Consider the following 72,089-nt stretch of genomic DNA (forward strand, 5'->3'; position numbering starts at 1 on the left):
CGAAAAAGATTTTTATTGCTTTCTTGATGGATTCTCGGGATATTTCCAAATCCAAATCTACCCCGAGGATCAAGAAAAAACCACTTTTACGTGTCCATATGGCACTTTTGCATACCGAAGAATTCCCTTTGGGTTGTGTAATGCACCCGGAACATTCCAAAGATGCATGATGGCAATCTTTTCGAATATGGGTGAGGATATGATGGAGGTATTTATGGATGATTTCTTGCTGTTTTGGGACTCCTTTGACCATCGTCTCAAAAACTTAGACCAAATGTTGACCCGATGTGAAGATGCCAATTTAGTGTTGAATTTGGAGAAGTCTGACTTTATGGTGAATGAGGGAGTCATTTTAGGTCACAAAATTTTGAAAGTGCGGATTGAAGTTGATAAAGGAAAAGTTAGTGAAATAAAAGATCTTCTAAAACCGTCTGATGTCAAAGCTATAAGAATTTTTCTTGGTCATGCTGGTTTTTACCATCGTTTTATAAAAGATTTTTCAAAGATTGCACGACGCATGACTAAATTATTGAGAAAGGACCAACCTTTTATATTTGAAGATAAATGCACCCAAGCTTTTGATTTTTTAAAAGACAAACTCACCCATCCACCAAATCCTAATCCCTCCCGATTGCAACCAGGATTTTGAATTGATGTGTGATGCAAGTGATTTTTTACTTGGTGCGGTCCTTGGTCAAAGGGTTGACCAACATTTTTGGCCTATTTATTACGCAAGTAAAACTTTGAATGGGGCCCAACTGAAGGATACAACCACCGAGAAGGAACTTCTCGCAGTGGTATTCGCGTTTGACAAATTTCGATCTTATCTTGTCCTTTTCGAAACGGTTGTTTACAGCGTTAAAATATATTTTTAAAAACAAGACAAAAAACCGATTAATTTGGTGGGTTTTACTTTTACAAGAGTTTGATATTGAAATCAAAGATAAAAAGGGGCCAAAAATGTAGCCGCCGACCATTTGTCAAGATTGGAAAAACCCAATTTACAAACTTTGGATGAATCAAAAATCTGTGATACCTTTTCGGATGAACACTTGAGGCAGGTTGAACTTGATGATAAAGTCCGATGATTTACCAATTTTACTAATTACTTAGCTTTAAATGTGATTCAAAAAGGATTTCTTACCAACAACAAAAAAATTTTTTCAATGATTTAAAGTTTTACTTTTGGGAGGATCCGGATTTGTTCTGCATTGAGGCGGATCGACTAATCCGAAGATGTGTTTATGGGCAAGAAGCTCGGGAAAGTTTAAAAGCTTGTCATTACAGGCCCACGGGAGGACAGTTTGGGCTAAGTCACACCGCCAAAAAGGTGTTTGACTCGGGATTTTATTGGCCCACGAGTTGGTTAGAAAATGTGATGCATGTTAATGTTCGAGATCCATCTCTAAACAGGATGAGATGCCCCAAATCGGGATACAAATTCGTGAAGTATTTAATGCATGGGGGATAACTTTATGGGGCCTTTCCCTAGTTCCAATCAAAGCAAGTAAATACTTGTGGCGGTTAACTACATGTCAAAGTGGGCCGAGGCAAAGGCTTTAGCTACTAATGATGCTATGGTTATGTTCAAGTTGTTAAAAGGGTTATTTGCTAGGTGTGAAATCCCTAAGGCTTTGATTTTAGGATAGAGGCACACATTTTGTAAACAATCTTTTAGAGAAACTGTTAGAGAAATATGGGGTGACTCACCTATTCTCGACTCTATACCACCCTCAAACAAGTGGTTAAGTGGAAAATACTAATATGGCGCTTAAGAGAATCTTAGAGAAAATAGTCAATAATAACCCTAATGTGTGGTCAACTAAACTTGGCGATGCTTTGTGGACATTAGGGACCGCATTTAAGACCCCTATTGGCACAACACCATTTAGATTGGTTTATGGGAAGGTATGTCACCTCCCAGTGGAGGTTGAACATAGGGCCTATTGGGCGTTAAAGCAAGTTAACCTAGATTTGGATCAAACATGAAATGTCCCGTTCATATTGATTATAAACGTTCCATATTAATTGATTTCGTTGCGAGGTTTTGACCTCTATATGAGACGTTTTTCAAAGAATGCATTCATTTTTAAAACAACCATAACCTTTATTTTATCAATAAAGGATTCAAAAGCATTACGTAGATTATCAAATAATGATAATCTAAAATATACTGTTTACACACGACCATTACATAATGGTTTACAATAGAAATATATTACATCGACATATGTTTCTAGAATGCAGTTTTTACACTATATCATACAAACATGGACTCCAAATCTTGTCCTTATTTTAGTATGCAACAGCGGAAGCTCTTAGTATTCACCTGAGAATAAACATGCTTTAAACGTCAACAAAAATGTTGGTGAGTTATAGGTTTAACCTATATATATCAAATCGTAACAATAGACCACAAGATTTCATATTTCAATATACATCCCATACATAGAGATAAAAATCGTTCATATGGTGAACACCTGGTAAACGACATTAACAAGATGCATATATAAGAATATCCCCATCATTCCGGGACACCCTTCGGATATGATATAAATTTTGAAGTACTAAAGCATCTGGTACTTTGGATGGGGTTTGCTAGGCCCAATAGATCTATCTTTAGGATTCGCATCAATTAGGGTGTCTGTTCCTAATTCTTAGATTACCAGACTTAATAAAAAGGGGCATATTCGATTTCGATAATTCAACCATAGAATGTAGTTTCACGTACTTGTGTCTATTATGTAAATCATTTATAAAACCTGCATGTATTCTCATCCCAAAAATATTAGATTTTAAAAGTGGGACTATAACTCACTTTCACAGATTTTTACTTCGTCGGGAAGTAAGACTTGGCCACTGGTCGATTCACGAACCTATAACAAATATGTACATATATATCAAAGTATGTTCAAAATATATTTACAATATTTTTAATACGTTTTACTGTTTTAAGTTTATTAAGTCAACTGTCCTTGTTAGTAACCTACAACTAGTTGTCCATAATTAGATGTACAGAAATAAATCGATATATATTATCTTGAATCAATCCACGACCCAGTGTATACATGTCTCAGGCTAGATCACAACTCAAAGTATATATATTTTTGGAATCAACCTCAACCCTGTATAGCTAACTCCAACATTACTGCATATAGAGTGTCTATGGTTGTTCCAAATAATATATATACATGGGTCGATATGATATGTCAAAACATTTGCATACGTGTCTATGGTATCCCAATATTACATAATATATTAGAATACATGTATAATACAATATAAGTTAGCTAGGATATGATTTGTATAGATTTGTTAAACATTTCCCGTAGCTAAAAAGATCAAAAATATCCAATCTTGTTTTACCCATAACTTCTTCATTTTAAATCCATTTTGAGTGAATCAAATTGCTATGGTTTCATATTGAACTTAAGTTTATGAATCTATACAGAAAAAGTATAAGTTTATAGTAATAGTTACAGGTTACAAGTCATTTTTGTAAAGGTAGTCATTTCAGTCGAAAGAACGACGTCTAGATGACCATTTTGGAAAACATACTTCCACTTTGAGTTTAACCATGATTTTTGGATATAGTTTCATGTTCATAAGAAAAATCATTTTCCTTGAAGAACAACTTTTAAATCAAAATTTATCATAGTTTTTAATTAACTAACCCAAAACAGCCCGCGGTGTTACTACAACGGCGTATATATCCGGTTTTACGGTGTTTTTTGTGTTTTTCGGTTTTAAATCATTAAGTTAGCATGTCATATAGATATAGAACATGTGTTTAGTTGATTTTAAAAGTCAAGTTAGAAGGATTATCTTTTGTTTGCGAACAAGTTTAGAATTAACTAAACTATGTTCTAGTGATTTCAAGTTTAAACCTTCGAATAAGATAGCTTTATATGTATGAATCAAATAATGTTATGAACATCATTACTATCTCAAGTTTTCTGGATAAAACTACTGGAAATGAGAAAAATGGATCAAGCTTCAAAGGATCCTTGGATGGCTTGAAAGTTCTTGAAACAGAAGCATGACACGAAAACAAGTTCAAGTAAGATTTCCACTCGAAATAAGATTGTTATAGTTATAGAAATTGAATCAAAGTTTGAATATGAGTATTACCTTGTATTAGAAAGATATATTACTGTAAATAAGAAAGATTTCTTGAAGTTGGATGATCACTTTACAAGATTGGAAGTAAGCTAGCAAACTTGGAAGTATTCTTGATTTTATGAAACTAGAATTTATGAAGAACACTTAGAACTTGAAGATAGAACTTGAGAGAGATCACTTAGATGAAGAAAATTGAAGAATGAAAGTATTTGTAGGTGTTTTTGGTCTTTGGTATATGGATTAGATATAAAGGATGTGTAATTTTGTTTTCATGTAAATAAGTCATGAATGATTACTCATATTTTTGTAATTTTATGAGATATTTCATGCTAGTTGGTAAATGATGGTTCCCACATGTGTTAGGTGACTCACATGGGCTGCTACGAGCTGATCATTGGAGCGTATATACTAATAGTACATACATCTAAAAGCTGTGTATTGTACGAGTACCAATACAGGTGCATACAAGTAGAATTGTTGATGAAACTGAACGAGGATGTAATTGTAAGCATTTTTGTTAAGTAGAAGTATTTTGATAAGTGTCTTGAAGTCTTTCAAAAGTGTATGAATACATATTAAAACACTACATGTATATAAATTTTAACTGAGTCGTTAAGTCATCGTTAGTCGTTACATGTAAATGTTGATTTGAAACCTTTAAGTTAACGATCTTGTTAAATGTTGTTAACCCAATGTTTATTATATCTAATGAGATGTTAAATTATTATATTATCATGATATTAAGATATATTAATATATCTTAATATGATATATATACATTTAAATGTCGTTACAACGATAATCGTTACATATATGTCTCGTTTCGAAATCATTAAGTTAGTAGTCTTGTTTTTACATATGTTGTTCATTATTAACACACTTAATGATATATTTAAATATCATTTTATCATGTTAAATAAAGTGTATCAATATCTTAATATGATACATATGTATTTAGTAGACGTTATCATAACGATAATCGTTATATATATCATTCCGAGTTTCTTAACTTAGTAATCTCATTTCTTATGTATATCACACATTGTTAATATACTTAGTGAGATACTTACTCATCATAATCTCATGTCAACCATATATATATATGTCTATATATACCACAACATGTAGTTTTTTACAAATTTGTAACGTTCGTGAATCGCCAGTCAACTTGGGTGATCAATTGTCTATATGAAACTTATTTCATTTAATCAAGTCTTAACATTGCTTAACACGTTGGAAACATTTAGTCATGTAAATATCAATCTCAATTAATATATATAAATATGGAAAAGTTCGGGTCACTACAGTACCTACCCGTTAAATAAATTTTGTCCCGAAATTTTAAGCTGTTGAAGGTGTTGACGAATCTTCAGGAAATAGATGCGAGTATTTCTTCTTCATCTGATCTTCATGCTCCCAGGTGAACTCGGGTCCTCCACGAGCATTCCATCGAACCTTAACAATCGGTATCTTGTTTTGCTTAAGTCTTTTAACCTCACGATCCATTATTTCGACGGGTTCTTCAATGAATTGAAGTTTTTCATTGATTTGAATTTCGTCCAATGGAATAGTGAGATCTTCTTTAGCAAAACATTTCTTGAAATTCGAGACGTGGAAAGTGTTATGTACCACCGCAAGTTGTTGAGGTAGCTCCAATTGGTAAGCTACTGGTCCGACACGATCTATAATCTTGAATGGTCCAATGTACCTTGGATTTAGTTTCCCCCGTTTACCAAATCGAACAACGCCTTTCCAAGGTGAAACCTTAAGCATGACTGTTTCTCCAATTTCAAACTCTATATCTTTTCTTTTACTGTCCGCGTAGCTCTTTTGTCGACTCTGGGCGGTTTTCAATCGTTGTTGAATTTGGATGATTTTTTCGGTAGCTTCTTGTATTATCTCCGGACCCGTAATCTGTCTATCCCCCACTTCATTCCAACAAATAGGAGACCTGCACTTTCTACCATAAAGTTCCTCAAACGGCGCCATCTCAATACTAGAATGATAATTGTTGTTGTAGGAAAATTCTGCTAACGGTAGGTGTCGATCCTAACTGTTTCCGAAATCAATGACACATGCTCGTAGCATGTCTTCAAGCGTTTGTATCGTCCTTTCACTCTACCCATCAGTTTGTGGATGATAGGCAGTACTCATGTCTAGACGAGTCCCCAATGCTTGTTGCAACGTCTGCCAGAACCTTGAAACAAATCTACCATCCCTATCAGAGATAATAGAGACGGGTATTCCATGTCTGGGGACAACCTCCTTCAAATACAATCGTGCCAACTTTTCCATTTAATCATCTTCTCTCATTGGCAGGAAGTGTGCTGACTTGGTGAGACGATCAACTATTACCCAAATAGTATCATAACCACTTGCATTCCTTGACAATTTAGTAATGAAATCCATGGTAATATTTTCCCATTTCCATTCCGGGATTTTAGGTTGTTGTAGTAAACCTGATGGTTTCTGATGTTCAACTTTGACCTTAGAACACGTCAAACATTCTCCTACATATTTAGCAATATCGGCTTTCATACCCGGCCACCAAAAGTGTTTCTTGAGATCTTTATACATCTTCCCCGCTCTGGGATGTATTGAATATCTGGTTTTATGTGCTTCTTTAAGTACCATTTCTCTCACATCTCCAAACATTGGTACCCAAATTCTATCAGCCCTATATCGGGTTTCGTCTTCCCGAATATTAATATGTTTCTCTGATCCTTTGGGTATCTCATTCTTCAACTTTCCTTCTTTTACAACCCCCTGTTGCGCCTCCTTTATTTGAGTAGTAAGGTTAGTACGAATAATTATATTCATAGCTTTTACCCGTATAGGTTCTCTGTCCTTTCTACTCAAAGCGTCGGATACCACATTCACCTTCCCCGGGTGGTATCGAATCTCAAAATCATAATCATTCAACAGTTCAATCCACCTGCGTTCTCTCATATTCAGTTGCTTCTGATTAAATATATGTTGGAGACTTTTGTGGTCGGTATATATAATACTTTTGACTCCATATAAATAATGCCTCCAAGTCTTTAATACAAAAACAACGGCACCCAATTCCAAATCATGAGTTGTATAATTTTGCTCGTGAATCTTCAATTGTCTAGACGCATAAGCAATCACCTTCATTCGTTGCATTAATACACAACCGAGACCTTGCTTTGATGCGTCACAATAAATCACAAAATCATCATTCCCTTCAGGCAATGACAATATAGGTGCCGTAGTTAGCTTTTTCTTCAATAACTGAAACGCCTTCTCTTGTTCATCCTTCCATTCAAATTTCTTCCCTTTATGCATTAATGCAGTCAAGGGTTTTGCTATTTTGGAGAAATCTTGGATGAATCTTCTGTAGTAACCAGCCAATCCTAAAAATTGACGTAGTAACCAGCCAATCTTGGATGAATCTTCTGTAGTAACCAGCCAATCTTGGATGAATCTTCAGAGTTTTTGGGGTTTCCCACTTATCAACGATTTCGATCTTTGTCGAGTCCACCTGGATACCTTCTTTTTTCACTATATGACCGAGGAATTGAACTTCTTCCAACCAAAATGCACACTTTTAAAACTTAGCGTACAGTTTTTCTTTCCTCAATACTTCTAGCACTTTTCTTAAATGTTCTTCGTGCTCTTGATCATTCTTTGAGTAAATAAGTATGTCATTGATGAAAACAATGACAAACTTGTCAAGATATGGCTCACAAACTCGGCATAACCATAAACTTGTAATGACCATAACGCGTCCTAAAAGCAGTTTTTGGAATATCATCCTCCTTTACTCGCATTTGATGATATCCAGAACGTAAATCGATTTTCGAATAAACCGACGAGCCTTATAGTTGATCAAATAAGTCGTCAATTCTCGGCAGTGGATAAAGGTTTTTGATGGTAAGTTTATTCAACTCTCTGTAGTCAATATACAACCTAAATGTACCATCCTTCTTTTTGACAAACAAAACAGGAGCTCCCCATGGTGATGTGCTTGGTCAAATGAAACCACGTTCTAATAGTTCTTGCAGTTAGCTTTGCAGTTCTTTCATCTCGCTGGGTGCAAGTCTGTAAGGAGCATGAGCTATTGGTGCAGCTCCTGGTACAAGATCTATTTGAAATTCAACGGATCGATGTGGGGGTAATCCCGGTAATTCTTTTGGAAATACATCGGGAAATTCTTTTGCGACGGGAACATCATTGATGCTCTTTTCTTCAGTTTGTACTTTCTCGACGTGTGCTAGAACAGCATAGCAACCTTTTCTTATTAGTTTTTGTGCCTTCAAATTACTAATAAGATGTAGCTTCGTGTTGCCCTTTTCTCCGTACACCATTAAGGGTTATCCTTCTTCTCGTACAATGCAAATTGCATTTTTGTAACATACGATCTCTGCTTTCATCTCCTTTAGCCAGTCCATGCCAACTATTACATCAAAACTCCCTAACTCTACTGGTATCAAATCAATCTTAAATATTTCGCTACCCAGTTTAATTTCTCGATTACGGCATATATAATCTGCTGAAATTAATTTACCGTTTGCTAATTCGAGTAAAAATTTACTATCCAATGGCGTCAATGGACAATTTAATTTAGCATAAAAATCTCTACTCATATAGCTTCTATCCTCACCCGAATCAAATAAAACGTAAGCAGATATATTGTCAATAAGAAACGTACCCGTAACAAGCTCCGGGTCTTCCTGTGCCTCTGCCGCATTAATATTGAAAACTCTTCCGCGGCCTTGTCCATTCGTGTTCTCCTGGTTTGGGCAATTTCTAATAATGTGGCTTGGTTTTCCACATTTATAACAAACTACATTGGCATAACTTGCTCTGACACTACTTGCTCCGCCATTACTCGTTCCGACACCATTTGTTCCTTTCGTTCTGTTAACCCCTGGTCCGTAGACCTCACACTTCACCGCGCTATGACCATTTCTTTTACACTTGTTGCAAAATTTGGTGCAGAACCCCGAGTGATACTTTTCACACCTTTGGCATAGCTGCTTCTGATTGTTGTTGTTATTGCGGTTGTTATTGTTGTTGGGATGATTGTTGTAGTTGTTGTTGTTGTTGTTGTTTTACCGTTTGTTGTAGTTGCAATTGATGTTGCGATTATTGGGATAGTTGTTGTTGTTTTGGTGACTCTTATCACCGTTTTCCTCCCACTTTATTTTGACTAGCTTCACGTTGGCCTCTTCGGCCGCCTGTTCTTTAATTCTTCCCTCAATCTGGTTCACTAGTTTGTGAGCCATTCTACATGCCTTTTGTATGGAGGCAGGATCGTGTGAACTTATATCTTCTTGGATTCTCTCCGGTAACCCTTTCACAAACGCGTCGATCTTCTCTTCCTCATCTTCGAACGCTCTCGGACATAATAGGCACAATTCTATGAATCGTCTTTCGTACGAAGTAATATCGAATCCTTGTGTTCGTAACCCTCTAAGTTCTGACTTGAGCTTATTGACCTCGGTTCTAGGACGGTACTTCTCGTTCATCAAGTGCTTGAATGCTGACCACGGTAGCGCGTAAGCAGCATCTTGTCCCACTTGCTCTAGATAGGTATTCCACCATGTTAACGCAATACCTGTGAAGGTATGCGTTGCGTACTTTACTTTGTCTTCTTCAGCACACTTACTTATGGCAAAGACCGATTCAACTTTCTCAGTCCACCGTTTCAATCCGATTGGTCCTTCGGTCCCATCAAATTCTGAAGGTTTGCAGGCAGTGAATTCCTTGTAGGAGCATCCTACACAATTTCTTGCGCCGTTAGCTGTATTGCTAGATTCAGAGTTATTGTTGGTATGTAGCGTGGCCTGTACTGCAGCTATGTTTGAAGCAAGAAAGGCACGAAATTCCTCTTCGCTCATATTCAAGGTGTGTCGAGTAGTCGGTGCCATTTCCTTCAAAATAGTCAAATGAAACAAGTTAATCATACAGAATATTAAGAGTAGTCAATAGTATCTCGTAGCATAATATGAACTCATTTATAAAAGCTTTTTCTTCATATTAGCGTTTTATAAGTTTAAATTCGGGTACTACCTACCCGTTAAGTTCATACTTAGTAGCTAATATACAATTCAACTACTACAATTCCATATGAAAAACTTGATTATAATAATATATCACATACAAATATTCTTCATACTTACAACTTCGCTATATTACATATAACAAGAAATATAGTACACTATGATACAGGACAGTTTTGAAGATAAATCTAGTTAATACGCAAGTTGTTCAATAAAGGAAATAAAGACATGTAATTCATAAGTCCAGAAACAAGTCATGCATTCTGGTTTTACTAAGACGACTTCTCATCCTTGGTCTTGTGGAAAATAACCGTTATGACCATTGGCTAGGCAGCATGTTGTAATGTCGTCAAAAGGATGAGGGTTTCGTTGTAGCGACCCGACAAAATCATCATTGACGGCGCCGTCTACTTAGGTCCCGTTACGTGGTCATAAGTCTTTAAAACAATGTTGACCAAAAGTATGTCGCATTCATTTCAAAAGTAAAGATGTTTCAAGGTTTACAAAGTAGTTCGACAACTAGTTATGTTACAAGGTTTAAAGTACAAATGAAACATATGCGACACAATTTAAAAGTAGTCAAAAGACGCTCCACGTATGCATGTATACTCGATATCCAAGCAAGTATATCAAAAGTAATGAACGGAAGCATGTATCACAAAACGTTCAAGGACCTGAGAAAAACATAGAAATCTGTCAACGAAAATATTGGTGAAATCATAGGTTTAAGTAAGTAAGTACAAATGAATCACAAGATTTGTAACATTGATATAATAATAATACATTCCAAAAGTTTGTTTCACGAGCACCCAATTATCAATGCTTAACTTTCCTTCCATAGAACCCCATCACAATAGTGTTAGAACATACACTGTTTCACGAAAATATATTTGATTCGTAAACGGTAGCGAACCGTTTGAATGAGGGTTTGTCAAACCTATATGGATCCATACAACATAAGTTCTCGCTTACACCCGGCAAGTGTAACTAATGATAATCGAATTGAGGATTTTGTTCTAAACTCGTATGTAGAATGTTTGTTTTCCTGTACTTGTGTTCACTTAGTAAAAAGAACGTTTATGTTTTCTCATCCCAAATGTAAGTTCAAAAAGAGTAAAAGTGGGACTATGATCTCACCTTGAGTGCACGTATGTAAAAGTATTTCAACAAGTAAACGTGTGCAAGAACGAATGCTAGTCTTGACCTAAACAAATAGGTTTGTATCAATATCGGTAAACACGATAGGTCAAAGTGTTCAATTAGTCATATAGCTCGTTACGACTCGAATATATAGCATGTGAATCACGTTGTTAAGTTTCATGCAAGAATCAAGTATAAAATAAGATTAGAACGATTGCATAAGTGTTTTGTTATGTTTGACTAAAAGTCAAACTTGGTCAAATTCAATGAAAAAGTCAACGGGGTCGGGTCGGATCCCGAACTATTTTCCTGAGCTTAGAAATCATATATGAGCATGTTGGCCAAGTTTCATGTTGATCGGGGGTGCGTAGCATACTTAGAATTAAGCGAAAATTGACATTTTTGGGCAGTCTGCCTCAGATGCGCCGCATCCAAGGCAGATGCGCTGCATCTGTGTCTGGTGCAGCAATTCTGGGGCAGTTTAACACTTAGACGATTTCAACTTCAAACGATCATAACTTTTGACTCGTTAACATTCAAAACACGTATCTTATATCCTTGGAAAGGTAATTTAAAGAGGAATACAACTAAACACATTTCATGAATCAATCCAATCATTAAAAACAATGAAAACCTCAATAAATGATCGTTAAATATTCAAAATCGAATTTCAAGTTCATAAAACGCATTTCTTGACTCGGGAATCCAATTTACACATACGATACGCCGTTTTGAAGGTAATGAAACATACAATACAACTAATCACTAACTAATAACATTTCATGGCATTCAAAGCATCAAAAGTTCATTTTAGAGTTCATCAAACCCTAATCAAAATCATGAATTCAACCATTTTGTAAATGAAGCTTTTCTAAATCAACCTACACATCAAAATGAAGCTAATGATGCTAGTAACACATTTAATACATGAACTTTAACATTTAAACAATATTTAATCAACCAAAAGCAAGGATTAAGCACACCCATTTCAAATGTTCAAACTAGTTACTCAAAATAACAAATCGAGCAAACAAAACATGTATTCATGTTAGACTTGAGCCATAGACACTAATTAACAACTTTATAAGTCAAAAACATCAAGAACACAAAATCTAGTGATTTTAGAAAGTTACCCAAATGAGATGAAATTGGTATCAAGTTGTAGAGGAAGAAGAGAGGATTCCAAATATGTAATTTGTTTTGATGTTAGCCTCCAAAATCGGATTTAGATGATGAATCTTGTTTGAGTTCTTGAGAGAAAATGGAAGTATGAAAAAGAAAGAAAGAGAGAAATGAGAGGAGGAGGTTGAAGGTTTGACTAGTTGACCTAGTCAAATCTTTGGCCTCTTTGCAAGTTTAATCCCTCTAGTTCAGGTGCGGGTGCGTGAATTAACCAAACGAATTATTTGAATTTCACGAGAGTACGGGAGACGTTATAATCCAATAATGAAATTATTAAGAATGTTAGCTAATGGAGGATACAAATCTAGTTATGAAGGATATTATTAAAATAAAAAGATGGGCGTTAAAATAATTTAACGGAAAAATGCGGGATGTTACATTACCCACACCTTAAAAGAAATTTCATCCCGAAATTTAGTTGGAAGTAATAGTCGATGTCTCTTACTCGAGAACTTACGTTGTCAATGCTATGAATAAGTGAAGATACGTCCTTGGGCATTCTCATGAACTTTGACATTCGGGATTTCACGTTGTATTAAGGCTTGATTTTACGATCCACAATTTCAACCGGTTTTCCCACGAAGGGGAGTTTGTCATCCATAGTAGGTTTATCTAGAACGTCTCTAAGTTTGTTATATGAAACGTAAGATAAACAGAAACTTTAATTGAGTCAGGAGATTTAAATGGTAGGAGGCGGTTCCAATACGCCCCAAGATTTTCAAAAGGATCAATATTGCGGATATAACTTTCCTCGATTTCTCGAAACGGATTACACCTTTCCAAGGTGTTGTTTTTCAATGTTACGCAGTTACTGACTTTGAACTTGAGAGATTTTCATCTAACCTCGGTATAACTCCTCTGGTGATTACGGGTCGTCTTGAGCCCTGCTCGGGCTTGAATTATCTCAATGGTTATTTTTTAAATGATTTCGAATCTGATGATTTGCTTGTCACCTACTTCGGTCCAACGAAATAGGAGAACAACACTTGCGGTGATGTAAGGTTTCGAAAGGTGCGGCGTTAATACACGAGTGGTAACTACTGTGTGAGAGGAGACAACTAAAGGCAACAATACAAGTTTGTAACATGTCTTTCCAAGATTTGAATCGTAAGTTTGTTTGGTCCGTTGGTTTGTGGATGATATGCGGTACTCATGTTTGGATGGGTCCCCGATGTTCCTTGTAAGGCATCCCGAATTAAGAAGTGAGATGAGTATCTCAATCTGAAATTTTAATGGAGATGGCACACCGTGCTGAACTAGAATTTTTCTTTAAAACACGTTTGAACAGGTTTCATTTCTCAAGAGGTCCGTGCCGCGGAAGATCTATCGGTTTCCGAAAATGTTTGTTAGGACTATTCGCCCTCGTGGTGAATACTAATATAATGTGAAGAGTTTCTCTCTCTATTGAGAAATTTTAATAAAAGTTTCCTTATACGGAAGTGCGAGTGAAAAAAACAGGAGCGAGATGAGAACTTAGAATAGGATGGGTTCACACCTTGAGGTAACCGTGTCGCGCATCTAGTGGTCGAATGTTAAGACTTGGGAGGGAAAACGAGATAGTACACGTAGTTGTATAGTTCGGAGTTGAGTAGTAGTTGGCCAATTATCAGAAGCATAAGGACGATAAGTCACAGAAGGGTGAAGTATTCTTGCATTGCGTGTTATCTTGGGTCCCAGTAATATCAAACGGTCATAGTGAAATAGCAGAGTTATGTATCATGGTACGTGATGACGAGAAGATTGTTCGGATTCATAATTAAGTGTTCAAATTTTTTTTCGAGCAAATTAACGAATTTCCGTTTCCTTGATTTCGAGTCGAGAGAGTATGCCCTTCGGGCGTTCAAGTAGAAATATTTCCATATTTGAGTTCCATTGTGCTAAACGAATTTAGCTAGTAAGGTTTGTGTGAATAATTACGTTCAAGGTTCGGGCACGGAGAGGTTTAAATTTTTCCCTTAGTGACTTAACGAGTTTAAAGGTCGTGCAACATGAGAAAAGTCGGAAATGAATCTTCGGTAATAACCGGCGAGATCTAAGATATTACGAATACAAGTCTGAGTCGTGAGGGTTTCCCAATTACGCGTGGCTTCGATTGCGAGAGGTATTGAAATACTTTGACCACTATCAATAGGGTCTAGAAATTGGACTTCGTTTAACCAAAATTCTCGCTTGGAGAATTCGGCATAGAGTTGCTCTTTTCTCAAGATTTCGAGCGTAAGACGGTGATGTTGTTCGTTTTCTTCTTTACTTGAATTGGTTTAGACACCATTTGTAAATACGATAATGGATTTGTCTAGATAAGTTTGCATACGTGGTTCAGGAGGTCTATGAATACGGACGGAGCCCTAGATAAATCGAACGGTACTAAGAGAGATTTACAACTATCGTAGCGAGTTCGGAAAATGGTTTAGGAGACATCGTCTCCCTTAACCCTCAATTGATGATAACCGGAATGGAGGTCGATTTGGAATACACACGAGATTCATGCAAATAATCATGAGGTCATGGATATGAGGAAAAGGGTATCGGTTCTCCACCGAAAATTACTTAGTTCACAATAATCTATACATAATTGTAGGGAAACAATTTCTCCTTAACGAATAGTTTTGAGCTCCTTAGTTCTATAGGTGTCAAGTCAAAATTCAAATTATCCACTTAATAAGTTTAACGTATATCCTCCGATAAAATTTATAGGTACACAATATTTTCCATTGGTTACTTGAATGGCCTAAGTAATGTCTAAGGGAAGTGGTGGAGTGCAAAGGGTAGGCTCCAAAGCCTTGGATACAAAACATTTATCGACACCCGAATTGAATAAACATGAAACATAAGAGTTGTTGAGAAGAAACGTACCCGTGACTAGTCCATCGTCGTCTCGGGCATCCTAGGTGTCGATGTTGAAATTTCAATGGCGTGCGTTGGGGTTAGTTTCTTCGTTGGACACACATTCCTAAAATGACCCCGTTGGCCACATTCGAAACAAGCACCCCTTCTGCGTGCACTGGGCACCTTTTTAGCGAATGGTTTGCCACATTTTCCATAATGATGTTTGTGGCACTTGTTGCAAAAAGGTCGAGTTCCGGCATAATTTTTCCTGCCGCCGGGGGTGAAAGGCTTCTTGGTGAAGTTGTTGTGGTTGTGGTTGCTTGCTGTAGAGGCTTCCCGTTTTCTTTTGTTGTTGCCCAGTTGGGCCTTGGCCGTTGGTGCCGGCGCTTCAATTTCGTCCACCGTTTTTATAAATCAGAGGGTTATCATCACTGCCTCTTGTAAGTCGGCGGGTCTTGATGGCATTACCCTGTGTGGAATGCTCTTAGGGAGGTCATCCATGTAAAACTCAACTCCTTGGGTCCCGGGAGCCCGGAGGTTTGGAAAAATTGAGGTTAGTTCGGCAAAACGTTGGTTATAAGCTTCGAGGTCATTTCGGGCTATTCTTAAATTGTGTGGCCCCCTGTTTGAGCCTTCGAGTCTCTTCGCGCGGGAAGTATTTGGTGATCATTCTTACTCTTAATTCGGTCCAAGAGAGTGTAAGGGCTTCATCGATACCCACCGATTGTACATACGTGTTCCACCATGAGAGAGCAATACCGGTGAGAGTGAGGGTGGAAAACTTGACCTTATCTTGGTCCCAACAACCGCTTATGCTAAAAACGGCTTCTGTTTGTTCGAACCATCGAGTGAGAGCAACCGGTCCTTCGATTCCATTGAAAGTGGGAGGATTGTACTTCATGAAGTTTTTATAGGAGCAACCTTCGCTTGGATTACTGGCTCCATGATTGTTGTTGTTGGAAAAGTGATCGGCCACGACCGTACCCACGGCGGTGATTATCATTCGTTGAAGAGCTTGTTCTAAAGTTTCGGGAGGAGTATCGTGTTGACCTTGGTGAGCCATTGTTCCTTCATGACACCAGAATACCGTTGATTAGTATTATCAATAATACTAATTGTGATATGGAATCAAGATAAAGAGAAAAAATTTCCTTGACTCGCCTTAAATTCTTTATGTCATAATGTCGAAATGTCCATGTGAATCACCGTAATATAATCCCGAAAATTATATTACCCTGATTCACATGTGCATTTTACATTACTTCATAAGGTCAAGGTGGCGTGTCAATCAAATTAAACAACGTGAGATTAAGATGAAATAAGAGTAGATATGAGTATAAACGTTCGAGTATAAATGCACAAGTAGTCAAGTAATTCCTACTTCAAGTCTATATGCCGGTTGTAGTCTAGACTCACTAATGTACCCTATGACTCGGGGTTGACACCAATGAACTCTAAATCCCTACAACCAACGCTCTGATACCATCTGTAGCGACCCGACAAAATCGTCATTGACTGGGCCGTCTACTTAGGTCCCGTTACGTAGTCATAAGTCTTTAAAACAATGTTGACCAAAAGTATGTCGCATTCATTTCAAAAGTAAAGATGTTTCAAGGTTTACAAAGTAGTTCAACAACTAGTTATGTTACAAGGTTTAAAGTACAAATGAAACATATGCGACACAATTTAAAAGTAGTCAAAAGACGCTCCACGTATGCATGTATACTCGACTTCCAAGCAAGTATCAAAAGTAATGAGCGGAAACATGTATCACAAAACGTTCAAGGACCTGAGAAAAACATAGAAATCTGTCAACGAAAACGTTGGTGAAATCATAGGTTTAAGTAAGTAAGTACAAGTGAACCACAAGATTTGTAACATTGATATAATAGTAATACATTCCAAAAGTTTGTTTCAGGAGTACCCAATTATCAATGCTTAACTTTCCTTCCATAGAACTCCATCACAATAGTGTTAGAACATACACTGTTTCACGAAAATATATTTCATTCGTAAATGGTAGCGAACCGTTTGAATGAGGGTTTGTCAAACCCATATGGATCCATACAATATAAGTTCTTGCTTACACCCGGAAAGTGTAACTAATGATAATCGAATTGAGGATTTTATTATAAACTCGCATGTAGAATGTTTGTTTTCCTGTACTTGTGTTCACTTAGTAAAAAGAACGTTTATGTTTTCTCATCCCAAATGTAAGTTCAAAAAGAGTAAAAGTGGGACTATGATCTCACCTTGAGTGCACGTATGTAAAATACTTCAACAAATAAACGTGTGCAAGAACGAATGTTAGTTTTGACCTAAACAAATAGGTTTGTATCAATATCGGTAAACACGATAGGTCAAAGTGTTCAATTAGTCATATGGCTCGTTACGACTCGAATATATAGCATGTGAATCACGTTGTTAAGTTTCATGCAAGAATCAAGTATAAAATAAGATTAGAACGATTGCATAAGTGTTTTGTTATGTTTGACTAAAAGTCAAACTTGGTCAAAGTCAATGAAAAATTCAACGGGGTCGGGTCGGGTCGGGTCCCGAACTATTTTCCTGAGCTTATAAATCATATATGAGCATGTTGGCCAAGTTTCATGTTGATCGGGGGTGCGTAGCATACTTAGAATTAAGCGAAAATTGACATTTTTGGGCAGTCTGCCTCAGATGCGCCGCATCTGTGTCTGGTGCAGCAATTCTGGGGCAGTTTAACACTTAGACGATTTCAACTTCAAACGATCATAACTTTTGACTCGTTAACATTCAAAACACGTATCTTATATCGTTGGAAAGGTAATTTAAAGAGGAATACAACTAAACACATTTAATGAATAAATTCCATCATTAACAACAATGAAAACCTTAATAAATGATCGTTAAATATTCAAAATCGAATTTCAAGTTCATAAAACGCATTTCTTGACTCGGGAATCCAATTTACACATACGATACGCCATTTTGAAGGTAATGAAACATACAATACAACTAATCACTAACTAATAAAATTTCATGGCATTCAAAGCATCAAAAGTTCGTTTTAGAGTTCATCAAACCCTAATCAAAATCATGAATTCAACCATTTTGTAAATGAAGCTTTTCTAAATCAACCTACACACCAAAATGAAGCTAATGATGCTAGTAACACATTTAATACATGAACTATAACATTTAAACAATATTTAATCAACCAAAAGCAAGGATTAAGCACACCCATTTCAAATGTTCAAACTAGTTACTCAAAACAACAAATCGAGCAAACAAAACACGTATTCATGTTAGACTTGAGCCATAGACACTAATTAACAACTTTATAAGTCAAAAACATCAAGAACACAAAATCTAGTGATTTTAGAAAGTTACCCAAATGAGATGAAATTGGTATAAAGTTGTAGAGGATGAAGAGAGGATTCCAAATATGTAATTTGTTTTGATGTTAGCCTCTAAAATCGGATTTAGATGATGAATCTTGTTTGAGTTCTTGAGAGAAAATGGAAGTATGAAAAAGAAAGAAAGAGAGAAATGAGAGGAGGAGGTTGAAGGTTTGACTAGTTGACCTAGTCAAATCTTTGGCCTCTTTACAAGTTTCGTCCCTCTAGTTCGGGTGCGGGTGCGTGAATTAACCAAACGAATTATTTGAATTTCACGAGAGTACGGGAGACGTTATAATCCAACAACAAAATTATTAAAAATGTTAGCTAATGGAGGATACGAATCTACTTACGAAGGATATTATTAAAATAAAAAGATGGTGCGTTAAAATAATTTAACGGAAAAATGCGGGATGTTACATTCGTAATGTCCAACAGCCCCGTAATAATCTAAAAACCTTGTTTCTCACCCCAACTACTGAATCCGTCGGGAAAGTTTTATTTAAAATCTGCAATCCGATGTTCTTTTTCTCACTTTGATAAGAAGCTAACATCACTAACCCATAAGCATAACATGCTTCTTTATGTTGCATATTAGAAGCTCTTTCTAATTCACGAAATCCTATGTTGGGATATGTTGAGTCAAAATAGGTTCTTAACCCGTAGCGTAAAATTGCATTTGGGTTCCCTGCATTTAACGCTTTAAAGAAAACACGGCGTAACTTACGGTCTCCCCAATGTGATATACCCCACCTATCAAAGGAAAGACTTTTATAAACTAAGGCATTTCTAGAAAGTCTTTCAAATGTTTGACAAGTTAATTTCGCCATAACTAAATGTGCTGATGAATTCTGACCGACTCTAGACAAGATTTTCTCAATCATATCCTCTGGTAGGTCTTCTAAAATATTCGGTTGTCTACCCTTAACGTCCATTTTGTTTTTATACTGTAAAATAGACAAGGATTAGATTCGTAAAAACAAACAATACAAGCAATTTTTACATAGAACATAAAAGTACAAGCACACTACAATACATTTATTAAACAACATGCTCACACCCCTCTAATCTGAATCACTGGTTTCTTCTTCTTCGGACTTGGTTCTTTTTCCTAATCTTTTAGGGATATATGATGTTCCTCTAATACGAGTCGTCGTTTTCCACATTAGTTTAGAAAAACCTGGTGGTTTAGAGGTTCCCGGGTTATTGTCACGATATTGAAAATACGGGTGTTGACGGTACATATAAAGTTCATCGGGGTCGAAATCAGATTTCTCTATTTTGATGCCTTTTCCCTTATTATTTTCTTTTGCCTCATTAAATTGGGTCGGGGTAATTTCTATAACATCATCGGAATCCTCATCAGGATCCGATTCATCGGAAAATTGGTAATTTTCCCAATATTTTGCTTCCTTAGTTGTGCGTGTAATAATAATAATATTATTAATAATATTATTTTTGCTTCCTTAGTTGGGTCATAATGGACTTAAGTTGTTTAGTGTGTGCGTGTAAAATGCTTAATCTCGTGTTGAAGAGTATTTTAAGACCATTTTGACTAGTGTTAGGGTTTTGATGGTGTTAACCTAAAAATTAGGGTTAAGGGTGCAAATGGGTTGAAATTGCACATTGGGTCAAAATGGCACTAGAATGAAGTTAGTGGTTGACCACTTTGAATGAATGATTGATATGTGCATTATGTAATAGGTGCGTTACATTGAAGTTGAAAGCTCGGTTATCTCTCACCAAGATTTTGAGGTGAGTGGAATAATTATATATGTATGTATATGGTTTATTTACTTGTGGGGTATGGGTTGAAGTCCGATGTTGACGGTACCATACCCTAGAGTATATTATGTTGTTGATGAGGGTTTAAAGTTCGTTGTTGACGATACCTCACGTATGGAATTAAAGTTCGATGTTGATGATGCCATACGACTATTGTAGTGACGTTGATGAGGGTTTAAAGTTCGTTGTTGACGATACCTCATATGTGGGTTTAAAGTTCGGTGTTGACGATACCACATTAATGTAGACGAATGGGATTTAAGTTCGATGTTGACGATACCATTCGTTGGGCTAGCCTTGAGATCTTGAGTACTATGGATGTTATGAACATCATCGTTATATTTGTGTTGTAGCATATTGAATTGTTGTGTTATATGCTATCGTTATACTAGCTTTGTTATCGGGGTCCTTAGCGTTATGCATGTGAAAGGTATGCCAATTATGTAGCTAGTATATATGCGGATTTGGTGTAAGTGTTTGCAAGTAAGTAAGTTGTATATGTACGTGTATAATTATTGCATTCACTAAGCTTTGCTTACCCTCTCGTTGTTTACCTTTTTATAGGTTCGGTTGTGGACAAGGGTAAGGGCATTATCTTGGATTAAAGATCCCGTTTTGTTAGGGGACGCTTTTGGAGATTTTAGCTTTTGGAGTTTGACCGAGACTTGGGTAGTTTAATCCTAAACACCATGCTCGTAGTGTATTTTGGTACTTAAACTTTTGGTGGTCGAAACTCATGTTTTGTATTAAACTCGTAACTTGGGTCGATGTGGGCCCCGCTTCGTAAAATCTCATTTTATGTTTGAATCGTGTTAGTTTTACATATTTGAAGATGTTGGTAAAAGCGTTTGGTCTAATTATGTCGGGAAGTGGCCGATCTTTTTCGCGTTTGAAAGTTTTGGACAGACCCAAATGGCGCGCCGCGCGGGTCCTATGTGGCGCGCCGCGCCACAGTGCTGTACAGGAAATTTTTTTAATTTTTTTGATATTTAATGCGGGTTGTTCGTGGTTTGGTTTGGGGTGTAATAGCTAACTGGTTACATTTTATTTATCGCAATTTATTTATCGTCATTTAATTTCTGTTATTTATTTTACGCACTTTAAATATCGTTGTATAAATCGGGACATGTATACGAGGTTTGGACATATTATATCGACGCATCTATATATATTATTTGGAATAACCATAAACACTCTATATGCGGTAATGATCGAGTTAGCTATACAGGGTTGAGGTTGATTCTAAAATAATATATATACGTTGAGTTGTGATCGAGTCTGAGACATGTATACAATGGGTCACGATACGTATTAATTAATTCGAATATTATATATGAATTATTGAATTACTAACTGTGGACTACTACTGTGGACTATCAACATTGGACAATTAAAAATGAATTAAAATATTGATTATAACATATGAAACTAAACAATTCTTCAAGTTTGCCACTTGATTTCATCTTAAACCTCATTTGTATCTTGACGATTACAATCTGCGTTCAAACCTTTCATGATTCTTGAAAACACCTCAATCGAGAAGATGAACCAACCACACGTTATCTACGAGAAGAAAAGATTTATGAACATAGTTATACAACTGAAACCACTCAGAACCTGAATAAACGTTTAACACGTATCTGTGCTAGCTCCTTTGACGTTGTTATTACCGAAAATAACTTTGCAACCCCTTTCCAAAGTAGCTAATTTTGTCACAGCTTCAGCAAATCAATTTTGACCTTTCATTCGAATAAACTCTACTATAACTTTGTTATATAAGTTTGCCTTTAGTCATCTTTACAGGGGAACCGTTTATATCCCACCACATTAGCAGTAAACCTACTAGCAACTTCATTATTCATCGACTTAAGTCTCCCTAAAGAACCATTATATTTGTTCATTAAAACCCTATCATATACTCATTCGCATATTGTAACGAGAACTGCCATACCAACTACCGGGAATTAACAATCAGTATTTCGAATCTCGCAGCGTTTCAACATCAACAGGTATATATGTATACATATAACATTTATCTCTCAGAATCATGATCTTCCATTCTGAAATTCTGAAAAACACCTAGTCTGCGAATTAATACTCAGAATGTTGAGAAAGTTGAATGAAGCAACAGAAACTGTAGACAACCATAAACGACCTTAACCGTCAAAAGTATGATGATAAAGAATGGAGTGTTGAAAACGCTCAATAGAAAATTTAGTACCAAAAAGCGAATTATGCAAAATTATGAAGGAGGCTGTGGACAAATCACAAGGACTAAACTTGTACATAAAGAATCCTGATGATTCTGATTCTGATGAAATCTTTAGCGAATACCTTGCTCCTTAATTGCTCTAAATCATCGTAAATGAATTTCTTCATCACAATTTGATTCTAAAATTATAAGATATTATCGTATCTTTCATTATAAATATCCTAGATATTTCTGAAGATATTTTCATAACTATTCTTATCTGAAATCATTTACCTCTTTGTGATATCAGTGTTACATCAGAAAGAAAACTATTTTAGTTTCTAAATTCTGAAAAATTTCGAATTTAAAATTTGAATGTTTTTGAAGTAGTGTTGGGAACTGAAGCATGAGTCAGTATAATATAATGACTCTTGATCAACGTGATTATATTACAGTAAGTCATGCTGAGTTCTAATGGGACGTGATGATTCACAGATCATAACGTCATCACGTGCCATGTTACATAACTCTTTCATTCTACTTAACTTCTGAACATATCAAGAAAATATATTCTTGATAGTCATATTCTCAGTGATTCTGGTAATTTGACAAATCAAATCGTGCTATTACGTCCTTTCTTGTTTAGAACATGAAGTTCATTCGAAACTCCATACTTACGAATTCTGGACCATTACTCGCTTTACTAGAGGTCGAGAAGAGAATAAAAAGGCAAAGAGCTCCAAAATATAAGAGAAAATATAAATCCCAATAACAACACAGAGGTTACAAACCATGGATATTAATACGAATAGTAATATAAAGACATGGTAGAATTAAGAATAGTATCACCCCACGGTAATAGTAAAAGTAAACAGATTTTTCTAGTGGAAGATTGAAAAAGAAGAATGACAGATATGAAAGTTAGAAGTATATCGAGACTCGGAACTGGATGAAGCGTATTGACGAATACTTTAAAGTATGAATTGAGGTAAAAAGAATAGAAGGGTGAGTTGTAGAAATAAAGGAACGAAGGGGGTGGATATATATAGTAAAATATTCGATAGGGAAATCAAAACAGATTGTCGCATTTAATCAAAGCGGATCAAATTTTCCTTAATTACCGAAGAACCAAATCTTATTAAGAAGATTTTCCTCTAAATACCTTGAATTCTGGAATTCAACCATGACTAGTCAAAAGTTATGATGAAACATGTCCTTCTCATTTCACTATTTTGTGATAGCTTCACTCGTACCCTTCGAGTAATCGAATTGTCTCATTCATATTACTCAACGGTGATAAAACTCTATTTATCAACTCATATTTTTCATGAAAACATTTTTTTATTGTTAGCCATGACGACCTCACTCAAATTTCGGGATGAAATTTCTTTAACGGGTAGGTACTGTGACGACCCGGAAATTTCCGATCAAATTTAAACTTAAGCTTATTATGATCTCGACACGATAAGAAAAGTCTGTAATGTTGAGTCTCAAAATTTTTGAACTAATTTATATGAATTCATTTAACCTTCGACTGTTCCCGATGATTCACGAATCTTTAATTATAAACAGAATTGGATATATAATAAATTAAATATATTAATGAACTATTATATGATTATGAAATGTAACTTAAAATAACTAAAACTTAATACATTGAAGATATTGAATATAAATTATTTCGAACATAAATTGGCAACATTAACAAAGTATTAAATGTATAATGTCATACTTTGAGTCTAATTGTTTCAATATATATATAATTAATGTATTTATCTAAGTAATAAAACTTGAAATTTAAAACATAATTATATATAATAGTTTGAACATAAATATGATTTCTATACATAACAATTACTATAAGTATACTGTTAAAATGTATAAATATTAAATATAAATAATGTATATTATATAGATATTAAATATTATATAATTAATAAAATATAATATTAATGTATGTAGTTACAAGTTAGAGTATAGTTATTAGATTAAAAATTGTTATTATTATTACTTTCATTGTTATTATAAAAAATAAATATTAATAGTAATATTAAAATCAATATCATTAATATTATTATGTTATATATAGATATGAAACCTGATACATTTATATTAACATATTATTATTACTAATATTATTAATATTATTGTTATTAAAGTTAGTAATAAAATCATAATTTTTAATTGTTATTATTATTTCTATTATTTTATAAATATTATTACCATTATCATAAAAAAAATTTATTATTATTATTATAGTTACTATTATTATTATTATAAAAATAAGACAAGTTATTATTTTCATTATTAATAATATTATTATTATTATTAGTATTATTATTAATACTTAAAATTAATACTAATATAATGAAATAGCATTATTATTATTATTATTATTAATATTATTATTACTAAAATTATTAAAATTATTAAAATTATTATTATTGTTATACAATTTATTATTATTATCACTTAATATTAATATTATTATTATTATTTTGTTTATAGTATTATTATTATTATTATAAATATTAATTATTAATATTAAATTAAATATAGATACAAAAACAGATGGAGATAAAATCAGTTTCATGTCTACATCAAATTCTTGTTTTCTTATTCTGCTCGTGATCTTTTGTTTCTCACCATTCTTCTAACAACTGTATTAATCGATTATAAACCTCATACCATTGATTTTAATTCGAGAAGGAAAAAACAAAATTCTTAAAAAAAAAAAAAACACCGAACCGATATTTTTTTTCTTTTCCTCAAACCTTGTAAACCTCTGATCCGATTAGAAGAAAATTGAAGAAAAGTAGAAATGAAGCAGTGTTCTAAATCATGTCGTGAACGTTTCCTCAAATTCTCAAGTTTTAATTCGTCAAATCAAAATCGAATTCGAAGAGTCAAACTTCGAATCTAAAAGTCAACTGGATTTTTATTTCTCAAATTCGAAATTTAAATGTTGTTTCAAGTTCAATTGATGGGTTCTGAGTGTTAGGAAGATCATTTATAACATTTTTTATGAAGTAATTAGGGTCTCAAAATAATTAGAAAACGATTTTGCAATTTGAGTTCGAATATGTTCAATCGCGTATCTGGCAATAATCATTATTCTCCTGTTTGATTTTTTTCTTTTTCGATCTTGATAACCCTCAGTTGAACGCTTCTATTTCAAATTAAAATACTAAACCCAACTTCTGGTTAACTGATATGGTGGTTGACGTGGTCTGTGGGATTGAAGAAGATGAAACATACAAACTATAAATATAGAGGTTATATAGTTTAAGCTGGAGTCTAATAATAGAAATGATAGAGCAGCGAATTTGTAACACTGACCATTTTTTTTTTTTTAAACACAGCGGAAGACTTATTAACAAACACACTATAGGTCACGACATTATATTAAACTGAGTAATTAAGTTTACACAACGGTGTTACGTTATTACAAAACATGATTTATACAAAAGTCCACATCAGAGTTGGGTTGTCAAACATGTCTTCTGCATCAATACCCATTCCGACTAGCAGTACCTAAACCTGCAAAGGGGGAAACATGTGGGGGGTTAGCGCACCGCTAAGTGAATGGAATCTATCTAACAGATATAGCTTAAGCCACACACAAGCTATATACATCAACAATACCTGCTAACTACCAACTAGCATACAAAAGACAATACGAGGATCGGCGAATTGTACGAGCACACGACTCCCAGCTGATCGGGCCTGAGTCTACCGATAGTCCCTGCTACTCAATTCACAGTATAGTTATCCAGATGCAGGGGGTGCATCGTTCACACTATACTCCACAATTAGTAGCCTATGGACCCAACCTCCCCTAGGCACGGTTGACCTCATACGGACTCTAACCTCTCCTAGGCACGGTCTCGAGTCCCCAGTCTCCCTAGGCCCGACTGGTGCCATTCACACAGTGTACACAAATTCACATACAACATCAGGCAACGATATTATTATTCTAACATGGCAATTTCTACACTATGCATGGTAAAAGAGTCGACCACAGTAGCATGATATGCTACTTAAACTCTATCCGTAGATAGACCCACTCACCAATTACCAACAACTGCTCAGTTATTATTTCTGAGCTTCTTCCTTGTCCTTATCTCCTGAGAACAGCAAAAACCAAGTTAGAATAGTGTTCCCATCAAGATTAGACACACTGACAGCGAATTATAGCAAATTCATAAAAAAATGCGTCCGCTAAAATTTTCATGCTTAACACTTGTGCACTTTCAAAATTTACATCCTGAACACCAAAATATAAACGGGCAGCATAACGGCTAGAAAAAGGCACTTTGGTAAACCATTCTGCCCTGGACACACAGTCGGTCGACTGACACTTACAGTCGGTTGACTGTCGACACAATCGGTCGACTGACCTGTCCAGTCGGTCGATTCATTGGGTAATACATCAATCGGTCGAAGGTAAATCTCAGTCGGTCGGTTCACTCGCCAGTCGGTCGGTTCACCCTCAGTCAGTCGACTGTCGTCCGACAGTCGGCCGATTGTGTTCATCTTCCTCAGAAACTGAACAAAGGCTACGGACTTCACGATAAAATCCTCAAATCTCGATCTAGAGCTCGTCTTAAACACCAAAATCGACCACAACTTGTTCACTACTTGTTATAGACTCAAAACTCACAACAATTTGACCATAACAACACTTAAATCACTTGTTTTGACACAAATTCAAGCTTTTTACAAAACTCACACAAAACCAAGAATTTAACAACGAATTGAACACAAAAACACATGTTACTTACCTTGATAGACTCAGTAATCTGTAAGAAACAAGATGGTATGAACAATTTGAGCTCTAGAACACAATTTAGGAATTAGGGTTTGGTTAGGTGGGAGGGATGAAGGTACGGTGTATTTTCTAAAAATGGAAAGAAAATGAGAAAGTGGCAGGCAGCATAACACTTAATTGTGTTATATCACAATACCTCTCAACACACGGGTATTTACCAGTTATCTGATATCTTTCGTACAGGATTAGGTAACCCAAACGAAGTCCAAATAAAATAAACAAACCTGTTCTGGGACCCTTGTCACAAACTGGACACAACACAAATATAATAAAACACTAATTAAATAATTAAAATAAAAGCACTTAAAACTAAGCACAAACCCTTAGGGCAAAATGGACAACTTACAACTAGCCCGGGTTTCAGTCTGTTACATATCCACCCCCCTTAAGGAGATTCCGTCCTCGGAATCTGGTCTTGGTCAAACAAATGAGGGTAGCGTTTTCTCATCAACTCTTCCGTTTCCCACGTAAGATTAGATCCCAAACTGTGTTTCCACTCAATCAACACCATCGGAATCTCTTTCTTTCTCAGCTTAGTCACCTTTTGGTCAACCACACGGACCGGCTCTTCCACTAATTTCTTATTCAAGTCGACCCTTAAATCTTCTAACGGGAGAAGTTGTGTCTCATCGTCGACTTTACACTTACGAAGATAACATACGTTGAATGTATTATGAATACCAGCTAACTCTAGAGGAAGATTTAACACCACAGTCTGATCATTCAACACTTCACTGATCGAAAACGGACCAATAAATCTCGGTGCTAACTTACCACGTTTACCGAATCTGATAACCCCTTTCCACGGCGAAACTTTCAGATACACTCGTTCACCCACATTAAACGTTACCGGACGTCTACGCGGATCAGCATACATTTTCTGCCTATCTCTAGCGGCTTTCAACTTTTCTCTCGCAATTGCAACTTTTTCGGCTGTCATTTGAACAATTTCGGGACCTGCAAACTGTTTCTCCCCGGCTTCTAACCAACAACTCGGAGTTCTGCAACGATAACCGTATAACATTTCATAGGGCGGCATCCCTATACTCGAATGATATGAATTATTATACGCAAATTTGACCAACGGCAAATATGTATCCCACGAACCACCGTATTCTAACACACAAGCCCTTAACATATCCTCCAATGTCTGTATCGTTCTTTCACTCTGACCGTCTGTCTGAGGATGATAAGCTGTACTTAAATTCACACGTGTACCCAAATTTTGTTGAAGACTGTTCCAAAAATTCGACACAAATCTGGAATCTCTGTCTGAAACGATCGATAACGGCACACCATGTCGACTAACTATTTCTTTCACATACAAATCGGCTAACTCACTTAACGAAGATGTCTCACGAGTAGCAAGAAAATGAGCATTTTTAGTTAGATGATCCACTATTACCCAAATCATATCATGTCGTTTCTGAGTTCGAGGTAATTTGGTCACAAAATCCATCGTTATATGTTCCCATTTCCACTCTGGAATCTGTAACTGACGTAGCGAACCATAAGGTTTCTGATGTTCTGCCTTCACTTGGGCACAAATATGGCACTTTTCGACATATCGAGCGATATCTGTTTTCATTGTCGTCCACCAATACTCTGTTTTCAAATCATGATACATCTTATTACTACCCGGATGTACTGTCAATCTTGATTTGTGAGCTTCTGTCATGATTAAATCCCTCAAATCTCCAAGCTTAGGCACCCAAACTCGATTGTTTAAGGTCTTTAGTCCACGTGAGTCATCAATTAAGTCCACTTTTCGTTTGGTCATTTGTTCAGATTTAATATGTTCGACCTCTAAAGCACAGGCCTGAACGGTTCTTAAGCTGTTAATCAAATCTGGAGTTATATTCAAACGAAGAAATTTCACATTTTCACTTGACTTTTTACGACTTAGCGCATCTGCAACCACATTTGCCTTACCCGGATGGTATTTAATTTCACAATCGTAATCTTTGATCAACTCTTGCCATCGTCTCTGACGCATATTCAATTCTTTCTGTGAGAAGATATACTGCAAACTCTTGTGATCTGTACATATAACACAATGGGTTCCATACAAATAGTGCCTCCACAGTTTCAAAGCAAACACTACTGCAGCCATTTCAAGATCATGCACTGGATAATTCTTCTCATGAACTTTCAACTGTCACGAGGCGTAGGCGATTACTTTATCTCTTTGCATTAAGACACAACCCAACCCAGCATATGATGCATCACAGTATACCACGAAGTCGTCTGAACCTTCTGGTAAGGCTAATACTGGTGCCTGACACAGTAGCTGTTTCAATATCTGAAAAGCCTTTTCCTGTTCATCAGTCCATCGAAAGGCTACATCTTTACTAGTCAACTTAGTCAATGGACCCGCTATTTTAGAGAAATCTTTGATAAACCTGCGATAATAACCAGCCAATCCCAGAAAACTCTTAATCTCAGTCGGAGTCCTCAGAGAATTCCAATTCATTACTGCTTCTATCTTTGTCAGATCAACTTTTATACCCTCGGTACAAATCACATGACCCAAAAACTGCACTTCACGTAACCAAAATTCACACTTTGAAAATTTTGCAAATAGTTGCTCACGTTTTAACAAGTTCAAAACCAACCTCAGATGTTCAGCATGTTCACTCTCTGTTTTCGAATACACCAATATGTCATCAATAAACACAATCACAAACTTATCTAAGAATGGACGACACACTCTATTCATTAGATCCATGAAGACTGCTGGCGCATTCGCAACCCAAAAGGCATGACAAGAAATTCATAGTGACCATACCTTGTTCTGAACGCTGTTTTCGGTATATCTGATTCAGCAACACGAACCTGATGATATCCAGATCGTAAGTCTATCTTAGAAAAGAATGAAGCACCCTGTAACTGATCGAACAAATCATCTATTCGAGGTAACGGATACTTATTCTTCACAGTTCTTTTGTTCAATTCACGATAATCAATACACATACGCATTGACCCATCTTTCTTTTTAACAAACAATACCGGAGCACCCCACGGTGAAGAACTCGGTCGGATAAACCCACGATCTAATAGTTCTTGAATCTGTGACATCATTTTAGTGATTTCAGACGGCGCTAATCGGTATGGAACTTTTGCAACTGGAGTTGTTCCAGGAACCAATTCAATCTTATATTCAACTTCCCTTACCGTCGGCAGACCTGGTAACTCATCTGGGAACACTTCGGGAAATTCTGATACTATCGGAATATCGGCCACTGTTTTCTTTTCTTTCTTCGCATCAATCACATATGCAATAAATGATTCATAACCCTTTGCCATCGACCTTTTCGCTTTCATCATGGTTATCAACAGAAAATTATACCCTCCCCGCTCCCCTCGGGCCACAACACGGGTTCCATCGGTCGAACGAAAGGTAATCAATTTCCTATCACACTTAATATTAGCCCTAAGCGAGCTCAACCAATCCATTCCTAGTACTACATCAAAGCTAGGAATAGGTAACACTAAACAAGTCACCGGGAAAGACTTCCCTTCGATCTCTATACAAACCCCAGTCACATAGGTTGTGACGGGTGTGGTCTTACCATCAGCTACTTCTACACTAACCAGCTTGGGTAATACAGTAGCTGGTAAATTCAACTTAGCACAGAAATCTAGGGACATAAAACACCTATTGGCACCACAATCAAACAATACGCGAGCAGGTATTGAGTTGATTAGAAACATACCGGTGATTACTTCGTCGGTTGCCACAGCATTTTCCACCGACATCTGAAAAGCTCTAGCCTCTGCTGTTGGAGGGTTCTTCCTCTTCTACCCACTCGAGGCAGTTGACCCTCCAGCTGATGTTGAACACGCCCCTGACCCTGCCCCGGAACTACCACACTTCGACGGACAACTAATTGCACGATGCCCTGGTTTGTGACAACTCCAACATACACTATTTGGATACGGGCATGCTGAAGACTCATGCCCAACAACACCACACTTTAAGCATCTTCTTGTAGCCTCAGAACACTGACCACTGTGAGAAGATCGACACGTGTGACACCAATTCCCTTTACCTGATCCAGACCCAGAACTACTCTGACCAATTTTACCCTTCGATTTAAACCCACTAGACTTCTTGGATTTAGATCCTGATTGACCAGATACTTGCCCACCTTGTTGTAGCACATTACCAAACATTCTGTTTCTGGCGGCCTGAACATCACTTTCTACCATCTTAGCCATCACAACCGCTTGAGACAACGACGTAGCTGTTCTAACAAAAGTTCGGTACTCTGGCAAAATGATATTAACAAAATGTTGTATACGAGACGCTTCGTCTGGCACCCACTGTTGTACAAACCTTAGTTTATCCATATACTTCTCTACTACCTCGTCGATCGTCATTTGAGGTGCCATCTTCATTTCAAGAAACTCAGTCTTGATTCGGTTCATATTAAACGGATTACAGTACTGTTCACACACCTTTCCATGAAACTGCTCCCAAGTGATCATACTCACTTGTTCTTTCGGTATACTGGAAATCAAGGAATCCCACCAAATCATAGCCCTACCTTTCAACATTCGACTAGCATATGTCACTTTCAGCTCGGGTTCACACTGGCACGCTTCAAATACCCTTTTAATTTCTCGCAACCAATTGAGAGTTACAGTCGGATCAGTACTTCCAGAGAACTCAGAGGGTTTGCAATCACGGAAGTTCTTTTAAGTACACTTTTTGGGTGGTTGCATGTAAGGTTGTTGAAACATTTGCATTTGGTACGGGTTCATCATCATGGGATTTTGGTAAGTAAAAGTGTTTTGTGTTGGCATATAATATTGGTTAGGTATTTGATTCTGAAACTGGTTCTGGTGCACATTAGGTATCGTTTGGGATTGCGCGGTTGGGAATCCAGGTGGTGTATCATCATTTCCAGAATGCCTTGCCAATTCAAGCTCATTAATTTTGTCCTCAGCCTCTTTTAGCTTACTTTCTAATTGAAGAATGTAACTACTCTGATCATCATCAGACTCAACACCCTCTTCTGGTGCTCTGAATGTTCCGGGGTTAGATGGGCCAGTTGCGTTTCTATCAGCCATACCTGTGCTACAAAACAGCTCACACAAAAGCTTAGTGGATAACAGTTAGTTCAATCACAACTAACACACGTATATCCTATTTTCACTTAGCCCCCCACTCCCACAGACATGTTTGACTTGCCTCAGGGTTTGGGAACAAAATACGTGCACGTATTTGCTGCCAAACCTTGCTCTGATACCAACTTGTAACACCGGCCATTTTTTTTTTTTAAACACAGCGGAAGACTAATTAGCAAACACACTATAGGTTACGACATTATATTAAACTGAGTAATTAAGTTTACACAACGGTGTTACGTTATTACAAAACATGATTTATACAAAAGTCCACATCAGAGTTGGGTTGTCAAACATGTCTTCTGCATCAATACCCATTCCGACTAGCAGTACCTAAACCTGCAAAGGGGGAAACATGTGGGGGATTAGCGCACCGCTAAGTGAATGGAATCTATCTAACAGATATAGCTTAAGCCACACACAAGCTATATACATCAACAATACCTGCTAACTACCAACTAGCATACAAAAGACAATACGAGGATCGGCGGCTTGTACGAGCACACGACTCCCAGCTGATCGGGCCTGAGTCTACCGATAGTCCCTGCTACTCAATTCACAGTATAGTTATCCAGATGCAGGGGGTGCATCGTTCACACTATACTCCACAATTAGTAGCCTATGGACCCAACCTCCCCTAGGCACGGTTGACCTCATACGGACTCTAACCTCTCCTAGGCACGGTCTCGAGTCCCCATTCTCCCTAGGCCCGACTGGTGCCATTCACACAGTGTACACAAATTCACATACAACATCAGGCAACGATATTATTATTCTAACATGGCAATTTCTACACTATGCATGGTAAAAGAGTCGACCACAGTAGCATGATATGCTACTTAAACTCTATCCGTAGATAGACCCACTCACCAATTACCAGCAACTGCTCAGTTATTATTTCTGAGCTTCTTCCTTGTCCTTATCTCCTGAGAACAGCAAAAACCAAGTTAGAATAGTGTTCCCATCAAGATTAGACACACTGACAGCGAATTATAGCAAATTCATAAAAAAGTGCGTCCGCTAAAATTTTCATGCTTAACACTTGTGCACTTTCAAAATTTACATCCTGAACACCAAAATATAAACGGGCAGCATAACGGCTAGAAAAAGGCACTTTGGTAAAACATTCTGCCCTGGACACACAGTCGGTCGACTGACACTTACAGTCGGTCGACTGTCGACACAATCGGTCGACTAACCTGTCCAGTTGGTCGATTCATTGGGTAATACATCAATCGGCCGAAGGTAAATCTCAGTCGGTCGGTTCACTCGCCAGTCGGTCGGTTCACCCTCAGTCGATCGACTGTCGTTCGACAGTCGGCCGACTGTGTTCATCTTCCTCAGAAACTGAACAAAGGCTACGGACTTCACGATGAAATCCTCAAATCTCGATCTAGAGCTCGTCTTAAACACCAAAATCGACCACAACTTGTTCACTACTTGTTATAGACTCAAAACTCACAACAATTTGACCATAACAAAACTTAAATCACTTGTTTTGACACAAATTCAAGCTTTTTACAAAACTCACACAAAACCAAGAATTTAACAACGAATTGAACACAAAAACACATGTTACTTACCTTGATAGACTCAGTAATCTGTAAGAAACAAGATGGTATGAACAATTTGAGCTCTAGAACATAATTTAGGAATTAGGGTTTGGTTAGGTGGGAGGGATGAAGGTACGGTGTATTTTCTAAAAATGGAAAGAAAATGAGAAAGTGGCAGCTGGTATAACACTTAATTGTGTTATATCACAATACCTCTCAACACACGGGTATTTACCAGTTATCTGATATCTTTCGTACAGGATTAGGTAACCCAAACGAAGTCCAAATAAAATAAACAAACCTGTTCTGGGACCCTTGTCACAAACTGGACACAACACAAATATAATAAAACACTAATTAAATAATTAAAATAAAAGCACTTAAAACTAAGCACAAACCCTTAGGGCAAAATGGACAACTTACAACTAGCCCGGGTTTCAGTCTGTTACAGAATTGGTTAAAGAGTGAATTGAGTTTACGAGAGGTCGCGGGTTTGAGCCTGACTGTGGGCATTTTTTTTTTTGTTATCAGATTATTTGAGGTAGTAAATTCTTTCATTATTATTATTATTATTATTATTATTATTATTATTATTATTATTATTATTATTATTATTATTATTATTATTATTATTATTATTATTATTATTATTATTATAATTATTATTATTATCATTATTAGTATTATTATTATTATTGATATTGTTATTATAATTTATTGTTATTATAATTATTATTAGTATTACAAGTATTATAAATGTTATTATTATTATTATTACTATTAAAATATGTATTAGTTATCATTTATTATTAGTAATATGATTATAGTCACATTTATTAATAATATTACTATTATTATGATTATTATTAATAAATATTACTCTTATTATTATGATTAGGATTACGAAGCTTTAGCTATTAGTTTACAAATTAAACATGGAGATTCTAATTATGATTAACATAAGTATGGTTATTAATATTATCACTAGTAATGAAATTGCTACAATAATTATTATTATTAAGTATTATGGATTATTATAAAAAAATTATTTTCATTATCGTTATTAATAAACTTTTCATTTTATTAAAATTACTGTTATTATCATAAGAATTATTATTAAAACTAACATTAACAGTATTATCTATATCATTATTATTAAAATAATTACAATTATGAAAATAAAAGTATTAATGACGTTATTAAAGTTATAAGTATAAAAATGAAGATTTTATATACAAAAATATATTTAATTTACATAACTTAACTATAATAAAATCTCTATATATATAAAATGAAAATATATATAAATAAATAATAAAACTTATAAAGTATTAATATAACAAATACATTACTAATAATAAATAGATTTATTCGATTACGAGTATATGTTTTAATATATATATACAAATGATATAGGTTCGTGAATTCGAGGCCAACCCTACACTTGTTCAATGCCGTCATATTTATTTTTACTACAAAATACAGTATAGTGAGTTTCATTTGCTCCCTTTTACTCTTTACATTTTTGAGACTGAGAATACATGCGTTGTTTTTATTACTGCTTTATTAAATGCTTTTGAAAAATATTTTGAACTACAAATACATGAAATACTTTTATAAATGTTTGACGAGATAGACACAAGCAAAACATTCCTCGAATGAATTATTATGCAGACAGAAGTTCTGTGATTATTATTGAATTATGTGGACATGATAATTGCCACCAATTGATGAATATATTTTCCCCTGATTATTATTACTTGGTAACCTAAGAATTAGAATCGGGTATGGCCCTAATTCACATGAATCCTAAAGGTAGCTACCGGGTTTAACACCCCCACCTAGAATGTTCACTAGACGGAAGAGCTAGTGGGCGTAGTGTTTAGTACTTCGAAGTTTATATATTATACAGACGAGAGGTTCTGTTTTGGGGATATTATTTATGCGCATTATATGTTAAGGTCGGTTACCATGTTGAGCAATGAAATCGAAATGAATGTTATGTATCGAGAGAATGATTTTTATACACAGGTTATGTGTATTATTTTTGTGCACGAGATATGTGTATGATTATTTAAAAATCGCGAGGCAACCTACAGGGGAGACAAGGATACGAACCTACTCTGCTAAGCATTATGAAAAATGGTTTCGTATACGAGATAGGTGTACTGTATTTGAATCTTGTGGTCTATCAAAATGATGAATTTTATTGTTTACGATAAACTAATGAACTCACCAACCTTTTGGTTGACACTTGAAAGCATGTTTATTCTCAGGTATTAAAGAAATATTTCGCTGTGCATTTGCTCATTTTAAAGATATTACTTGGAGTCATTCATGGCATATTTCAAAAGATGTTGCATTCGAGTCGTTGAGTTCATCAAGATAGATAATAAGTCATTCATAGTTTGGATATATTATGAGATAGCATGCATGCCTGTCAACTTTCATTGTAATGAAATTTTGTCTTTTAAAAACGAATGCAATGTTTGTAAAATGTATCATATAGAGGTCAAATACCTCGCAAGATTACCAAATGTAATGTATTCGTCCTTATGGATTAGGACGGGTCGTCTCACAATTGCCATGTACCCTTACAAATTAGTGTTCTTTTGCTATGAATTTCGAATTAGAGTTGATGACTTTAGGGTTTGACTAGTTTTGACCTTTTGACTTATGAATTAGTTGATTCGAGGAATGAAACACTTTGGTCTATGTGTTTAAATGTGTGCTTTCAGTATGCTTGTACGGTTACTTAGGCTTACTTGGAATTGCACTTATCTAGTTTGACCCAAGTTGACCATTGTACCATTGTTGCATGTTGACCACGTATGGCCTAAACATTGAAGATTGTGAAGCTTGTTTGTGATTAATTGCGTTGTTTGTAGTTAGATTTAAATGTAGGGGGGATGTGTTGCCCATTGTTGGTTTGTTGTGGCATGTTTGATTTGTGCTAAATTTTGTGCAAACTTGGTTGTTGTTTGTTGCTTATGTTTCAGGGTAGAGGAAAAGGTAAAGGAAAACAACCCGAAGGAACCTCCTAACAACAACAAATTGCCAAAAACAAAAGGCAATGAAATAATGACCCACCACCACCAAATCCTCCATCACCACCAAGTTCTGAGGGGGATGAACCCCAAGGACAATACCAAATCAACCCATGGCTACGACTCATTTTAACCAAACAAAACGAGCCCGGGTGGCGTAAACGTTTATTAGACCGACTTGCAACCCGTGTCCTTGTTGCCAAGTACATCAATTGGAAACCTTTAAAAGATGTGGCTCTTTATCAAGATCTCTTGGACAATATTGTGGTTTATCCATCAACGGAAGATCGCGAAATAACCATAAATCCTTGATGGCCAATCTTTACTATTCGGGAACCCGTTTACCCAACAATCACCACGTAATTCCTAACAACCTTAAGTTTTAACCCCAAACCAACCCGAATCGATGAGGCGGGTTATATGACTTTCCGCCTCGGGGGTGTAGAACGCAATTTAAGTATGAACGAATGGATAAGAATCTTAGGGATTTATGAGGAATATGGGAATGATTTAGATGCTTTATGGACGTATTTGAAAGGTTGTAAAAAATTTTCAATGAGATTTGATTTTACTTATAAGTTTCCCCGAATGATTTATGGTCCTTTCATTCCCGGAAAATTTCCATGACCTTTTTAAAAGGGCACACTCGCCGCATGATCTACCTCGTTGTCACACGTGTAACTAATAATCGAGCCGAGGACCTCGATAAAATCTCCCACTTGGACATTTGGCTCAATTATGTAATCTTCAATGGTTGGAATGCACACATTCCAAACACTATTGCTTATATCCTTTATGACGAAGATGGTAAGAAAGCCGAAAAACCAACGGTGGGTGGCCATTTTGTAACCCTAGTTGCTAAGCATTTCAACATCAATCTTGATGATTTAGCGGGGAAAGGGTGGAAATGAAAACGACATTGATCAACGATTACTTTGGTTGTAAAATCTTGATGAAAGATGATGACGAGTATGTTGAGTATGTGAGACCACTCGATGAAACAAACCAAGCCCAAAACCAAGAGCCAAACCCGAACCAAGCCAGAGGAAGTGGGAGTGGGAGTGTACCACCCCAAAGGGGTTATGACTTTAACCCACAAACCATGCAATTCTTCCAAAATCAATTTGATGGGGTCAATTAAAACATTAATCAAACAGCATACGTCCTTGGTTACACCCAAGCGGGTCAAGGGCGGGACATCTCATGGCTATGCCACTCAATGGAAAGGACTCACGCGAACCCCAATGCCCCTCTCCCTTACAATGAAACTTGGGACGCATACGTGGAATCTACCCCACCACCACCTTTTCCAACTCCCTATATTGAAGCATTTTCCTTGCGTCGTGCTCAAGAGTTGCATGAACTACATCAACAAAGCTACAACAAGAAAGGATGCGACAAGAGGAAGAGGAAAGGAGTAGGGCTGAATTTAGTGATCAAGGCGGTTCAACCTTTGGTCCGGGTGGATGGTTCAATAATTTTTGGCCATGATATGGCTTATGTTGGTATGTTCTTTAACGGTTGGTACTTTTATGGTTTTGTGGTTTGTGTTGGATTATTTTCAAAACATTGATAATGTAATAATTTGGGAGGAGGGGTTGGTGATTTGCTACAATATTTGGTAATTTGTGATGGATATTCGTATGTTGGTAAACATTTGGTAATTTTATTTGTTTGTGTTGGTATGGTAGGAGGATTTGAATAATCTGGAGGGTTGGTAATTCCCGGATCAAACATTTGATCAATTTGGCTATGTTATGTAATAACCTCACACTTTCTTAATTCTATGTGTAATAGTTTATTAGGATTGTGTTGGTAACCTTCATTCTTATGGTTATGTATGTTTGTGTTGGTGATCTTTTATCTTATGCTTGATTTGTGTTAGCATAGTGATATTATTTTGTGGTTGTTTGTGCTAGTGATTTGGTTGGTTGTGAACATATTGTGGGTGTTAATACTTGTACATGTATCACCCCACCCATTTTGTACCTTGTGAGTATAATTGCATTGTAGGGAAAATCATTGTGCAAATGGTTCCTTACTTTGGTTCAACAAGTGGTACAACAACATGAAAGTGAAATGGTGGCTATGTTTTTCCCAAATGGCGACAACAAAGATCATTTGATCTCTATTCCTGGTCTCTTTCTCTTGTCTTCTCTATTCTTTTCCAAAATGTCCCACTGTTTTACTCATTTTTTTGTTCAATATAATGAAGGCATTACATTACACTAGATGTAAGGGGAGAGTTAAATTTTGGGCCATTTTAAAATTTTTTGAATAAAACTTGTCACATACACCTAAAACATGATGAAACTTGCATTGTTAACACAATTTTGGAACAAATGAATACCATTTAACATATAAAAAATTGGGACTTTAAAATGAAAAAAATGGTAAAAACAATTGTAATAGCAAGGATAATTCAAAATAGCTTTTGTTTGGAAGTAAAGTCTTTCATTATTTGCAACAAGCGAGTGGTTAAAGATCTTAACTTTAACACTCTTGAGTGAATCAAAACCACTCACATTAGGAAGTAAAATCCTCCACTTTAAAGAGATTCATATGCTTAAAAAGTAAAACATTTTTCAAGAGAATCAATTTGTGTATGGAAGTAAAGTCTTCCATGATTGTTTCAAAAACCAAGTGTCTAAAGCCTCAAGCTTTAACACTTTCAGATGATTCAAGTCCATCCTTTAAGGAAGTAGAGTCTTGCGAATGTCATTTTACTTGGTGTGGGAGACTTCTTAATCCACATCATTTCATTATTGATATTGGTTGATGCATCATTTCATGATGTGTCATACCGATGTATCATACTATAGGAAGAGGAGCCTCGAGCTTCACAAAGTACTATCTTCTTCATGAAGAGCAATGGCTTCGTGCTAGTGTTGCATAGAAAACACACGCCATAGCCAAAAGTTATGACACCAAGTTCTTTCAATTAACGAAAAGGTAGTACCTACTTCCTACTTTTTCTTAAAATAAGCATAAAAGCTTGATATGTGGGAAGTAGCTAAGTAATTAAAGCTTCAAGCTTTTGCACTTTCAGGAGAATCAAGTCCTCCCATTTTAGGAAGTCAAGTCTTCCTGAGCACGTTCTACCTTTGGCCTTCTCATCTAGATCCTAAAACACCAGATTCTAGTAACGATTGGTCACTTGCGTCGTGTCGTAAACTATTACCAAGTTGATCGTGGATGGCACCCTAAACACTCACTTAAGGTAGTTGTTTTCCCATCGATATCTATACCAGATAGTTTGTCTACAGGGAGGGTAATTACCCGTGCAGTCGCCCAATAACTGGGATGGCTTGTATGCACATAGCATTTTTGAGCCCAATATAGTTATTGTTCCATCGCCTTCGAACCGGGAGGTAGTTCACTATGTTATATACGGGTACAATAATTATCCGTGCGGTTGTCCCAAAACCGGGATGGCTTCAGATGCACAAAGCTTTTAAAACCAAAAATTTCTGGAAAACTCGTCATGTGTAACAACTTGACTTGTTTTCCCCTTGTAAAATGAAAAAATGGTTTTCTAAGGCCTTGTTTTTTCTAAGGTCTTGTTTTTCATAAGGCCAAACTTTTTCTTGGGTGACTCATGACATTGGCGCTCCATACACCGAAGTGAATCATTTGGAAAATCATTGACTTGTTGATGAGGAAGAGAGTTAAATGGTGGGGGTGAAGTTTGAAGTTTTGTGATTTGAAGAATGCTCCTAGAAAGGTTTGCACTAAAAGTTCGATTATTGATATTGCTTGATCTAAATATGAAATATTGTGGATATTGTTGATTTAGAGCCTTTCTAGGGAGCAAATTGTATTTTGGTTTGTTTGAGTTAGTTGAAATTATAAGTTAGATAGTTAGGCTTGAATGTGGATGGTTTTGAGGATGTTTGTGAAGGTTTGAAGTTTGAAGAATGAAGTCTTGTTTAGGAATAGTGGTGGTTGCTTTTGAGGTTTAGTTGTTGAAGATTGTCGAGTTGGAGTTTGAAGGATTAGAAGTAGGAGTGGAAATTGATGGTCGATATTGGAAGAGCACTAGTTTTTGAAGATCATTTGAGCCTTCGAAGTTGCATAACATGGAGGTAACTCTTTATGTTCGATTCTTGCCCTTGGATTTGATCTTGGAATGTTATTATTCGTTAGAGGCTTATCTCCAGTTCTTGTTTGTTTTGTTCTTGCTTTTAGACAAGCAAGGTTCAAATGTATGGGGTTTGATATAGCTCATTTACACTACGTTTGTCAATGCAATATCTACTTCGATTTTGATCCTTATTATGCTTAAAAGTGAAGAAAATGGGAAAAGTCGTGTCCTAAGTATGATTGCAGTCTTGGGTATGAAATTGGTGCAAAATTGACCAATGTGTTATGCAAAAAGTTCAAGAAAACTGGAAAGTGCTGAAAAATATCCAAGAACGACGTTCCAGAATACTGGAACGGCGTTCCAACGAGCTGAACGACGTTCCAAACCAAAGGAACGACGTTCCAATTGCAAGATAGGCATTCTGAGTATGAAGAATAACGTTCTGATTATGAAGAACGGCCTTCTGAGTATGAAGAACGGTGTCCTATTACAAAGGAAATGAAGAAAAGTTGAACATAACTTATAGAGGAAGAATTGGGTATGACGTTCCTAATTAAAGGAACGGAATTCCACCATTAAGACTAATAGAACGACCGGCGTTCTGCTTCTACAACCAAAGGAATGACATTCCATTTAGAGGAACGGCGTTCCACCTGCGAATTCTGGGCAGATTTTAAGAAGTGGTATAAATAGAATGAGATGGGGTTTCGTTTGGAGGGTGGTGAGAAAGGAGGTTAAGTATGTTTTTGCAGCTCATTAATTAGTTCTTAATTAGAATTTTCAACAAAGTTTCATCAATTTCATCATCTACATCTAAGATTTGGGGCTAGTTCAAGATCTAGGTCTTGTATCTTCATCTTCTACATCTAGCTTCAAGTTTTATTTTCCTAGTTTGGTATAATTTCAACTTTAATCTTTTAATATGTTGTTTAGATCTTCTTTTACTTTCATTATTATGTTAGTTCTAGCCATGCTTGGCTAGAATCTCATATGCATAATTAATTATGAAGCTTGTAAGCTAAGAATTGTTCAATATTTGTGTTATGATTGTGTTTGAATGGAATTCATGAGTTGTTGATTGAGTTGTGTTATTAGAATTAGCTAAAGAACATTTGCTATTCATTGTTTTGAATGTCACTTTGATTATATGAGTTAACTAGTTCTTCAAAGGGATTTGATCAACAAACTAATTCATACTTCAACACTTAGTTTGGTTTTTCAACTAATTCAACTAATTCTTGGTTTGGATCGTTTTTCAATTGGTCCTTAGTCAAAATAGCAAAGTTTGGTTTTTCTCAAGGGATTTTGATTACCAAAGGATTTTAATGGATTTTAATCTAAGTTAAGTACTAATGGCTTTGTCATGATTCAACTACATCTTATTAATGTAAGCTTATGGGAATTTGAAAATGTTGATTTGATCACTAGAGTTTTGGTAGGGATACTAAAATACATTGTTTGAACACAATTTGGTCTTAACTAGTCAAAAGAACAATTTGAATGCTTTAAGTGAATTAGTTAAGTGTGCATGTTTTTAATATTGTTATTTACAAATCATTTCTACTTACTTGCTAATATTGCAAGTGTCTTCAAAACGTTTTTCAAAACACAAACCCCCCAAACAAACCTTAGGATAATTATTAGTTTTCATTGATTCAATTGGCATTAACGCTCCCTTGGGACGAATCTTAAACGCAAAACTTGCTAATACAAAGACCGAGTTATCGTTTCTCGTTGCTTGTCACATTAGTCGAGTCCACGTTTATTTCAAATATATATTCAAAAGAAGCAAGTATGTGCAAGCAATTATACGCACATAAACGTTTTCGGGCAAAAACCCAAACCTCATTACAGAGATTCAATTTTTATCGCGAAAGGCAGACAAAATGGACCGTAATCTTAGAATATGGGTCGATAAAACATCTCCAGAGTCGTTTCATGAATTGAACAAATACCTTAGAGGATTTTAAAAGTTTTAGAGACCTTTCACCCAGGGATGGCAATGACCACCCGATCCAGTGGATATCCACCCGATCCACCCGCTTCGTAATGAATATGGATGAAACTAAATGGATATGGATACGAATATGGACAAACCTAAATGGATATGGATATGGATATGGACATGGATGAAAAGTTTCATCCATGGATTAATCCATTATCACCCGAAATACATATACAAATACATAAATATAGATATATGCTTACATATTTACTATTATATATGCTTTTTTCGAGAGATTTACATTTTGCGTTCAAAATTATAATGAAATAACTATGATATATTACAATAAAACACAACACGTATATCTGACAAAATAAACATACAAATTACATATTTGATTTTTCACATTCTATGTTCTATAGTAAATTCAATAGATTGTGTTTAATCTTCGACAAAGATAAAACATTTTTGTTGATAGAATTTAATTATGTCATGTCGCTACTACAGAACGGGATATTTGGACGTGTGTAAAAGGCCATGTAGACGTGTTGAATGACACGTCTAAATGGCACAGCTCTAATTGATATTGCCAATTACACCGGTTCCTTGCACCAGTCTAATAAACTTATATAGACGTGTCGAATCTCAACAAATAGACGTGTTCAACAGAGGTTAGACGGTAGGTAGTTAGACGTGTTTCGTTATCTCAATTAGACGTGGTCCGTTATGTCAGTTAGACGTGTTCCATTACTTTAAATAGACGTGGTCAAAAGCCATTTGGATGTGTTCCGTTAGTGTAATTAGTCGTGTTGTTAGTAAGAACTAGACGTGTTCTTGATGAATTTGAAAACCCAATTAGTCGTGTCCCGTATTAACTTGTGCCCGCCATTTTTTTCCCAAATTTTTTAAATATCAGAATATAATATTAAATTTTTATATTTTTAAATAGCCGCTAATATCAACTACCATTCAAAATTTCACGTCAAATACAACAGACTATCAATTAGACGCGTTAGCAAATAGACGTGTTAGCAATTAGACGTGTTTGCAAGTTACCAATTAGACGTGTTAGCTAGGTAAGTTTCTGCTGGCAATTAAAATGTGCTGTAAAAGTGGTTTAACTGAAAAAATTATTACATGATTATAAATAAATGTATAAACATTCTACAGATAGACAAATTAAAATTGTTACACCACACTCAACTATACAATTGACATAATGTATTTGATTTGTACCTATATCTGACAAAATGTAATACAAAATACATCTATCGTCAATATACTTTAAACATAGAAAAACGAAGGTCTTTGCACCAAATATATATCACGCCCAACTAGCATTCTGCCCATTTTGTAAGCATCCAAGTATGTCATTCTGCTATAAACCTACATAAACATCCAAATATGACATCAATTAATGCAAACTTGATATGCAAAATGATTCTTGATCAGTGCAAATAGTAATACAAACAGTTAATTTAACTTATAATTATACAACCATTATCACATACCTTGTTGAGATCAAAAAGGACTCCACAAATGCCATCTTTCAAAAATATCGTCTAGATCGATGGTGTAACAACCCAACCCGTTAACCAACCAAAAACGCGGAAATAAAAAAAAATTTTAAAACTGATCTGGACGGTGCGCGGCGCGCACCACTGCCTGTGCGCGGCGCGCACAAGGCCTGAGACAGTTCTGATCAAAATGTCCATTTTTCGCGAAAAGATCTTCGACTTCCCGACACTTTTAGACCAAATGCTTTTCATAACAATTTATATTAGTTAAAACTAACACGTTCCAATAATAAAATGAGTTTTACGAGACCGGGCCCACATCGGTCGTTATACGACTTTCGTACAAAATACAAGTTTCGACCACATGATTTTTAACACAAAATAAAGACCGAGCATGGCGACTGGGGATACGCTACCCAATCCTAATCAATCCAAAAGCAAGATCTTCTAAAGCAACTATGCAAGTCCTCTAATCCTCGCGCTTACCCGAGCCACCATCCGCATGCAATCTATAAAAAGAGTCAACAACGAGAGGGTAAGCTAACGCTTAGTGAATGATAATATACTACATACATATATATGTATAAAATGAATACGCCACACAAATATCAAATACCGCATACCGAACAACCAAGCATAAAGGCAAGCTAGTCTAGGCGTACCGTACAAACACTAAGCACGAGCTAAGATACAACAACAAAAATATAAGTTCACCAACGACGATGTGAACCACGCCAAATAGCTACACCCGGAGGGTTAGCTACAACACAACAATACATTAATATATAACAATATAAACGAACAAGGTTAACACCTTAACCCAATACCGAGAACCAAATACCACAATGAAGATTGGCCGAACTACACGAGCCTTAGTAATCCGAAACCACACGAGATTACTATCTGCACAACATCGAGGTTGGCCGAACTACACGAGCCTTAGTAATCCGAAACCACACGAGATTACTACCTCAATAAGATGACCGAACTAAATGAGTCACCATGAATCCGAACTACACGAGATTCATTTTGATAAGATGACCGAACTACACGTGTCATCGTGAATCCGAACTACACGCGATTCACTTCTCCAACTCAAACCCACGGTCACGGGATTATAAAATCCACCACATCGGGGTTATCCACAACCACATCACAATACATGTGATAACGCACACACAAGTGTACACCTTGCCAAAAGGAGGTCAACCAAAACGCACAACCGTGCCAATTGGACTCATACCAAAGTCCATCGAATCCACATATATGTGAAGTGAGCTCTATAACCGAGTACCACTTCACCCGACCCGCACCCATCCTACACATACATATGCACATAGGATATTAACACTCACCTTGTCGCCTTGATGAATGCTTCCAAGTAAACCGCAAATCGCCAATGGAAAGTACCTATTCCATTATCACAAATTCAACAACACACTTAGATTGGATTTACAAACCAAACCAATTTGACACTTAATGCAAATTCGACCCAAATGCACTTCCAAGTACAAACCGCGCCCAAAATTAACCAATAATCACTAACACAAGTGAGAATGGTCCTAACACGCTAATTAAACCCGAACACAAGTGTTAAACACTTACAAATCTCCAAATTGCCCATAAACCCTAATTTTGACCCATAAGGTCAAAATCTCACCATTTACAAGTTTTGACACCAAAACACCTTTAACTCGGTTTTATACTTCAACTTAATCCATTTTAAGTTTATAAACCTCATTAAATCGCAAATTGGGTCATAATCATCACTAAACCCTAATTTTGACCCAAAGTCAAAACTAGTCAACCAAATAACCCTAAATGGGTTTCAATACTTCCATAATCACTAACTTAAGTGATTGAACCCAATTTCAAGTCCTAATCATGGCCAATTAGTTCACCAACCCAAAATCCACCAACAATAACAACAAACCCGATTACTAGCATCACTAAACTCACTCCAAGAGTTTAAATGGGTTTCTCATCAATTTAAGTTCAAACCCTAACTTGATTATCAAAATCAAACAATGAAATTCGGAGTTAGAACTTACCACAACCACCAAAATGTAGCTAGGAACGAGGTGAACAACTTTAAAACCCGAGACTTGATCAATTCAAGCTCCTTCTTCTCCAAAACCCCAAATCTCTCTCTAGAAATCTCCCTCTCTCTCTAGAATGATTTGAGAGTGTTAATGGATGTGAAATGTGATCCAAAATTGAATCTAACCAGCTGATATGGCTTCACATCCGGCCTCAAGTGAAAAGACCAAAAAGCCCCTCATTAAACCCAAAATAGAAAAAACAGAATTCTGTCGCTGGGCTCGTGCGCGGCGCGCACCCATGGGTGTGCGCGGCGCGCACCCATGTCTGGGCAGAATCTGAACTTTGTTTAATTACACAATGCTTCCTGCACTTTATGTAGCATAATTACACTTCCGTATAATAAATATTAGGGTCTTACAACTCTCCCCCACTTAGAATCGATCACGTCTTCGTGATCCTCGTCACTTAACCAAACGGACCACACTCCACGGTCCTCAACCATAAGTCCCAACCGACCTTCCTAGGCAATTCTTCCCAATGAATCGCCTTTAAAAACTAAATCGTCACCCGCGATTTATCAAATCCACCAATCCGAGCACTAAAACCATGCTCATTCCCCAATATCGGGAGAATTCAACCAATCTCGTGCCGAGATATCAATCCCTCAGCGTACCCTTACCGAGTAAAACGCTAAAAGCAACCAAGTCTCAACCTAAGGTCAACAACCCGAAACGATGAAGACCGAACCAAACGAATCCTTACGAATAACACCAATCACTAAACATCCCTTGTAGTGCGCAATACGACCAATACGCAACTACCGTAACATCATAACAAACGGTTAAAACCGATAGCGCCCAAAACGATCATGGCAACGCTAGATCCCAAGGTGTACAAAATCGACTATCGTCACACCCGTAACAACATGTGAGCGAAACACGGCTATCGCATCACTAAATCATACAACATGGTCCTCACGACCCCACCATCGGTGTATAAACAACCGATAGATCCCACAACATGGTCCTTACGACCCCACCATTGGTGCATAAAACAACCAATAGATCACACCACACGAAGGCTGGCCGAAAACACACGCGCTTTAGTGAATCCGAACTACACGCGACTCACTACCTTCACCACAACACAATCGGGAATGGCCGAACTACACACGCCATAGTGAATCCGAACTACACGAGTCATTTGTGAATCCGAACTACACGAGACTCACTCCTCAATACAATGACCGAAACCACACGAGTCATTTGTGAATCTGAACTACACGAGATTCACTTCCACAACATCGAGGTTGGCCGAACTACACGAGCTTAGTAATCCGAAACCACACGAGATTACTACCTCAATAAGATGACCGAACTACACGAGTCACCATGAATCCGAACTACACGAGATTCATTCCGATAAGATGACCGAACTACATGCATCATCGTGAATCCGAAAACACACGCGATCCATAACCATGATGAAGTCAGCGGACCCGAAGATCATGCTTCACCAATCTCAACACCGGATGAAGTCAGCGGACCCGAAGATCATGCTTCACCGATATAACACCACGCTCATGATGAAGTCAGAGGACCCCGAAAGTCATGCTCCACCAATCACGTACTCCCATGATGAAGTCAGCGGACCCTAAAGATCATGCTTCATCAATCAACCATACCATAATGAAGTCAGCGGACCCCGAAAGTCATGCTTCATTAATCACAATCCCATGATGAAGTCAGCGGACTCCGAAAGTCATGCTTCATCAATCAACAATCCCACGATGAAGTCAGCGGACCCCGAAGGTCATGCTTCATCTATCACATACGCACTTTCGGCCTCAATCACCGAGTCGTACAACATCACGCTCTGCTATACTACAGTGAACCCTAGCGGACCACTAACCATCCATAATCGAGCAAGAACCACCTATACCAAACATAGGTACCAAACAATAATTCTCCAAAAGAGAACCCGACACACACCTCCCTTAACCGAAGGATTTCACCTTGCTCGCCACACACGTCAATTATCTCTCAACGAGATTTACCACATTACCACCTCGGTGGAAATTTCCAATCCAAACCATAAGTACAATTTATCCGAAATCGTACTCTACCACAAATCGACCAGAACTAGGTCTCGACAAAATTTCCGGATCTACCAAAAACATCATCTGAAATCTCACACTAAATCTTCCTCGTGCGGGAGTGTAACTCCCCCACTTGGAACCGCGTTCCGATACCACAACTTGTACACCCGTACAATGTTACCAAGGTAGACTTTACCAACAATTGGGTACACACGACCCATCACCACATCTTGCTCTAACCTTGAGCACACGATGGATTTCAAAACCATCCTTAAACACTTCGAACGAAAAGTGTACTACGATTTCACAAACCATACCCTCGCAATCATCCAATTGCTTTAGTTTGTCAAATTTCACCTAGTCACTCATGTACCTAAGGGTTTCTCCAGGTACCCTAAGTACAATGTAACCACAACCTAATCGGAGTCGAACACCATGCTAGTAGGTATAAAAGAGGCACCTAATGTTGCGTCATAAAGACTCCATTACCAACACACATCGAGATTTAAAACACTCGATCTCAAGGGTTCCAACCAACTGACGAACCTCATGATTCATCACTTCATCATAAAAGCAAACACGCGCTTAACAACCAAACACCAAAACCATTTCCGTGGCTTGGTAGAAACGTTTCCCAAATACTAAGGAATGCTTGATTGCACCAAGTCTTACGCCCTTTGCCCGTCAATCAAACATCAACATATGGTACTTCCTTTAGGAACGTCACCCACAACAATAACATGCACAACAAAAGGCATACTACACAAACTCAAACGGCACTTAATAAATAATCAAAAGACATATTTATTAAATTGAAACGTACCTTAACGTCTCCTTGCCGCACCCGTCCCCGCTAACTTGGGACATTCCGACTTACGATGTCCTTCTTTTTGGCAATTGAAGCACACCATACCATCACCCTTTGGTACCGAACATTCCCAAGACTTATGACCCCTCACGCCACAATTGTAACATCTAGCCGCACTAGAATCCGACATACCCGTTCGCGTACCACCCGTGCTCACACTCGGACCCTTAGCCCTCTTACTCGGAGCACCATACGAAACGACCCTTCGCTCACTAGAAGGTTCACCCTTTTTCGATCGTGAATACGACTCGAAACCTCTAGCCAAGTCGAATAATTCCGAAAACGATTTCGCTTGACCCGACTAATTTTACTTTTCAAGTCATCATTCAAGGTCCGATAGAAATCCCCCATCAACAAACGATCATTCCCCAAATACTCCGGAAAAAAACGAGCCTTCGCCATAAAGGTCGTCTTGAGAGTACTCAAATCCATAGATCCTTGTAGAAAATTTCGCAACTCATTACGCAATTCCCACAAATCAGCCGAAGTCCGGAACTCCTCGAAGAATTCCTCCTTAAAGTCATCCTACGATAAAGCCATAAACGTCTCGCCACCGACAAGATCAATCTTACCATCCAACCAATCCCTTGCCCAACCCCGCAACAAACTCGAAGCAAGTCTCGTCTTTCTCTCAGGAGGGCAATCAATAGTACGAAAACACCCTTCGACATCCGAAATCCAAGTTGTGCTTATCAAAGGATCCGGTTTCCCGTCATACATCGGGGGTTTAGTCCTCATGAAGCTCTTAAGACAACGCTCCATTTCACTACTACCCTGAAATTCGGAATACTTCCTACCCATTCTTTCTTCCAACGCACCCATTTGCTCCGCAACGGCGGCCGCAACTCTAGTATTAACCTCCTCGTCATTCGTCTCGATCTCGTTTCGCGTCGCCATTCTAAAGAATGCAAAACGATTAGTCCATGAACGTATAAAACCATACGCACCACACTGCCCCATCTTGCTAAACACTCATCGTACATCACTTGTTAGACACGATTTGCACCCGTAATAAGGTTTGCAAGTCCTTATTACGCACACACGTCATCTCAACTCGTTAGTACAATGACCGCCTCGCTCGATGATATAACCAACACAACCAAAATTCTATGCGATACAAACACACGCGAGAATTATTACCACAACACAAATAATATATTAATAATATCCGCATTACCAATATAAACGTTAATCAACCTATAAACAAGGCACTAACTAAACCCATTCCGACCCGTAATCCTACAAGTCCCGCAACAAAATAGCACACACAAAATTCTAAGTCTAGGCACCTATCTCAAGTCACCTAAATCCCTTAGACCATGCTCTGATACCACTTGTAACAACCCAACCCGTTAACCAACCAAAAACGCGGAAATAAAAAAAAATTTAAAACTGATCTGGAGGGTGCGCGGCGCGCACCACTGCCTGTGCGCGGCGCGCACAAGGCCTGAGACAGTTCTGATCAAAATGTCCATTTTTTGCAAAAAGATCTTCGACTTCCCGACACTTTTAGACCAAACGCTTTTCACAACAATTTATATTAGTTAAAACTAACACGTTCCAATAATAAAATGAGTTTTACGAGACCGGGCCCACATCGGCCGTTATACGACTTTCGTACAAAATACAAGTTTCGACCACATGATTTTTAACACAAAATAAAGACCGAGCATGGCGATTGGGGATACGCTACCCAATCCTAATCAATCCAAAAGCAAGATCTTCTAAAGCAACTATGCAAGTCCTCTAATCCTCGCGCTTACCCGAGCCACCATCCGCATGCAATCTATAAAAAGAGTCAACAACGAGAGGGTAAGCTAATGCTTAGTGAATGATAATATACTACATACATATATATGTATAAAATGAATACGCCACACAAATATCAAATACCGCATACCGAACAACCAAGCATAAAGGCAAGCTAGTCTAGGCGTACCGTACAAACACTAAGCACGAGCTAAGATACAACAACACAAATATAAGTTCACCAACGACGATGTGAACCACGCCAAATAGCTACACCCGGAGGGTTAGCTACAACACAACAATACATTAATATATAACAATATAAACGAACAAGGTTAACACCTTAACCCAATACCGAGAACCAAATACCACAATGAAGATTGGCCGAACTACACGAGCCTTAGTAATCCGAAACCACACGAGATTACTATCTTCACAACATCGAGGTTGGCCGAACTACACGAGCCTTAGTAATCCGAAACCACACGAGATTACTACCTCAATAAGATGACCGAACTACACGAGTCACCATGAATCTGAACTACACGAGATTCATTTTGATAAGATGACCGAACTACACGCGTCATCGTGAATCCGAACTACACGCGATTCACTTCTCCAACTCAAACCCACGGTCACGGGATTATAAAATCCACCACATCGGGGTTATCCACAACCACATCACAATACATGTGATAACGCACACACAAGTGTACACCTTGCCAAAAGGAGGTCAACCAAAACGCACAACCGTGCCAATTGGACTCATACCAAAGTCCATCGAATCCACCTATATGTGAAGTGAGCTCTATAACCGAGAACCACTTCACCTGACCCGCACCCATCCTACACATACATATGCACATAGGATATTAACACTCACCTTGTCACCTTGATGAATGCTTCCAATTAAACCGCAACTCGCCAATGGAAAGTACCTATTCCATTATCACAAATTCAACAACACACTTAGATTGGATTTACAAACCAAACCAATTTGACACTTAATGCAAATTCGACCCAAATGCACTTCCAAGTACAAACCGCGCCCAAAATTAACCAATAATCACTAACACAAGTGAGAATGGTCCTAACACGCCAATTAAACCCGAACACAAGTGTTAAACACTTACAAATCTCCAAATTGCCCATAAACCCTAATTTTGACCCATAAGGTCAAAATCTCACCATTTACAAGTTTTGACACCAAAACACCTTTAACTCGGTTTTATACTTCAACTTAATCCATTTTAAGTTTATAAACCTCATTAAATCGCCAATTGGGTCATAATCATCACTAAACCCTAATTTTGACCCAAAGTCAAAACTAGTCAACCAAATAACCCTAAATGGGTTTCAATACTTCCATAATCACTAACTTAAGTGATTGAACCCAATTTCAAGTCCTAATCATGGCCAATTAGTTCACCAACCCAAAATCCACCAACAATAACAACAAACCCGATTACTAGCATCACTAAACTCACTTCAAGAGTTTAAATGGGTTTCTCATCAATTTAAGTTCAAACCCTAACTTGATTATCAAAATCAAACAATGAAATTCGGAGTTAGAACTTACCACAACCACCAAAACGTAGCTAGGAATGAGGTGAACAACTTTAAAACCCGAGACTTGATCAATTCAAGCTCCTTCTTCTCCAAAACCCCAAATCTCTCTCTAGAAATCTCCCTCTCTCTCTAGAATGATTTGAGAGTGTTAATGGATGTAAAATATGATCCAAAATTGAATCTAACCAGCTGATATGGCTTCACATCAGGTCTCAAGTGAAAAGACCAAAAAGCCCCTCATTAAACCCAAAATAGAAAAAACAGAATTCTGTCGCTGGGCTCGTGCTCGGCGCGCACCCATGTCTGGGCAGAATCTGAGCTTTGTTTAATTACACAATGCTTCCTGCACTTTATGTAGCATAATTACACTTCCGTATAATAAATATTAGGGTCTTACAGATTGTAGAAAGGCAACGTTCATCCCACGAAAGCTGTAGATTTCAAATAGATTCCCAATATATACTTTATTATATAATTTATATTAACATATATAATAAAGTAAAAGTTTTATTTAAAAATATACAAACAAAAATAATTTAGTAATTTTTCACAATACCAACAACTTACTTCATCAATACGAAATTCTCTCTTTATACCACCACTTGCGATCGAATACATCCAACTGAGGACATAGTAACCACACTCCCAACTGCCTGGTTGTTGATTGCACTGCATGACAATTGCAAACGCATTTAACATGTAAAACATATACAATAACATTAACATAAACATATGAACCTCAACATTAACATAAGACTATAGATGTTTGTACAAACCTTGACTACTTCCCATTTCAAAGGACCCCTAGCCCTATTGAAAATTAGATAAAAATACAAATAATTAACAGTTAATGCAGAATACTGTTATTTAGAATATTATTTAAATAAACAATTAATTAAAATAAACAAAGCCGTCTTATTGATTTATACAATCTGCTAGTAGATAATTGTTTATCGTCTTCTGTTGTTTCCTATTCAGTGAATCAAGTATAATTCCCTTGTTCTCTTTTAGCGATACAAAAAACAACACCCAGTGGCCTCTAGAAAAACAAAAACAACGTTCATTTAGAAGACAAAATATATATAAGCATTGTTATATATATTAGTAATGATATAATTTAAAGATTTACATACTTCTAAACATATGATGCAAAGAAATAATCATAAGTGGATTTGAAGGCGGTCTTCAAGTAGTCTATCACATCATTTTTGCCAGATTCAATCAATTTGCCTTGGATCGAATAAGGGTTAATTAACCCATATGGTTTGGTAAAGGCTATTCTCATAAAGTTGTGTAGACCCCTAAAAAATATGAAGTAAAAGGCCAAATGATGTTACCGTTCAACTTAAACTATAGTCAAACATGTGCATAAGTAAAATATGATACATATGAAAACATGTTACTGTCAATGTAACCTATATGAATATGAAAACATGTGCAAAAGATAACATAAATGTACTTACATCATGAAGAAAAATATAATGCTGCAATCCAACCAACCCTTTTTCCAAAATGTCATGATGTCATCAACATCAATCGTAGTTACCAAATTACCTGTTACGCCTGCAAACACACCAGGAGGGGTATTAAGTGTACATCCGGATGTAGGATCTTCTCTAGTCATCCATCTAGTATACACTTCTTGTACAATTGGTCTGTCAGGTATGGCATTCTCCAATATGATCAGCTGGGTAAGCACATCTTGTTTTTTCTTTTTTTTGTAAATCTATTATTGGTTGGTTAGTTGCAACAACCTGAACACCACATCATCAAAAAAAATTTATATATTAATATAATTTTATAAGTTGAATTATATATGGTGAGTACTTCGTTGAACATATACCTGCTTACTAATAGGAGCAGCACTTATATCTATCTGCTTATTACTTGGAGCAACATTTTTATCAATTTTTTTTTTTTTTTGTAATTCATCAGTGTTTGATTTTGTTTCACACTCCTGTTAACAAATATAATATTTACATTAAAAATAGTTACTAATCACACTAGTTTTGTAGTTACTGTTGTATAGTGATTTATCATTTTAGGAAATTCTAAAAATAAGCAATTATGTCGGTACCTTTTTATTTAACAGACTCATTCTCAAGACAGGCCATGGTATGAAAGCCCCTACAGCTTCCTTCAATGTATTAATCTCAAAATCTTTATCTGGTATTGGAAGCAACACAGATTCATAGCGAGGCAAGACATGTTTTACTGACACCTTCATGTATCCTGGTAACATACGTTGTCCATGTATTAGGGTATGGTCGGTTCCATACAAAATCCCCCTAGCACACGGTACAGGTTATGTACTTTTGGGATTCAGCAACATGATTTTCTGTATGCGTCTATAGTGAACATGAATAAGGAAAAATTACATTTACAGTTAAAAGTATAAAGTTATGTATCACATAGAAGAATAATGAGCAAAATTTTTTTACAATAATTGAGAGTAAAAACAATAACCTTTATTTGTTGCAATTCAATCACTGATTGTGGTGTCAACCCTGGTATTTTCCCATTACTTTCTTGCACAGTACGATCGAAGGGAGCCATTTTCATAACAGGGCATTGAACATGTAGTCCTACGACCTCCTTTAAGATCTCCTTCTTCGAATCTTTTGAAACGCCTTTTAGCGGTATTGGAATTCTAGTGGACATGTAACCCTTAATAATTTTTGTTATTTTAACCTTCATGTAAAAAGGTAACACTTTTTCCCCATCTACTTCTGTATCTTCGTTGGTTGGGTATATCGTACCCAACGCACATACAATATGGTTTATACGATCCGGGTCAAATAAGTAGACTACAACCGGCTCCTAAAAACAAAAGCAAAACAAGAAATGTATTTATTAGTTTATAATCCAATTTTAAGTGAATGAAAAACTGCCAATTACCTGTGTGGTTTGCAAATTTAACAGCGATTTGTATTTTGCCCGATCCCTTGATTCATGAGACCCTTGATTTTGCATGGCTAGTCCCTCCACGTTATGTTGTTTCGTCACCCTTTGATGTTCAACCACTCTTCGTTGTTCAACCTGTCTCCTCTGTTCCTCCTCTATACGCCATTCCTCCTCCCTAATCTTTTGTACCTCTATCCGCCTGTCCTCCTCTCTACGCCTTTCCTCCGCCCTCGTTTTTTACTCCTCTATCCGCCTTTCATCCTCTCTACGCATTTCCTCAACTCTCATTTGTTCTTCCAGATCTTGATTGTTATCAACTACCTCATCATGCAACATCACTTGTTCGTCAAGCCGTTTCAGATAAATTCATCAAGCAATGGTTATAAATTCAGTCTCCGCAATGGTTATAAATTCATCAAGCCATTTCAGATAGTCGATGCTAGTCCGTCCTATGTCGTACATCCATTTAGTCCGATCAATCCGATCCATCTGTATAAAAATCAGAAAATTAAAGGATTAATACAAATTAATCAACAACTATGATGTATTTAATTATTATTATAATTTATAAGTATAAGTATAAGTATAAGTATATATATATATATATATATATATATATATATATATATATATATATATATATATATATATATATATATATAATAACATAAGTAAATATAATATCATAATTTATAAGTATTTAATTATTATCATCTGTATTTAATTAATAATATAATTCATCTGTATCACCATCGACATTACTCATTGATATTCTGTACTTGAACCCCAATTCCCAACTTGCAAATCCCAATTACTCATCGATCACCATCGATATTCTTTGAACCCTAATAGATATAACAAGACCCCGTAATTGTTCAATCTGCAACAAAACCCAATCCATTCAATTTGTATAACCTAATTTCTAAATTGTACAAGAAGTAAGATGTCTGGTGAGTTCCCCAATCGAATTGTTTGATTTACTTTTTATATGCATGTTCGATTCTAATTCAATTTTGATTTCAATCTTCATTATTTTAATTACGTTATCTTCGATTTTAATTTGCAGGAATTCGTTACACTAAAACAACAGCAAATAAATTGTACAAACGAACTGCTAATATGAATTCTGTAAGTACATTACTTTAATTTTGAATGATGTTCTTGTTCATGTTACTTCTTGTTGTGTTTGTTTTATGAATTCTTTAAGTATACTAGTTATTGACATAAAAATGATATATAAGTAGAATTGATAAAAGCTTTATGTCCAGCATGTTGTTCTTGTTATGTTACTAGAATTAATAAAACTAGTTTACTTACTGTTGTTCAAGTTATGAATTTTTGTTGGGTTCAATTTTTAACTGTTGTTCAAACTTTGATTTTTCATCGGTCAAGAAAACAAATGTGGTAGGGTTCAAGTGTTCAACCATTATGGACAGTATGTTTTATGAATTATGTATAGCTTCTATACAGATAAACTAGTTATGTATAGAAAATGATCTGAAAAGTGACAAGTGACAAGCAAAACACATATCAAACTAAAGCACAAACATGATAACTTTAAGTTTTAATTATTGTGTTGTTCACTAATGTATTTTTTATGTGCATAGCACCGACATGATAACAGTGATACGGATATGAACGAGGAATTTCAGGAAAATTATGTTCCACCGAAAAGAGGCGTCAACAAGCAACTGAAATATCCGGTGAGGTTGAATTCAACAGCCTCGGCGAAGCTATAGGAAAAAATCAAAAAGCCTTTTCCAGTAACATAGGTGTTTTGACAAGGCGTAGGATTAATTTTCTTGTCAATACTTGGAAAAAGGTACATCCCGACGACAAAGATGCCTTATGGTTGATAATCAAGGTATAAATTACTAAGATCTAAGAAATTTGGGTTTAAGTAATTCTGTCTTTATATATGTAACAACATTGACCACTTATTTTAAACGTCTACAGAAACAACATGATATAAAAGACGATTTTGCTAAGAAACAGACACTTAAACACTGCAACAGTGTGTTTACGAGATTCTGGAGGAAGCTACGAAATTATATGGATGAAGGGAAGCTTCCTTATAAGGAAGATAAAGAGTACGGATTCATAAGTCCAGAAAAATGGACTAAGTTTTGTGAACTTGAAGACACACCAACAAAATGGGTTAGTGTTACTCATTTATTTTTTAACTCTATGTAGTTAATAATGTATTTTGTAACTAATGTGCTCTAAAATCCCATGTAAAATGTAAAGGAACTAAGAGAACAAGGACTCATAAACGCACTGCAAAAACAGAAAGAAAGCATTGCCCATGTTGGTCGTTGCGGGTATCGAGGCCAACAAGAAAAATGGGAGCAGGAACGAAATGATCCAGAAAAGCATACTGTGTACCACGATATCATTGATACTGCTACAAGGAACTATGTGTCGGGTAGGACGAAGATCGATACAGGAGGAAAGAGGAAATTATGTGTCGATACGTCGCTGATAGATAAGATGGTAACATAATTTTTTTCTTTTTATTATTAGCCTTATTAATTCCTAATTGTACTATAACCGATTACTTTATTGCTTGTTTACAATCCTATATGAATCATTCTTCAATTTTATCGATATAAATCATCCCGTTTTCATATTTTTTTTCAAAATTTCATTTTTTTAATTTTTCAATTATTCTTTTTTCCTTTTTAATTGTTTTTATAAATATGGGTGATTGGAAGCTTTGACCATTGTCATCCCTACGTACGTTAGTTGTTTTAATCCAGGTAAAAACTGATAAAGAGGGCGGGGATCCCTTGTTACTACATGTTGGCAAAGAACTTGGTGGTAGGACAAGGGGTCTTAGTAGCACAATTGGGTTTAGCAAAAGCGATAAAAAGCGGAAAGTGGGGAGTGGTAAAAAGCGGAAAGTGGGGAGCGGTAAAAAGCATAACGTGGTTTTAGCCTTGAAAAACACAAAGGTAATTGATATAATTGATCAAATTTTTTGTAGGTGCTTAATGGTTAATCTATTCTTTAATTTTTTAACAACGTTTGGTGGTCGAATAACATCATTATAGTATTCTCTATTATTTGTTTTTGTTCCTATCAATGTAATATTGTATGATCAGAATCGGGCTGTTGATGACAATGAGAAGATGGTTCACAATGAGAATCTTCATAAAGATCCAGCGACCGATGTCGTTATTGTTGACAATGAGAAGCCTGATGAAGAACCAGTGATCGAAGAAGATATTGGCAACCATGAGAATTTTGATGACTATCCCGTGATTGAAGAAGCCTCAGATACAGAGATCGAAGAAGAAGAACAAGAAGAAGAACAAGAACAATCAATTGACGAAGATGGTGACGATGGAGAATCGGCAACAGGAGGAGAACCGGAGAGCGAAGAAGAAAGCGATCCAGTGATTAAAGAAAAAGATGCAATGTTGAAGAAATCCAAGAACTGAAGAAAAAATACCGGTACAACCAATAAGAAGAAGGAAATCGGAACGAATCCTAAAGAACAAGCTATCAAAAAATATTTTCGTCAAAGATGGAAAAGGTATGACTGAAATTAATCCAATTGTTATGGACTAAATATCCTTGTTCGATACTTGAACATGTTTTAATAGGTTCGTGTACACAGTATATATGTAGTTTTATGTTTCTGTGAGCTATTCTACAACAATTTATGTTCTGTGCAATGGCTGGCATATACAGATGTATTATATTGGTGTGTATGTTTTGTTTGTTTGGTTCCTGCACACTTGTATGCTCTGTATGTGTTAACAGTTTTGTTGTGTTGTAGAGTCGGATATAGAATCAATCATATCAATTGTGTCGTTTTATATTGTTATTAGCTGATTGTTACAGCAAAACAATTGAATACAATTAATTGATTGCAATTGTATGATTAAGGATCCATTAAAAGTTTTAAACCGACCCAAGCCCAATTAAGGATCCATTTTAAGTTGCAAACCGACCCATTAGATGATATCGGTAACCGAGCTTCATATTTTATTTAAATATATACAGAAGATCAAAAGATCTTCTTCACTTGCTTCAATCCTTCGACATCGAAACTGCTTAACCTACTTTCGTTCGTGCATCTCTAAGTTGATCAGGTTTTTCTTTTTTCACGATCATCATTTATAATACTTCTATACAGTTATCGGTCTATTAAAAATTGTTAAAGAAGTATTTTAATATGTTAAACTTTAGCTTCGACTTTGCTTAGGGTTTATACTCAAGCAACCATTTTTTCTTTTTACTTTAAAATTGCATAATCTATCACCAATTTAATGAATCTTTCTTTATTTGTTTGCTTTTTCATCGATTTGATTATTTGGTTCACATATTACGTAGAACCCTTAAAAATGATTCATTGTCGAAATAGTCATGTGTATTTGTAAAATGATTCATTTTTGCAAGATTTTAACAATCTTGTTGCTTATGGTTTTTCTAACAAATTTTTTTATTATGAATGACAGAGTTAACAAATCCTTTTACAATTTAATTATTATTTAAAGTATATAAATTTAAATTTTCTTATAGAACTTAAGACATCTTTTTGTTTTTTTACAACATCACAAAATTTCATAAGTATATAGACTTTCAGTATATCCTTATGTTAACAATTTTGGTGCTGTTAGACACGAATTTAAATTAATAATACTTTGAAATAAATTTAAGGCTTTTTCAATTGATATGTATCTGACATATGTTTGCTTAAATGCATTATTTAATGAAGAAAACATGGGTGATAATGACGACGTTGTGATGATCATGGCTGAAGAGTTTGCGGCTGCAGTTGCAAACGCTCCTCCAAGGTTGAAGTATACTCATGTCTGGTGTTTCTTAGACGTACCAAAAGGGAATGTTTTGGTAAGTAACTACTATATTCATAAATAATATACTTGACTCAACCATTATTTATTGCATACATGTGTGCATTTGACACTTAGGGTGTGCTTGGTTCAAAATTTTGAATGGTATGTAAGGGCAATAGGAAAGTAATGGTAATACGAATACAATGAGATTCATATTGTATGCAAGCACACCCTAAGTATGCTTGTATACAATATTATTTATTGTATGCAAGCACATGTTAACATTTAAAATTTTGTAAACTAACACTGCTTGTAATATAACTCAACTTTGAATGTATACATCATCACTGAAATCTTATCTTGCATTATTATGAATTATATTGTTTTCTATTAAAAGATTAGTTGAATAAGACATAGTTTAATACTCGGCTGATTTCTTTTGGTTAGTTGTTTAAGACCCATTAACCACTTTAGGGTAACCCCAACCAAGCATGCCCTTACATATTTTACATGTTCTTCACGAATATTGATGCATTGTTTAACAATTATAATACGAATATGATTCAGCGTTTACCAAAAGACCTTCTTGAGAAAGCACCGGAGTTAAAGAAAGGAAATTCTTATCAATACGTTGACATAGATGACCGAGTTCACACCTGGGGGCTTTTGGAGGAGAAGAACAGAAAAAAACTCAACTTGTTTGTTTCTTCTGGCTGGAAGAAATTTGTTCGTTTATGTGGCTATAGTCCGGGGGACAAAATTTGGATGGTATTCAACCGCAGGCAGCAAAAGTTTGAATTTGCGTGGGATGACGTTCACAACTTCGATTGACAGTATGTGTTTGGGATGTTTGGGTATGGAAGCAGAGGTTAGGTTTCTGCATTTTTTGTGTTTGTATGGGCAGTTTCAGTAATTAGTAGGTATGAATGGTATATGTGTTTGGGATGTTTAGATGCTTTTTTACGAAACTTTGGATGTGTAAGTATGGATGGTTCATTTTTGAAGCTTACGCGTTATGTGAATGTGAAACAGCGCGTAATGTTTTAATTGTAACTCCTTTTGGTGATGTAAATTGTGCAACCAATGTAATTAACTTTAAGAATTTGTTATATTCTGTGGAAAATAAGACATTCCAAAGTGTTCAAAAATAAAAATTTCGACTGCTTCAGTGTTAGTTAATGAGATACAAATATTATTTTATGAGTGGATATCTAGGAGACTTCAGAATTCCAGAGTATATTGGTTCAAGTGGCTTTGAAATCCGAGTGCTTATCTCGTGTTGTAACTTGGCTGTATATCTTTTCGAAACAGCTTAGTTGCAATCCTAGTTGCAAACTAACTGGGCTGTAATCTTAGATTGGTTCAAGTGGCTTATCTCATAACAAACTAACTGGGCTGTATATCTTAGTTGCAATCTCAGCAACTTGCAGGTTGTTTTTGGGATGTTGTTGGGCTATTTTGGCTCATGTATTGTTTGTTTGTGTTTTACTCGTAGTATGAATTGAACTAGTTTAGGTCTGTGTTGATATACTAGCTCACATATTGATTATTTGTAATTTATATAAGTTAATAGATAGATAGATATAAATAACTATAATATATATATATTATAGTTATTTTTGTATTATAATATATATTCATACTTATCTCTTGAGAAAAATACTCATTCCTTAAATCAAATTCATTCCAAATTTAAACTAGCTCCTAATTGATCTCTTCTACCCACGTTAATGTTAACCGACAATACCTGTTAATTTGTTTACGGTGTTAGTGTTATCAGCATATTAGACGTGTTAATCTAATTAGACGTGTGCCTTCTAAGTAATTTAGACGTGTTACAATTAGACGTGTTGATCAAACTAAATTAGACGTGTCTGGGGTAAGTTAATTAAACGTGTTGTCACTTAGACGTGTGTCTGGTACAACATATTAGACGTGTTGTCAAATAGACGTGTTTCTGGTAAAACTTATAAGACGTGGTTACCAATAAGAGGTGTTATCCTTAGTTAGACGTGTTGTAGGATTCTAGTTAGACGTGTTCTGACTTACATTTAGACGTGTTCCGGTTTTTTAACAAAAATTAACCATTTAGACGTGTTCATGTTTCTTAATTAGACGCGTGGATTGAGGAACACGTCTAAATGAGGGGCACTAAATGAGCCGATTTGTAGTAGTGTGTAATATTTATTTTTGCTACGCTACGTTTTGGTTTTCATTGCATATTAAAAAATATTGTAACATTTTTTTCATATTCTTTGGATATCCATTAACCCGCTTAATCCAGTTAATATAGATATGGATGGATGAACCGAAATTAAACGGATATGAATATGGATATGGATGAACAAAAAACTAAATGAATATGAATATGACATCACCCGATCCATATCCGATCCATTACGATCCCTACTTTCACCCTCATCCAACACACAAATGCTTAGGTACAGCACTCGGTTACCATACAAGGAGGGCTCCTGTACACATGTCATCATGGCATTTCACAATCACATAAACATAAAACACTACCGGTCACTCTCATATTTCACATTAAAATAGAATTCTCCATCCCCCACCCTTCTCTATCAACCCCTATGTAACCGTAAAGTCCTTTTTTACCCCAAAAACAAAAAAAGGACATTTGCTTTCATCACCAAATGGATCAAGGAGCAAAACTTAAACTTCCATCAAAGTCAACCACCATGGTAAAACCCACCTTCAAAAAGGTCCAAGTTGTTTACTATATTTCAAAAAATGGTCAACTTGAGCACCCTCATATTGTAGAAGTTACACATTTGGTTCACCACCAGCTAAGACTCAAAGGTTTTTCAATTTATTTATGTGGTTTGACCTTTTGTTTTGACTTTTCTATTTTTGAGTATTAAATTCTTGTGCTTGATAATGTAGATGTGTTGGATAGACTTGGTGTTCTCAGAGGAAGAGGAATGCCTTCTCTCTATTCTTGGTCTTGTAAAAGGTCAAACCTCATATCTTTCACTTTTAACCATTTCTCTTGTTGATAATTAGTTGCTAAAACCTAAACAATTTCTTTTGTTTTACTTTATATATTTACATATTTCTTATTTTGTTACAAACTCTTCATTTAAATTATTAATTTTTTAATGTCACTATAAGTGTAAACTATAAAGAAATATGGGTGGGATTTAACTGTATATTTGTATGCTTGTTGTTATTATATTAGGATGTACAAAAATGGTTATGTATGGAATGACTTGGGGGAAAATGACGTAATTTGTCCATCAGAAGGAGATGAATATGTACTCAAAGCTTCTCAACTTGTAACCCAATCACCAGGTAAATTTTCACATTCTTCAGATATTATGATTTTTATTAATATTAAATATTACTGTAAAGATTTGTAGAATTTTTATTAATATCAATATTACTGTAAATATTGATATGCTTTCTCTATTTAATATATATATATATATATATATATATATATATATATATATATATATATATATATATATATAGGAAACCCTCCTATGAACGAGCACATTGGCTCTCCCATAGAAGGTAAAACCTCGGGTAATCAAGCCCCCGAGCACGAGACCTGGTACCGGGTGAATTGCACATTATGCGCACCCTCTAGTCACACTCCCTTTTTGAACAATTTGGCATAGCCAGGAATTGAACCCGGTTGGCGTGCTTCATTGGGCAACTCAGTGACCACTCAGGCATTATATATATATATATATATATATATATATATATATATATATATATATATATATATATATATATATATATATATATATATATATATATATATATATATACTAGAAAGTAAGATATTTTTGTGTAAGAACTTATATGACGCAAGTTAATAAATTTCCCATGGTTTTCAGAGTTTTTCTCATTTCCTTTTTAATGAAATATTCGTATACATTTGTAGAATTGTTAATTTTTCTCCCTAAAACTCGAATTACTAGAGACAAAATTATAAACATATGATGTTACTGTATAAAAGTACAAAGTATGTTAAAAATGAACAGGAACAAAAGTAAATATCAGAACAGTTATTGTACAAATATATAAGTTAAAAAATGAAAATGATTAGTTCGGTTAAAATTTTATCGTTTCATATTACTTGTATTCGGTAATCTAGTGATTGGAGGACATAAAAATTGAGTTTTTGGGTTCAAATCTCATACTCATGTCTCTTTAACATTGAGTTGCATGATTTTCTTCAAATATTGGACCGGTTGATACGGCTTGCTAGTTAGTCAGTTTTAGCCTTTTAGATTAAAAAAAAAAAAATGATAAACTTAAATCACTTTAATTCAAAGTGTTTCACACCTGCGTACTCATGAAAATAGTTAAATAAGTTTTTAGAAGATTTATAATTGTAGTAAGCATTCACTTAAAAAAAATTAAAAAATACTACGAGTATAACAAAAGATTACATGAATTCAGAAATAAAAAGGAGATAATTAATGACATCCAACTCAATGTCCTTTCTTTTCCGAGTTAAATTCACTTCTGTTCTCAGTATTTACAGGCTTTTTGTTAACCTTTACAGTTCTACAAGTCTATATATAATTTGTCTTTTTTACTTCTGTTATATGTACCATTGTTTTGAATTTGAACCAAAATATAAGGAATTATATATATATATATATATATATATATATATATATATATATATATATATATATATATATATATATATATATATATTATCGAACTTATTTACTCCGTACTAATCTTCAAAGTTAAATAAGACGAGAAAAAAGTGAAGTATAGAAAGTAACATTGGTTCTGCATAAATGCATAATGTACTCCTATAGACATGTCAGGAGTTAAATAAATTTTACTCTGTACTTACTATATATATTTCATTTATACTTATGTACGTATTGTATGTATGTTTTATACAAATACAAAATTTATGTATTATTTGACACTTGGCTTACATGTTTACTATTTCTATCTCCACAAATGATTTTGATACGCATATCAATCATTTCATCAGCCATAATCTTTAAACTTGTATTAAATTAATTAGGCAAATTTATCATTTATAATTGTTCTTTCTAGATAAACAACACCTTCAAGTTATCGACACTCGAATGGTAGTCCCACAACGCAAGCAAATGACGCCAAAACGACACACTGAATTCAACGAAGAAGAGCTAAACTTCGAGGAAAAACGAATAAACTACACAAATAACGCTCCTCCAAAACATTCAAACGTTACTCGTAGATCCACCATTTCCACCACATTATCACCACCATCACCACCGCCATCAACCACATCAGGAGAAAGCAGCAATCCAAATTCTAAACGGTTCGAAGATGGTGATCCATGTACAACACTCACTCGTAACTCAATGCTTCTTCAATTAATGACATGTGGTAGTTCAATTGGTTTTAAAGGGAAATTTGAGCGTCCGAATATAGCTCCTAGGAAGAGTAGTAGTAGTAGTTGTTCTAGTACTTTGCATAAAGGTGTATTATGTAAAGTTGCAACGGTTGCCGTTGGTGCAAATGATGATGATGATATTGATGGTGATGAGATTTGTTGTATGTCTGAGAATCCGCGATTTGGGAATTTACAAGCGGAGGAAAGGGAGTATTTTAGTGGGAGTATTGTGGAGACGATGAACGAAGATCGAGTTCAAGTTGAACCTGTTTTGATTAAGTCATCTTCCTATAAAGAAGAAAGGTATGTTAACTTATTTGTACCTTTTATGTCAAACTATTGTATGGTTTACTTTGTTCTTATGTTAATGCTAATAAGGATATGATTAAGCTAGTAGTTGACTGTTAATTCTAGTGAATTAGTGATCTATAATGTATTATCTAGCTTTTTGCCACCAAAATAATGTATTATCTAATCTAATATCTAACTTTTTGCCACCAAAATAATGTATTATCTAACTTAATATTCCCTCAGGTTTAATAGTTCACAAGTAAAATACACACATGCATTTTAAAAAATGTCCATCACAAATTACGTTTTATTTACTTTACAATTTTACCCATAACTTTTTAATTACTTATAAATTAATCAAAAATAAACTTTAACCTATAATTCTCATTTATTTTATAGAGGTGAATTATTAATTTAGAAAATTTCAAAAGGAAAGCAATATTTTTAAATCGAGAGTAGTACCTACTAGTTAGTCATAGAAAATATATATAAATATATATACTCTATAATTTAGGCTTTATATTGTGAATCTTGAATAAATGAACAGAAATTAAGTTGTCTGGATGAGAACTATTCTTTTGTTTGAGGCTACAGAAAGAAGGGTCAAGGGACAAAGTATTTGTATTTGTAGTTGTAAATAAATGATGCAATGCATGAACAGTTGTACATTAAGTGAATGAACAGTTGTACGTTATGAGTTAAGCGTCGATGAAGTTTTAACTGATATATGTTGGAATATTGTGTCATAAGGTCCAAAGCAAGAACACCAGAAGCAGAACCAGTGGAGGAAATGAAGAAAGAGAAAACATTGGCAATAAGTAAATGCATTCCAAACAGATTCTGTTTAAAGTCTACAAAGATTTGACAACCCTTTGTGTATCCGTTGACTCTTTTTTCTATATTAATGAAGCTATAAAACGTTAGTTTACTTTTTCTAAGTTGGTGAAACTTCAAACTTTGTGATGTTTTAACATATCGTTGTTCATCTGTCTTGTCGATATGAAAAGTAAATATCATCTAGTCAAAGTAGAAGTGATGTTCAATATAATACCATCTTTATCCCTGAAGGGCTTGACGGGCGTGTTGCTGGGTGGGGTGGGGGTGCTTATAAGCGTGCTGCCAGACTGTTGGGTAATGGGTGGCGTGCTGAGTGGCATGTTAGGGGGTATTTTTTATTTCTTTTTCATTTTTCTTTCAATTTTATTAATTTATTAATTACTTTATACTATTATTTTATTAATTAAAAAGAAAACAAATACGATTAAAATAAAAACGATACGATTAAAATTAAATAAAAACGATACGATTACATTAATAAAAACGATACGATTACATAATAAAAGTCATAAACTAATAAATAGAATCCTGACTCACGTAACCTTCTTCAAGGCTACTCGAATCGGAGGGCTCCCGATTAACCGGAGTAACGCACATGTTTACAAGATACAAGACAATTCGACATGGTCGTGTCCTGGCTCGCTCTTTTTGCGTTTCCCATTGCTCATCCGTAAACAGAAACATCAACGATTGATGCTCTTCGTCGAAATACACAATTTGCGTAAATACGTATGGTGTGTCTTTTTGGAGAAACTTGGACAGCTTCGTCCAATCTTCAATATCGAAAACGTCAACATCTTCAAATGATTTTTTTTCCCCGTCTACGTACGATTTCCAGTCGTACTCAGCTCGGCACCCGTAGTGAACGTCAAGAGAAAGTTTTGTGGAAGACATTGTGTTTTGATAAAATGTAGAAGTGTATGTGTTTTGATAAAATATGAGAATTTATGTATGTGTATGTCTGTATATATAGAGAGAAAGAAAAGAGATATGGTATATATCCGTTGAAAAACCTGGCCACGTACACAAATTGAACAAGCACGTGTACAAACTTCCGGTGCTAGCTTGAAGCACGCCTCGCAAAAGTTGGCCAACACGCCGCGTTACAGCGTGCGTGTTGGCGTGTTGGTTCGAAATGTGCCGCAGCACGCCAGCGTTAAAGTGGGTCTAAATGGTATGATCTTGTATATTACTCCTACAGAGGCGAAACCAAGATTTAAAGATGAATGTGGCTTACTTGATATATTATAGTTATAACTTTTAATTAATAATAATGTAAAAAAAACTAATTTTTAAAGTGATCCGAAACCATCTAAAGTTTTCAACTGTTGGATAAACGCCAAGGGAGCTGAGGTGGTCGTTGCTAATGCCTGGAATGAAGAGGTTAATTCGTTAAGGCCTGACATTTGCTTTCGTAAGAAGCTAAAGAATGTGAAATTGGCTTTGAAAATATGGGGTAAAAATCTGTTCGAGGACGTAGATTCTGAAATTGAAGCTGCAAGAATTGAAGTAGGGGCATGGGAGACAACCGCTGATAATAGAGTTCTTAATGATGTCGAGAGGGATCAATGGCTCGAGGCTCGTCGACGTTGGCTTGAAAAAGATAAGATAAAGACTAGCATGCTCAAACAGAAGGCTAGATTCAAATGGGTTACGGAGAGTGAAGAAAATACGAGGTATTTCCATTCCTTGATCAGGCGAAGGATTAACAATAACTCCATCCGGGGGTTACACATTAATGGGGTGTGGGAGGAGAATCTGCTAGCGGTAAAAGAGGAGGTACACAGATACTTTGAACATATTTGTTTGGAAAGCGATGCACAACATCCGGTTCTACCTGAGTCTGATGGCGGTAATAGTATTTCACAAGATGAGGCAAATTGGTTAGAGAGAAAATTTAACGAGCAAGAGATTTGGGTTGCGGTAAAGGGCTGCTCATGTTTTTAATTTCAAATTTTTCAAAAGGTTTTGGGAGGTGATAAAACAAGATCTTATGAAAGCGATAGATTGGTTTTGGGATAAAGGAGAGATTTCATACGGTTGTAATGCTTCTTTCTTGACCTTGATCCCACCGAGCTTTGTGACTATCGTCCGATTAGTTTGATAAATAGTTATTATAAGATAATATCTAAACTTCTTTGCTAATATGATTAGTGTGGTAATGTCAAAGATTATTGGAACAGAGCAAAGTGCTTTTTTATCGGATCGATCAATCCTAGATGGGATCTTAGTCCTTAACGAATGTGTTGCTGATCTGAAAAGGAAAAGAAAGAAGAGTTTTATGTTCAAGGTTGATTTTGCTAAAGCATTCGATAGCGTTAATTGGAAATTTCTGTTATCTATGTTGTGTCATTTAGGGTTTGGACAAAAGTGGGTCAAATGGATCGACACTTGTCTCCGGTCAGCGACAATTTCAGTGCTTTTCAATGGGTCACCTACCAAGGAATTTAAGCTTGAAACTCACATTTTCTTTTTCTTATTGTCAGGGAGGGTTTGAATTATCTATGTAACACCCTGAATTTTGTGCGCCAGGAAATGTTCCTGAAGGTGTCAGAAAATGTGTGCACCAGAAAGCGCACAAAAGGTCTACCTAACACTTATGCATTTTCAGAATTTACATCAGAATCAGGATTTATCAGAATCAGTCCCTGAACTTCAGATGCTGTTTAGCCCCTTGTGCGCGCCGCGCACATTCAAGGATGCGCGCCGCGCAACCCACCTGGGACAGTTTTCTGCCTTTTTCTATTTTGAGTTAAATGAGGGGCTTTTTGGTCTTTTCACTTGAGGACGGATCTGTAGCCTTATTGGCAGATTTGGATCCAATTATGGATCACTTTCACATCCACAACTCTCTCATCTTCAAACCCTAGAGAGAGGAAGAGTTTTAGAGAGGGAAAGCTCCATTTGGAGAAGAAGGAGGGTGACTCGGGTTAAGGTACAAGAGTTAAGGTGGTTCACCTCGTTCACGGCTACGTTTTGGTAGTGTTGGTAAGTTCTAACTCCGAATTTTGTTGTTTATGATTCTTGTTCATGTTTGGGGTTTAAGCTAGTTAGGGTTATAAATCCCATTTCTCATGAAATTGGGGGTTATGTTGTATTGCTAGTGTAAGTAAACCCGATTATTGTGGGTTTAGGATTTGATGACGAATTTGGAAGTATTCGTCATGGTTTAGGTGTTAATTCACTAGATTGTAAGTGTGTTGGTGTTTTAGATGTTCATAAGAACATGTTTGTTGGTCAAATGGGTGTTAACCTTGATTTGGTGTCAAAATAAGTTTTGAGTCAAGTTTTGGTAAATCAAGTATGTAAATACTTGATTTAGGTATTAATTGGCGTTTTGGTAAATCAAGTATCAAAATGGGTTGTAACAACCCAACCCGTTATCCAACCGAAAACACTTATTTTTATTTTTTTTTTACAAAGATCGGCTTTTCAGTCAAATGGAGCGCCGCTCCATATAGGGGCGCGCCGCCCCGATTCCTGCTGTCCAAATTGTCATTTTCACGCGAAAATATCTCCCGCTTCCCGGCACTTTTAGACGAAACGGTTTTCACAACACATTAAAGTAAGTAAAACTAACACGTTTTCATAATAAAACAAGTTTTACAACACCGGGCCCACATCGACCCAAATTACGACAAAGTGACCATTTCGACCCATTTTAGTTTAATACAAAACATAGACCAAGCATGGCGATTGGGGATACGCTACCCAATCATAATCAATCCAAAAGCACGTCTTCTAAAGCAACCTACATAATCCATTAGTTCCCGCGCTTACCCGAGCCACCACCTCCACGCGAATCTATAAAAATGTAAACAACGAGAGGGTAAGCAAAGCTTAGTGAGTGCAACAATTATACATACACATATATAACCCATCTATTTGCAATCACATCCACCAAATACCTCATACGAACTTGTAACTCAAATAGCATGTCATCATACCCGTAATACTAACAAGTTGTACATTATCACAAAACCGCATTAGCATATACTCAACACAATATATATATATATATATATATATATATATATATATATATATATATATATATATATATATATATATATATATATATATATATATATATATATATATATATATATATATACAATATGCTAAACATTCAACAATCTCAATATGGTTAACCATAAACGCTATGGTGCTACCGGTTCGTGGTTCACACCATACGCAATTGAGTCATACTCTTTTATAGTGCTACCGGCTCGTGGTTCACACTCGATGCTACCGGCTCGTGGTTCACACTCGATGCTACCGGCTCGTGGTTCACATCTTATTTTATAGTGCTACCGGCTCGTGGTTCACACTCGATGCTACCGGCTCGTGATTCACATCTAGTTTATAGTACTACCGGCTCGTGGTTCACACTCGATGCTATCGGCTCGTGGTTCACATCTTATCACACACATGTTATGGCACTACCAGCTCGATGGTTCATACCGTAACACCCACAAATAAACACGTCATATACACATACGTATAATTACTCCACTCACCTTGGAATGCCCGCACAAGTCATGTACAACATGATCTCCGTCCTCAAATACGAGCAAGTAATCACCTATATTACACATAGGCACAATATACACATAAATAGCCATTCTCTAAAAGAGAACTCGACACAAACATCCCCTAGCCGAGGGATCACACCTTGCTCGCCAAAACCCGCCCATTTAATCACCTAATGGACACAAACCAATTACCACTTCGGGTGGTAATTCAAACCAACACCACAAAGTACGATTTAACC

Source organism: Rutidosis leptorrhynchoides, chromosome 7 (genome assembly GCF_046630445.1).
Source record: "Rutidosis leptorrhynchoides isolate AG116_Rl617_1_P2 chromosome 7, CSIRO_AGI_Rlap_v1, whole genome shotgun sequence".
Taxonomy (NCBI): domain Eukaryota; kingdom Viridiplantae; phylum Streptophyta; class Magnoliopsida; order Asterales; family Asteraceae; genus Rutidosis; species Rutidosis leptorrhynchoides.